The 72,089-nt window shown below is 40.0% G+C and overlaps 1 protein-coding gene across 4 annotated transcripts; it reads left to right on the forward strand.

Moving 5' to 3' along the window:
- Positions 1–1,619: 1,619 nt before the first annotated feature.
- Positions 1,620–55,204, forward strand: Xiap (X-linked inhibitor of apoptosis). 4 transcript variants are annotated; one of them, XM_052170128.1, is made up of 8 exons: positions 1,621–1,920; positions 11,769–11,893; positions 38,179–39,084; positions 40,391–40,490; positions 42,602–42,680; positions 43,909–43,951; positions 46,008–46,208; positions 50,274–55,204. In XM_052170128.1, the coding sequence occupies exons 3-8, from the start codon at positions 38,211–38,213 to the stop codon at positions 50,465–50,467; spliced, it is 1,491 nt and encodes a 496-aa protein (XP_052026088.1). In that variant the 5' UTR covers positions 1,621–1,920; positions 11,769–11,893; positions 38,179–38,210; the 3' UTR covers positions 50,468–55,204. The 4 variants fall into 4 exon arrangements, with proteins under 4 accessions (XP_052026090.1, XP_052026088.1, XP_052026087.1 ...); XM_052170127.1 differs by lacking the exon at positions 1,621–1,920 and adding an exon at positions 11,342–11,460; XM_052170130.1 differs by lacking the exon at positions 11,769–11,893 and having other exon boundaries at positions 1,620–1,920.
- Positions 55,205–72,089: the final 16,885 nt, after the last annotated feature.

Below are 72,089 nucleotides of genomic sequence, written 5' to 3' on the forward strand. Positions count from 1 at the left end.
TGAGACAGGGTTTCTCTGTATAGCCCTGGCTGTCCTGGAACTCACTCTGTCGACCAGGCTAGCTTCCAACTCAGAAAATCCCCCTGCCTCTGCCTCCCAAGTGCTGGGATTAAAGGCATGTGCCAGCACTACCCTGCTGATATTTCTTTTAATGGCTGTCTCTCCTATGCTAAGGACATCAATCTGGTATTATTACGTTCCACTATGACAGCCACACTTTAACTTAGATACATCTTCAAAGGCCCTGTCTCTGAATGTAGTCACATTCTTAAGTACTAGGAGACAGGGATCCAACATATAAATTGGGGTAGATACAACTAAGTGCAACCATACATGACTCTGTAAAGGATTTGAACTTTCCTCTGTACACCAGGTTATTCTGAAGCCTGCTGGTGAATCAGAATCACCGGAAGGTCTTTTGGGAAATGACTATTTCCAGGATATGATTCAGAGTCAGTCATCTGGGCTATGTTCTCTGCCCTTTCCATTTGATTCTGGTGCAGTCAGGTTTTTCTCCGTATCCCCACCCCAAGTACTATGAATTGAGCCGAGGTCCTCGCATGTGTTAGATAAGCACTTATCTTGGAGCTACATCTTCAACCCTTTTTAAAATTCTGAGGACTGAGCCAGGTGGTGGCACATGCCTTTAGTCCCGGCACTCTAGAGGCAGAGGCAAGTGGATCTCTGAGGTCAGCCTGGTCTACTGTGTGAGTTCCAGGACAGCCAGGGTTACACAGAGAAACCCTGTCTCGAAAAACAAACAAACAAACAAACAAACAAACAAACAAAGGAATCTGAGGGCCTGCAAAATGGCCCAGTGCAGTGGCTCAGTGGAGAAAAGCACTTGACTTGCAAGTCTGATGACATGAGTTCGAGTCTTAGGTTCCAAGCTGGTGGAAGGTGAAAACTCAGCTTCTGAAAGTTGTCTTCTGATCTCCAAACCCAGAGCATTGCACACAAACACCCATACTCACATGCCACATGCACACAATCATAATCACAGAAAAAAAAGTGAAAATTTTACAACAGAAAACAAGTAACAGACCAAAAGAACACTTAGACCATGGAGTCAAGTGTTAGCACTTAGCAGACACTAACTCAGCACACGCTAACTGACACTATTTACATTTAAGATATGAATCCATTCAGCTCTTTGACTTCTAGTTCATATTCTATCTAAATACACACCCCATTACGCATATTGACTCCCTACAAGCCAGCTTTCCTCCTGGGTCTTAACTCCTATAGTTTTTGCCTTTCCCAAATCCAGGTTTACAGGGCCAATTTCCTGACGTTGGGTCTGTTTTGATATTGTTGGCTCTTTGAACACTGAAGAGATTGAGTATAGCCATACACACAATCATATAGTCTAGTATATAGAAATCTTGGGTGGACTTTTCCCTTAGTTTGAGATGACTCTAGGAGCTTTTTTTCCCCACCTCTAAACTGTATGACCCCTTCTCTGGAAGATAAAAGCAGGGAAGGAAAGGGAGGGCTAGGGAGAGACAGCAGTTTGTCAGCACAAGATAAGCGCATTTTATGACTGCACAAAGAGAGGAAATTGCAGTTACAAAGAATGTGGGAAAGGTTAACAATGCGGATACCAGAGCAAAAGTCAGGAGAACAACTGGGTGTGATTGGTCCACAGCTATAATCCCAGAAACTGAGGAAACTGAAACAAGCGAAGTCCCAGGAGGAGTTCCAGACCAGTCTGGACTAGAGTAAGAGCTTGTTAAGGAAAAGAGAGAGAACAAGGAAGAGAGGGAGATAGCAAGAAGGCTAGGAAGAAATAAAAAAAAGAGAGAAAGAACCGAAAGGAAAGACAGAAGCCAGAGGTCAGGAAAGTAGATGCCAATTGATCACCATGAATAGTCTCCACAAAGGCGGTCCTCTCACTGATACCAGCGTGATCTTTAGCAGGTATGTATCCCTTCCTGTAAAGGGACACAAGATGACAGTTCTAAGGGCAAAGTCTGGGCTCACTCAATTTACATGGCTTCACTCAAAGCAGTTCTGCTTTCCACTCTATTTGGGCTTTATCATTTAACGTTTTGCAAAAAGATTTCAATGCTAAGCCGTTTTCAGTGTTCTGCTGAGTTTGACATTTTTTTCCCCCGAGTTTTACTTTTGATAAAACTTTGCTGCCACTGAGGTCTGGTGACTACTGCCAGTTCTTCTCTTTCTATCTCCTGCCTTTAGACTCCAAAGATGTGTCCTTTCTCCTATTTACAGCAAATGCTTCTGGTTGCACTTGATGCTATCTTTTATCTTTCCCTCATTTACTATAAGTCCTTATGCCATTCTTTTTTTTTTTTCTACAGTGTGGCAGCATAGTAAATTTCTGTTCAAATCATTTGAGGGCCTGCGGTGGTTTGAATATGCTTGGCTCAGGGAGTGGCACTATTAGAAGGTGTGGCCCTGTTGGAGTAGGTGTGGCCTTGTTGGAGGAAGTGCACCTCTAGGGGCATTGCCTTTAAGACCCTTGTCCTAGATGCCTACAAGCCAGTCTTCTCCTGTTTGTCTTTCTAACAAGATCTAGAACTCTCAGCTCCTCCTGCACCATGCCTGCCTGGGAACTGCCATGCCTTGATGGTAAGCCAGCTCCAATTGAATGTTGTCCTTGAAAGAGTTGCCTTGGTCATGGTGTCTGCTCACAGCAGGAAAACCCTAAGACAGGGCCACTGGCAGGGTTTTCTCTGTTTTTTGTTGTTGTTTTGTTTTGTTTAGTGTTAAGGTCTCATGTATCTCAGACTGGCTTGAAACTTACTATGTAGCCCATGGATGTCTTTGAACTCCTGGTCCTCCTGTCTTCACCCTCTGAATACTAAAATTACAGGTGTATGCCATCCTGCCTAACTTTGGACATTCTCAATTTCATCAGTTGCAGTCTAGTACTTTGTATACTCCAAAACTTTCCTTAACTTAGAAAAATTCCAAGCAAATATCCTTGTACAGGGAAGGGTAAGCTCTTCATAGATTTTTTTTTCTAATTTAACATTTCTATGGGTCTCTGGACACAGAACCTAGACATCATACTTTCATTAGATCATAAACCCCACCGGACAACTCACTAAGTGTGGTGGTTTGAATATGTTTGGCCCAGGGAGTGGCACTATTTGTAGGTGTGGCCTTGTTGGAGTAGGTGTGGCCTTGTTGGAGGAAGTGTGTCACTGTGGGGTTTAAGACCTTCGTGCTAGCTGCCTGGAATCCATTATTCTGCTAGCAGTCTTTAGATCAAGATATAAAACTCTCAGTTCCTCCTATATCTTGCCTGTCTGAATGCTGCTATATTTCTTGCTATGATAATAAGGACTGAACCTCTGAAACTGTAAACCAGCGCCAATTAAATGTTTACCTTTATGAGAGTTGCTGAGGTCATGGTGTCTCTTCACAGCAATGGAAACACTAAGACAATAAGTATTTACCAAGGGTAGGAAATAGTCATGAAATGCTGTTCATTTACTTTATAAATACCTGCTGAACACATACTATGTCAAATGTTGCTGTGAGTACTGTATCTGTGAAAAACAGAAAGATCTCTGCTCTTTGTAATGTTTTTTTTTTCTGTTTTCTTCCTTTCTTGTCTTCTTAATTGTATGTGAACCTGCAAGAGTGCATGTGTACCATTTGATGAAAGTTCAAGCAGAGGGCATCAGATCCCTAACAACTGGAGTTAGAGATGGTTTTGAGTCACTTGGAACTTAATGGAGGCCCCCTGCAAAACCAGAAAGCATTCTTCATCACGGAGCCATCTCTGCAGTCTATGTTTTATCGTTATTTGAGACAAGGTTTTATTACATAGTGGAGCTGTCCTCAAACTCTTGCTCTTTCTGCTGTGCCCTCTTAAATACTGGGGTTATGGAAGTGCAGGACCATGCCTGCTCCTGCTCCCTTTGTTCTTGAAGGTTTTAGTTTAGCATGGATGGAAGGAAGAAATATATAGTAAAGAAAATAGATGAAAGGTGAAGAGATCAGTGCTCAGTGGTTAAGAGCACTGACAGCTCTTCCAAAGGACCTAGATTTGATTCCCAGCAACCACATGGTAGCTTACAACCATCTATAAATCTAGTTCCAGTGGTTCCAATGCCTTCTTCTGGCTCCTGCAGTCCCCAGGAATGCACATGGTGAACAGACATATGGTAGCAAAACATTAACACCCATAAAATAATTTAAAAAAAAAAGAAAAGTGAATACCTGAGAGGACATGGAATGGGGGATGGACATGTTGAAGTTGTCTAAGGTGGGGTAAAGGAGGAGCTAGGAGTTTCATTGGGAAGTGGGAGAGGGGATTTGGGTGCATATAACCAGGATGCATTGTTTATGTGTACAACATTGTCAAAGAATAAATAAAAGACAGTCTAGTAAAATACAAATACAAAAGAAATGGTTGGAGAAATGACTCTGTGGTTGTACTGCTGTTCAAGAGGGCCTCAGTTCAGTTCCCAGCACACACACTAGGAGGCTAACAACTGCCTTATAACTCTAGTTCCAATATATCTGATGCTTTCTTCTGGCTTCTATGGGTACCTATCGTCATTTGCATATACTGCCCCCCCAGATACTTATGGATACACAAAATTAAAAGTAAAAATATTTTAAAAAGAAAATAGTAAGACGACTATAAAGTATATCAGAAAATGCAGGCAATGGATGAAAAATAGCAGAGGACCATGAACAAGGCACATATATTGTAAGCCAGAAAATGCCAGAATAAAACTTATTATTTTGAAAGTTAAATATAAAAACATTAAGAATAAAAAGACCTGAGCATGGTGGCACATGTCTTTAATCACAGAACTTGGGTAGGGGGTTAGAAGCAGAGGGATCTCTGTGAATTTGAGGCCAGCAGGCCAGTCTGAACTATGTAGTGAGGCCCTATCTCAAAAAAAAACAAAAAACAAAAAACAAAAACAAAAACAAAAAACAAAACAAAAAACCTAGAAAGGAAATAAGAAATGCTGTTGAAAACAGAAACTATAGAGTAGGAGAAAAGAGCCTAAGACACTGGAAGGGGAAATTATATTGTTTATTTTCATTCTTGGGGACAGTCCTGGAGTCTGATGGACCACTGCTACATGTCTAACTTCATTAGTTCTAAATACAGTGGTCACTGTGGGCCTTGTGGTGATGGTGACAACCAAGTCAACATGACGAGAGAGGTGAAAGGCCAGGCATGGAAATGCTGGGCATCACCAGAAGTCAGTGTTCCAGGCAGAATGAGCAGCAGGCACTGAGGCATGAAAGTAAAGGAAGAAAAGATGAGGGTGGTGGGAGGCGAGGACATTGAGATGACAGGAGTGAAGTCTGCGTAGGATTTTTTATTAGGTAACTATGGCTATGTAATAGGTGTAATAAATTACTCGAAGACTTAGCTACTGAGGACATTGTCGGGCTGGGAGAGAGGATAACTCAAGAAAAGTGCTCACCTCACTAGCATGAAGACCCAACATCAATACCCAGCACCTATAAAGTGACATGGCATGGTGACATGGGCTTGTAATACAAGCACTGGGGAGGCAGAGACAGGTAGATTCCCTGGAGCTGATTGACATACACAGTGAGCTCCCGGCTAAGTGACTGTCTACCTCCAATACAAGCTAGGCAGCTCCTATATTAGTTTGCTTCTCTATTGATGTTATACAACCATGACCAAAAGCAACTTGGGGACAAAGGGGCTTTTTTCATCTTATACTTTGTAGCTGCTTATGGAAGGCAGTCTTGCCAGGAACACAAGGCATGAACCTGGAGGCAAAAACTGAAGCAGAGACCATAAAGGAATGTTGCTTGCTGGGTTGTTCTCATGGCTTGCTTAATTTGTTTTTTTTTTTTATTATTATTACAACCCAGGCCCTTCTGCCTAGGAGTGGCACCACCCACAGTGGGCTAGAACCTCCCACATCAATCGTTAATTGAGAAACTACCACACAGACTTGCCTACATGCCAATATGATAGAAGCATTTTCTCAGTTGAGGTTATCTTCCCAGGTGATGCTCTAGCTGTGTCAAATCAACAAAAATCTAATTACTCATAGCTCTTGTGAAACCTAGGCTGAAGTTGTCTGGCCCAAATACAAAAGAAAGGAGAAAGAAAAAAGAAAGTACACACAAATTCAGGAGAGAGGTTTATATGGATCATTCTAGCTTTGGTTCTCAAGAGGTTATATGGTTTGGTTTGGGAAGGATAGTTTGTTTTAGTGATTTGTTTTGTTTTGCTCTTGAAACAGGGTTTCTCTGTATAGTCCTGGATGTCCTGGAAGTTGATTTGTAGACCAGGCTGGCCTCAATCTCAGATCTGTCTGTCTCTGTTTCCCAAGTGCTGGGATAAAAAGTATGTGCCACCATGCCTGTATAGATTATTTTTTTTAAAAATCAGTTTATTGATTTTTTTTTAAATCTATTTATTTATTATATGTAAGTACACTGTAGTTGTTTTTCAGACACAGCAGAAAAGGGTAGTTGGTCTCATTACAGATGGTTGTGAGCCACCATGTGGTTGCTGGGATTTGAACTTAGGATCTCCGGAAAAGCATTCAGTGCTCTTAACTGTTGAGCCATCTCTCCAGCTCTCGCTCCAGGTCCCACTTATTGATTTTTTTTAAAGACAGTGTCTACCGCTGTGCAGTGGTACACACCTTTAATTGGGTGTGCAGCCCTTGAGAGGCAGAGGCCGGCAGAGTTTGAGGCCAGCCTGGTCTACAGAATGAGTTCCAGGACAGCCAGGGCCCTGTCTCAAAAAATTCAAAACCAAAACCCAAAACAAACAAACAAACAAACAAACAAACAAAAGGATAGTATCTAATCTGTATCTGTATCTAAAGCTGGCTTTGAATTCACTATGTCATCGAGGATAACCATGAGCCCATACCTCCCAAGTGATGGAGTTACAGGCGTATAGCAGTACACTAGATTTATGTGGTGCTGGAGATCAGACTCAGGGCTTCATGGAGGCTAGGTAAACACATTACCAACTGAACAACATGCCAAATCTCAAGAGATTGTAGTTATCTGACTGAAGTATCCTCTTCAAAGTGTCAAACATGGCCAGAAAGGTGTGGTCGCTAGCTGGTCCAGGGAGAGAAAAGATGAGAAAGGGTTAGGACTTATTTTCTCCTCGTTAGGATTGTTCAGATCTCTCTTGCCCTCCTTCCCTTCCTTTCTCTTTTTCTCTCTTTTGATTGGAGTTTGAGACAGATAGCCCAGGTTGGCTTCTTATGCAGCCAAGGTTGATTTTGAAATCCTGGTCTTTCTGCTTCCACTTCCACCTCCAAGGACTAGACTACAAACATATGCCAAGTGTCTGTCCTGTCTTGTTCTTTCTTTCTTTCTTTCTTTCTTTCTTTCTTTCTTTCTTTCTTTCTTTCTTTCTTTCTTTCTTTCTTTCTTTCTTTCTTTCTCTTCTTTGTCTTAATATGTAGACCAGGATGACTTCTGATTCATAATCTTTGAATAAGTCTTGGCCTCCTGAGTGTTGGGATCACAGTCATGACACACTTGGCTTCAACTTCTGGTTGAGTATTCCAACCCTGCCTGGCTTACTCCCCAGCAACCAGAGAGGAAGGCAGGAACCAGAGGCCTCTTATGACCTCACCTCATATGTCACACGCCACTACTTCCTAGTCTACCAGTCACAAAAGCTCTAATTCTATGCAGAAAAAACACATGCAAGCACAGGAGTACTGGTGACCAGTGAGAGATGAAGATTGTTGGACATCGCTCCAAGATTGTTTGAAGAAACTGTTTTTTTGTTTTTGTTTTTTGTTTTTGAGTGAAGTGGAGAGCCCAAGAAGGCATCTGAGCAGAAAAGATGATCTGGATTGTGGTTTATGTGCATGCATTATTGGCTGCTGTGGGAATGAAGTGGAAAGAGAACTGAAAAGAACTATGAGGAAAGGTTCTGCATGCCAGGAGAGGGGTGGGCTCACTGAAGTGCTGATGAAGTTGATGAGAACTGTGGTGGTATTCCTGACATAGTTTCCTAGTATGCACGAAGCCCTGCGCTTAGTCCCCAGAGCGGCATAAACCGGGTATGGTGATGCATACCTAGAATCCAACAGCAATATGGAGGTGAAGCTTGGCCTTAAAAGATGGCTCAGCAGGTAAAAGCATTGATTTTACAAGCTTGGAAACCCGAGTGTGACCCATGGAACTGAAGGGGGATGTCAAAAACTAACTCCTGCAATAGGGTCATCTAAGCTGCATAACACATGCATGTGTAAGCCTGGACTTACGAATGCCTCTCACATACCCACATTAATAATAAAAAAGAAAGAAAAGTTCCAGCTCTGTCTGGGAGTCCTGAGGCTCTATCTTGGGGGGGCGGAAAGGAGATAGAGAGAGGAAGCAGTGGGTAAAGGGGTCTGCTGACAAGCCTGGTCAGCAGAGTTTGATCCCTAGAACTCAAATGGATAGGGGGCAGGGGGTCAACCCCAGCAAGCTGTTCTCTGACATCCACACACATGACATGGCATGTGCTCCCATTAATCAATTTAAAACTTGTAAAAGTTTTATGAGGTAGACACAGATCTTCCCACAAGTGAGCTTACACCATAAGAGAGAGCAGACATTTATCCAAGTGGCCGTATTGAGTGGCATAGCGCACTGTGCACTGTAACAAAGCACTCACTTTAATGATAGAGTTACATGAAAAACTGCTAGAACTGGACAGTGATGATGGTTACACAATAATGGAACTGTCCTCAATGTCAGTGAACCATGTACTTACATCAGGTCCCAAAGAAACTCGGGACAAGTCTCACTCAGTACCTGTGGCTCCTCCCAGCATTTCCCACTCCACCCCACCCTCAACCTCTCCTGCCCAGAGGCTGGACTTCCCTTCCCTTCCTCCTCTCTTCCCCTTGCTTCTCAGTCCTATATAAACCTGTTATTTTGACCATGCACATTCTTGATCCTCGACTCCTCTCTGGCCCACTGCCCTCTTTTGCTTTTCTCTGTTCTCTTCCTCTTTCCATCTTCCTCTCTCTCCTCTCATGGCCTGGTTCAGTCTGGACTTTTCCAGATGCTTTTGGCTGAGCTCTCCAATAAAATCCTTCTTAACTGTACAGTAATGTAGTCATGTCATCATCTTCACTCATGTACAATGGTTAAAACCAAATGTCTAAAACAGTAAATTTACATATATCTCACAATACAAACAGTGTTAGCTGGTTGGGTGTAGTGGCTTAAGCTTTTCCAGCACTCATGAGGTTAAGGCAGAGGATTTCAATGAATTTGAGCCAAGCTTGGAATATGTAGCCAGACAAGGCTACACAGCAAGGCCTTGTCTCACCAGACATGGTGGAACAATGCCGATTCTCAGGCAAGAAGAACAGGAATTCAAAGTCATCCTTGGCTACATAGCAAGTTTGCAGCCAACCTAGGATACATGAGGCCTTGATTCAAAAAATCCAAGCTGAGCAGCACTAGCTAGGTGACATAGGTGGTGCTTTCAATCAATCCTAGCAGTCAGAGACTTTGACATAACGTTCATTGGTTTCAGGCTGGCCTGGTCTACACAATGACTTCTGAGATAGCCTGGGCTATTTAGTGAGACCCGGTCTCAAAAAAACAAAACAACAAAAAGCCCAAAACAACAATAATAATTAGATTCTATAATGACAGGTTAAATTTAACGACTAAAAGATAACAAATAGAAACTGTAATTTTCAGGTAAGGAAATTAGTTTCAATAAATTACTAGAAGGCAGGCAAACCGGTAAGAGCCAGGGCAGGGTAAATAGTTCTCTTAGAAGACACCATACAGTGTCTTGGAGAGAGTGAACTTAATTAAGGCTAAGAAGATTTACTCTTATCCTGAAGTCAGAATGGAAAGATTTAACTCAGCCGCATGCAAGGTAGACTGGGGGAAGGGGGAGAAAGCCTAAGAATAGAGAGGAAGACCTGGGCTTGAGTCACACTGTTCAGCTCCTACGAGACAGTACAGTTGACTTCAGCCTCTTTCGAATGAGGCGATAGTGGACTCTATCAAGACAAATGAGGGTAGCCTGGGATTTTTTTTTTCTTTTTTGAGACGTGGTCCCTTGCATCTCAGGCTGGCCTCAAACTTCCTACTGAGGATGACCTGGAATTCCTGACCCTTCTGTTGCTAAATTTGAAGGTGGCTTGGTAAGACTCCCATCTAAAGAGAAAAAGTAGGAGCTTTACTGCTTTAAGTATTTAAGAGTGCTCTGAGAGGTGAGATCAGTATTTGCTTGCAGTTGTTTTGTTGGCAGAGGTGGGGTTTGAATTCAACCTTGCTAGTGCTCTACTACTGAGTTACATTCCCAGCCCTTGCTTGGAATTACGTTCATTGTAATAAGTCACATGTAATTCTCAGAGCTGTAAGAGCAAACCCCAGGGCCTGGGACACAGATGGGCCTCTCCACCAAGCCTGAGGATGTTAGTTCTTCCCTAGAACCCACATGCTGGGAGAGAACAGACTCAAGTTGTCCTGTGACCTCACACAGTAAATCAATGTAATAATTTTTAAAAAGATTGCATTAGAAGGACTATTACATTAGCAAAAGTTTAAGAACCAAATATATTTCTTTTTCTTCTTTTCCAAGTTCCTTTTCATAAGGGCAGCATTATTTAACCAAGCAGACAGTATTCATGATCTTCTCCTTTTAGATACACTCAATCCATCTTAGTACACTAGCCATTAAGAGTCGAAATTCCTGAAACCTAACTATAGGTTTATCTGACAACCCTACAAGCATATAGCACGATCACCATTTTGTGTAGTATTCTCGTGTGTCTTTTCCATCTTTGTTCTATTATTTCCCTTTGTTCTTCACAAATTATCTCTCTTTTTGTCTCCCTTTCTTGTCATTCCTTTCATCTTCCTTTATTTGGAAACAACCGATTCTCTAATCTCAGTTTACTATTTTGTCGGGTGGGTGATACCGGGATAATCATTTTTCCCGGGTCTCAGTTTCCCCTGTAGGGTGGAATTTAATAGAGGTGTCCTGCCTTCCAGGGTTTTCAAAATAACATCAAGAAGGCATCTGAGCAGAAAAGATGATCTGGACTGTGGTTTATGTGTTTATTGTTACATACCTAGCAGAGTCCCTGGTATCTGATGAGAACTCAATGTACTGTGACCTTTCCCCCTCGGTTTTTAATCTTCTTACAAGTATTCCCCTACTCCTCACCCTAGAGTCCAGGTAAAAGCTAAGGGGAGGGAGGGGGAGGGGGGAAAAAGTCTTGGATGCTAAAAGAGGAAATGCTTGAGTTGGGGGCGGGGACTGAGAAGTGACCTGTGCGCATGTGCAGCCTCTGGGTCAGGCTCTGGCTTGGAGCTGGGGAGGCGGGGGTGGGGGGGATGGGGGGGGTGGGGGGGGTCGGGCTGCATAATGAGGACTGGGGTTTTTCTCGATGCCCCTTTCCGGCTCCGGGAGGCTGCGGGACCTTGGTGGTCCCCTAAGCGGGCGCGATGTTAATCAAGGGCCGCTCGGCCGGAGAGGTAGGTTCGAAGATGGCGGAGTGGGAAAGAAGGAGGGGCTCTGCCGGGCGGGAGCGGAGCTGGGCGGGGGGGGGGGGGGCGGGGGGGGGGGGGAGGTGGGAAGGACATGGCCTGAGGCCAGTGGCTGGGCGAGTCCGGGAAGCTGGCGGGCTGCACCGGTTGGGTTTTTTTTTTTTTTTTTTAAAGTCCTGACGTGGATGCACTTGGTTCCTGTCTTTGAGTTTTCTCAGTTGGGACTGTCCTGCCTGGGAAGGCCGAGGGAGGGAAGGAGGGAGGGAGACATAGTGACTTCCGTTTCCTTCTCCTAGGCCGGGGCCCGCCGCCCAGCAGAGTTGTGTTTTCCTGATCCGGGCACGGGCCGCCCCTTCTCCGGGACCCTCCCCTCGGGAACCGTCGCCCGCGGCGGTTAGTTAGGACTGGATTGCTTGGCGCGGTGGGTACAGCTCTTGTGGGTTTCCCGCCCTCCCCTCATCTCCTTCTGCTCCCCTCCCCTCCCCTCTCTACCCCTCCCCTCTCTTCCCTCTCCTCTCCTCTGCTCTTCCCTCCCTCGCCCTCCACCCCCTCCCGCGTCCTCCCCCGTTCCCCCTCCTTCCTTCTCCCCCTTCTTCTCCCTCCCTCCTTTTCCTTCCCTCCTTTTCTTCCCCCTCCCTTCCGCCTGGGCTAGCTCTGCCTAGTTGGGCGGGAAAGCCGCGCCCGCCCGCTCGCCCGCCCGCCCGCCCGCGGGGAATGCTGGACTGGGCTCCTTGTCCAGGTTCCTGGGATTGCCCCTGGAAGCCATGGGTAGGGTGGCTGGCTTCAAGCCTTCGGGTCAGCCTCCTTAAACTTCGTGACACCTAAGGTAAATCTAGTTAAATAATTAAAAAAAAAATACGATCAACCTCCCTGTTGCCCAAATCTGATGCCTTGTATGGGGCAGGGCGGTATGTTTCTGGCAAGGGCTTGTGAACCCGAAAGAATGAGGGCCAAAGAGCTTCCAGAGGAGGAAGTAACTGGTCATTTTTGCCTCTCTTTGTCACCTTGGTCACTTCCCCAGCATATTTCTGAAAGAAAAAAAATGTCACTTTTGACTTTCAGTTCCATTACTGAAACTCCACAGTTTACTTGAATTGTGGGGTTTTTTTTTTTCTTTTAAGCGAGGGGAGTGGTGATTGCTGAAACTGAGCAGAGGCTTGCTTCGTCTCCAAAAAGGAAAACATACGCCTTGGGGGGAACAAATCCATCAGATTTTAATAATCTACAACTTTGCCTTCAAGTACAATTATGGCACTACTTCTGACATCCCATCTATACCTTGATAGTGAATGAATCATAGAAATGTACTCCTTTTTTAGACTGGAAAGTGCCATAGTGTTTCCTCATTCTTCTCATGTTTTTCCTTCATAGGATTTTTTTTTTTTTTTTTTTTAGCCAGTTCAAGAGAACACTGTTAAGAGCCGGCCATCTTAGAATTAATACCATTTTTGAGCTGGGAAGATCTCAGCTCAACTTTTTCATTTTACGAAGCAGAAACTAAGGCTTAGGGTTTCATGACTCGTGTCAGGTCACCATGCTAGTTAGATTCAAACTCAGCTTTTCGGCCACCCCACCCGTGCTGCTTTATATAATCTCTAAGCAAATCTCTAAGTATATTCTAGTTAACATTTCTCTATAGCATAAAATTACTTTGTCTCAGTGTCTGCACAATTTTCAGTGTTCTCAATGTGAATGTAAAGATTGTGCCTGGGATTGTTTTCCCCCATTACTTAAGAAAGGAAAACATTTTAGGCCAGACAGATTTCTACCTGCAGACCCAGAAGCATAAGCTTCTATCTGTTTCCATTGGGTCACTGGATCCTGGGAAGAGATACAGGGGGAAAAAAAAAAAAACGGTAACCCTGGTTACCTCTGAGGAAGAGGGATGGGAAGCTTTGCTTTTCTCCTGGGCCTTATAAATAGGTTTGATTTTTATTCCAAAGAATTTTAAAGCTGACATAGCTGTATATCAACATAAGTATTTGCAATCGGTAGTTATGAACATCCATTTATCAGTAATTTTTATTGTAAAATGCAGAGTGGACTATGTTGTCCTCACTGAACAGGCTTGGTTACGTGTATTTACATTTCTCTTTTGGCTTTTACCTATTGTTCTGTATTCATGTGATATGGTAAGAAGGTTGGGCTTTATTTTTAAAGAATATGGTAAGCTTCCTGATTACCAAATAGTATAGCAAACTATGAAATGCAGATATCAAATGTGACATATAGATAAATCTGACTCACAGAATCTTTTTGGATTAAAATTATTTTTAAAAAGGTTATGCATGTAAATATTGTATAGGTATATGTGGTACAGTAAATACTTGCTTACTGTGTATATATAGGGCTCTGGGTTTGATTTTCTTGAGCATATCAAAGAAAATGTTAAAATGTAATCAAAATACATTATGTAATTTGTGAAACTAACATACGCCACTATTTTGTAAAATGAATAAATATATAGTAATAGAAAAAAGGAAGGGGAAGAAAGCTAGATGTGGTGGCTTTTCCCTGTAATCCCAGCAATGTGGAGTCAGTGCAGGAGAATTGCAAATTCAAGTTAGCCCGGGCTATGTAGGGAGACCCTGCCTCAAAAACAAAGTTGAGTTGGACAGATGACTCTTTAAATGGCCTGGCTGCTCTTTCAGAGGACCCGGGGTTCTATGCCCACATGGTATCACAGCCATCTGTAACTCCAGAGGATTCAGTGCTGCTTTTAGCTTCCATGAGCACTGCATGCATGTGATACACATGTGTGCATGCAGGCAAGATACCTATACACACAAAATAAGAAAACAGAGTCAGGGCTCACACTTGTAACCTGTGTGTTTCGTAGGAAGAGGATCAAGAGTTAAAAGCCGGCTTGGCCTACATCATATCCAGTACAAGCAGAATCAGAATCAATAAAACTTTTATATTACATGGCATTGTTTGGTACTTGAGTGTTTGCTTTTTGTGCTCTTGTTATCACTCCTCATACGTGTTAAAACAGTTTTAAAAATGGCATTTGTGTTTGGTTGGAGGTAAAAGCCTCAAAAGGTTTGGGGGTGTACATCAGTCCAGCATAATATACACTAGGCTTGAAGTCAGTATCTAGAACTGAAGGGGAAAAAAGTAAGACTGGATACATCCCCACTGTTGAGTTCTAGTCTCTTTTTTACTGATATGTGCAGTTAATTGTATTGCTTCCTAGTGCATTCATTGAGACCAAGTAAGGTAACAAAGGGATGCTGGCTAAAAGTTAGACCCATTTAATGGGGCAAGCATTCTACTTAATGTGCCAGTTAATTCAGTATAGCACTTAGAATTTTGCCATAAATGTCCCCCTTAACTTTCATTTTGTACATTAATTGATTTAGCATATTCTCTATGTAATGATTGGAGACTCTAAATGTAGGATGATGACAATTCGCTGTTTTTGCTTGATCTAATAGTTAAGTCTAGTAGTAAGCTGTGACAGGGGTCTAAAGATGCTACATATGGTAATACACGTTTGGAATTTTTGTGCTTGGCAAATTGAAGCAGGAAGGTAATGTTTTCCAGGACAGCCTGGGCTGCCTATTGAGAGCTTCCATCTCTTAGAAAAGTACTAAAAGATGAGTGTGATAAAGTGCCCTTGTTATTTTGAGGTAGGAAGATTATGATAAGCTGTCAATTCTTAAAGTTTAGCTCTGGAGTAATCTGTTAATGGTGTTATATAACCCATTAGCATTGTTTAAGGTCATTGTGCATGTCCATTTGAGAAGACCAACAGAATTAGAAAATGAGAGATTAGTATAGAACTTAATAAACAGTCATATACAGTGGAAAATACCCTGAATTGAGTGCCATGGGATTTTTCTTTTTTGGTCTTGGTTTTATTTTCACTCAGACTCAGCATCTTCATGTTTGTTTTATTTTTTACAAGATAGGTTTATTCTATTTAATTCAGAACATGAAAGGGGTGTTTTGGATATTTTAAATTAAAAAGGCGTGTTCTAGAAAATGAAGTTTGAGGTGGGTTAGAAATCTAGGTCCCTGTTAGTCAGTACTTTTTTCTCATTCAGTATTGTGTTGTGAACAATTCCTGGGTCAAAAAAGCCTTACTCTGTACCTATTTGTCTGTGTAGATTTGAACTCCTTGATTCCAAAGATTCCAAATTAATTAAAATTTTAATTATTTTATTTATTTTCTTGAGACAGGGTTTCTCTGCATAGCCCTGCTTGTCCTGAAACTTCCTCTGTAGATCAGGCTGGCCTCGAACTCACAGATCTGTCTGTCTGTGCCTCCTGCACGCTGGAGTTAAAGTCATGCACCACCACAGCCCCACTCCTATGTTTTATTTTGCTTTTTGTGGCAAGGTCTTACTGTGTAACTTAGGCTGGCATGTGCATGTAGAATAGCTATTCTGGATGCTTAGGCAGAAGAATCTAGGTTTGTTTTGTTTTGTATTGTTTTATTGTTTTTTTGCAGAAGGATCTCTTGAGTCTGGGATTTTAAGAACAGCTAGGCAACAGTGAGACCATGGCATTTTTAACAAAGCCTTATGTCAGTTCTATTTTAAAGAGCCAAAATATATGAACAAGGAAGAAATAGAAACCTTTGTAACTTATGGTTCATCCTTTATTTTTTGAGCTAGATGGGGCCCTGACTTATATCTTCAGGGCGACCTTCAGCCCCTCCCCGCTGGCCTTCCTCAGGCTTCAGTTTCCTGAATGCTAGGATTACAAGCAGGTGCTACCACACCCAGCTTTCATTCATTTAATTGTATTTAATAATGTTGTTATTGTTGTTGTTATTATTATTATTATTATTATTGGCATTTTGAGGCTCAGAGTCTCCTGTGTAGTCCTGGCTGTCTTGGTGTTCACTATGTAGATGAAGCTGTCTGTAGACTCACAGACACCCTCCTGGCATTTAATTTTAATTTAGTCTCAATGGCAGTTGCTGGCTGTTCTGTTTTGTGTTGTGGGTGCAGAATAAGATTCAAAAGAGGAAGAAGAAAGCTCAGGGGGTTGAGATTAAGAGAATATTGGGAGCTCAGAAACTGTGGGCAAATGTTTGTAGAGGTAGTGCCAAATATCAAAGCATAGGAAGATAGCAACACATTGATATTGAGCTGACTTTCATATACCCCCATATGGTGACACATGTCTTCAATCCCAAGCACTTGGGAAGCAGAGGCAGCTGGATCTCTTGAGTTTGAGGTTAGCCTGGTTTACAGAGTGAGCTTTGGACCAACCAGAGCTATCTAACATAACACCTTTTCTCAAAAAGACATTGACTGTCATACTATATGTAGTTCTTGCCAGTAAGACTAATTATTAACCCAGGATTCATCAGTTAAGAGCCCTTGATGCACTGTACAGGAGGAGTTGGGTTCCCAGCACCACATCATGTGTCTCACACCTACATGTAACTCCACTCCAGGGAATATAACACCTTTGTTTAACTCCTATGGGACAGCTTCCTACTCATGGCATAGACACACACACACACACACACACACACACACACACACATTTAAAACCTATTAACTGAATGGTTCTGGTTGTACAAAGACATTTCTTGGATTAAAAGGAAAGTTAAAACTTCCAAGGTGTTCAGAGTAATCCAAAAAAAGAGTGTTTTCTAAATTATGATGAAGTAGGTGCTGATTATTATACTAGGCACAGAAGTTTAAACCCAGGTGTGAGTTGCAGGTTTCATCTGTTTTGTTGCAAAACCAGATCTGTATGCATTTTACTGTATTTTAGCATGGGTTTTTGGTATCTTTGGTTATGGTAGAATGTTAGTCATGTTATTTTGATTTAATTGTGATTTCATATGCTTTCTTGTTAAGAATGTATTCAATTTGCCTTATTTTTAGGCTTAATTTTCCTGTGTGTGTATGTGTCTGTGTGTGTGTATGACATGTACATCTGGTCAGATCCCATGGTATATATGTAAAATTAGTGCCTTTCATCCACCTTTATGGTGATTGAATTCAAGGAATCAGGCTTTTAAGGCAAGCAGTTTTACTCGGTGAACCATCTTTCAAGGCCTGTTTGTTTGTGTTTGAGAGTATTTTTGCCTGCCTGGCTTTCACTATATACCTCAGGGAGGCTTTGAATTGGGGATCCTCCTCCCTCAGCCTCATGTGGGGTTGGGATTATAGCTGTGATGCACTCTGCCTACTCTACTTGCTTCATGATCTGGTTGCACAGTTATGTTCAAGAAGATGATAGATGGTGAAAAACAATTACTGATTATACGGTGCAGTGGAAAGAAATAACTCCGATCCCAATGGTTGGACTGAGTGAGTTCAGACTTTATAGTTTTGAGGTATGACAGTCTGCTATGTAGCCAGGAGGGACTTTTGTGAGATAGAATCTCTCTGTGTAACAACCTTGTCTGTCCTAGAACTAAAAGAAATCTACCTGCCTCTGCCTTCTCAGTGCTGGGATTTTAATCTTAATCACCATAGATGGAGAAAATAAGATACTTCACAACAAAACCAAACGTGCATTACACCACTGCTAGGATTTGAATTCATTGTAGCTTCCTGGTCTCTCTCTCTCTCTTTTTTAATGTTCATTTTTTTTAAAGAGTTATTTATTTAATGTATATGAGTACACTGTAGCTGTCTTCAGACACTCTAGAAGAGGGCATCTGATCTCATTATAGATGGCTGTGAGCCATCATGTGGTTGCTGGGAATTGAACTCACGACCTCTGGGAGAGCAATTAGTGCCCTTTAACTGCTGAGCCATATCTCTAACCCTTCTGGTCTCTTGAGTGCTGGGATTATAGGCCTGGTATAGCCATGCCAGATTAAGGCAGACTTTTTGTTAGGGATGGTTTCACTGTGTAGCTGTGGCTGTACTCATTAGTTAGTTTTGCATTTATGGTCCATCTTCCCATTCCTGATTTCTGAGTACTGGTATTATATGCCACCATGCCTGACTAAGACTGATGGTTTTTTAAAGACTATTTGGTTAAATGGAGAAAAGGTCTACTTCACATCTATACTTATATATGTAATTTGCATTTTTATATTTCTATAATCATTTTATTGACTTGGAGCCTGTCTAGGACAGGACACTACTGTAATTCCATTATTCATTATGAGCAGAGACAGGAAGACCTTGGACTCAGACAGCCTTAGCTTCATAATAAACTATGTCTCAAAGTGAACAGGCTAGGCCTCTCACCTTGGATTCATTCCTATGTCATCTGGCTTTCATGCTATAGAACATTCCCAAGCACAGAAAGGTTAGGAAGTCTCCCATTCTTAGAATACTTCAGTAGAGTCTGTCAAGAGTATTTATAGGAATTTCTTTATAATTCTCTTAGCCGCAAGACCTGGGTTTGAATCTTTTTTCCTTTTTGACTTTCATTTACAACATTCTAACTGATGAGTAACCACCAGTCAGAACCATAGTTTGCCTATTTTATACATGAAAGTTATGAGTGTTTTCTATCAATCAAATCAGATATCACCTATCAAAACATTCTAAATTTTAAAAGTACACTGACAAATTTTAGTTATTAATCAAAGGAAACATGGTAGAAGAAAAGAGGACAGGATATAGAAAATAAGCCATGTTTAAATTAAGGCGATTTCTCATTTTATTTCATCACAGATTTTGGATTAGAACAAATATTTACCTACCCCTAAGCATTTCGCTATGTGATTGTATCAAGCAAAATAAAAATGTCAAGATAGTATTTGGTACTCAGTGACATTAAATACGTACTTTTTTTTTTTTTTTTTGAGACATGGTTTCTCTGTGTAGCCCTGGCTGTCCTGGAACTCACTCTGTAGACCAGGCTGGCCTCGAACTCAGAAATCCGCCTGCCTCTGCCTCCCAGAGTGCTGGGATCAAAGGTGTGCGCCACCACCGCCTGGCCTTAAATATGTACTTTTAAGTCTAGGTTATCTTTACTGAGGTAGATTACTTTGTCTGTTTATAAGTTAAAACGCGGGCAGAGCTAGGCTTGATGGTGCATGCTTATAAGACAAGCACTTGGTAGGTGAGGGCAGGAGGATCAGGAGTTCTAGGCCATCCTGGGAGACATAGTAAGCTTTAAGTCAGACTTTCATGACAGCCTACCTTTAGAAAAAAGGAAAATAAATTAAATGAAAATAAAACCTAGACAGGATAAACCTACCAAATGTTTTACTATAGACAACAAAGTTGCTTATACATAGAGCAGAATGTTTTTATAGTGGGAAAAAGAAAAAAAAAAGACTCCCATCAGGAATTTGTTTCAAAGACCTGGCATGGTGGTACCCACTTGTTATCACAGCTTAGGAGACTAAAAGAGGAGGATCACAACTTTTGAGGCCAGTCTGCACTACATACATAGTGTGGCACTATTTCTAAGAAAGGGACGGGGGAGGGGCTCTATGAGAGGGACCGGGAGAAGGGCAGCTATTGGGATGTAAAAATAAGTAAATAGCCAGGCATAGTAGCACAAATCTGCACATTTCTAATCCTAACACTTGGGAGAAAGAGGCAGGTGGATCAAGAGTGCTAATCAAGATGAATGCTGGTGAGATGAATCAGTGTAAAAAGTGACTTGCCACCAAGCCTGACACCTGAGTTAATCTTGAATCCACATGGTGAAATGAAAGTTGTCCTGACTTTTACAGTGCCTCCACCAATAAACAAAATGTAAGTGGGATTTGATTTGTTTTAAGTGTATGACCTCCATCCCTCCTACTATAAAACAAGTATATGGCTAGCCTGAGCTATGTGAAGCCCTGTCTCAAAAGTAAGCAAAATAATTTCTTTCAGCACTTGCTTGAAAGTGATTCCTAGTATGAACATAAAATAAAAATACTATATTCCAGTATAGCCATGGTAGAATGTTTTCCTCATGTGCATGGGCCTTGGCTTCTATCACAAGGTTTGAATAATAATAATAATAATAATAATAATTTATTCTGAGAAATTTCTAGGGTGGGTAATCTTTACCAAATCATTCACTAAATGAACACCCAACATGGCATTATGGGATCACCTGATTGTTAGTATTGTACCCTGGTCACTGTCAGAATAAGTTATCTAATTGAGTACAGAAAATCAGGATAACTTGTAATTCTCTCTATGGCCTTGGTCAATTTTTCATTTCCATATGCTTTAGTATCTTAATCTGTAAATGGAGTGACTTCTGCTATCCTGTTCAGCACATAGTTCATCTTATGAATTGTTTTTTAATATTTTGAGACCATCTCATTTTTTACCTCTGACAGGCCTGGAACCCACAGATGTCTGCTGTCTCAAGGCATGTCCCAGCTCATTGTGTGCAATTTAATTTGTGAATGTCTACAAACATACAATACTTTTAATTTTCAGTATAATTATATCTCAACTGCTGCCTCTTTATAAAATGTATATGGGGAGCTGAGCGGTGGTGGTGCACGCCTGTAATCCCAGCACTCTGGGAGGCAGAGGAAGGTGGATTTCTGAGTTTAAGGCCAGCCTGGTCTACAGAGTGAGTTCCAGGACAGCCAGGGCTATACAGAGAAACCATGTCTCAAAAAAACCAAATCAAAAAAAAAAGTATATGGGGAATAAAACGAAGAGTAAACAAAGTTGATAAAGTTATCTGAGGTTCATTTTTGGCTTGAAGAGGCAAGTCCATTGTGTGTATTAAGCCTCTAAAATCATGTGTCCTTTTTTTCTTTTGTTCCTTTCCTTTCCCTTCCTTTCTCTTTTTGGAGACAGAGTTTCTTTGTGTATTCCTGGGGTAGTGCCCTAGAACTCATTATGTAGACCAGGCTGCCCTCAAGTTCACAGATCTGCTTGCCACTATTTCTCTAGTGCTAAGATTAAAGTTGTGCATCACCAGGTCCTCCTAATTATTTACAAGCCAATAAATGAATGGTTAGAAATCAGTTAAAAATACTTTTCAACTTGAAAACTAATGAGCTAGATACAAATATGACTTAGACCTTTAATGCCAGCATCTTGTAAGCTAAAGCAGGGAACATTGAAGGCCAGCCTGAGCTACCTAGTGAGTTCTATGCAAACCTGTTCTACAGAGTAAGATCCTATCTATATCAAAAATAGACAGATTTCCATCCCCTCCAATAAAGTAGCAATCAGAAAATAACTGGTCTTTTAACCTGTTTTGTGGCTGTGTTCTTTCCATCTAACCAGTGGGTCAAAAGGCATTTGAAATATGACCTGTCCTTCACTGGGACTTTATCTTTTCTGTCGCTGGTCTAACCTGATGATCAACAACAGTATTGACATCAATTTACAATTATTCCTCTTGTATGTTTTCCTCCTAGACAGTAGCAAACTGGCAACAAATTTCAGGTAGCAAAGTAAAGAACCTATCTTTTTGTCTTCCCATAATTTATGAAGATTGTCTTCAATAAAAAGTCAAAGCCTGGCAGTACAAGGTCTCAATACTCAGTTAATTTGGGTAATGTATTCACAGATGAAGTATTTTGACATGGATAGTAGCCAGATGGTACTCTGTCTGGTGGGCAGGATTGTACAATGGCCCCCTGACAAATTAAAAGTCTACCTGCTTAGTTGTTTGATTATAAATCAGAATGCTTGCTGGGTAAAATTTAAATGGCAAAAGAAATAAACAAAGGAGAAAATAAGTCAGCAATAGCTTTACTCAGAGATACCTTTTTGAGGGTAGAAGAGAAAGAAAGTTTATTGCTTTACAGGTTGCAGTCCATCATTAAGGGAAGTCAGGCAGGAACCTGGAGCTCAGCCTGCTTTCTGTTTTATTAATTTAGTCACTTGAGATCCAATCACATTCCCCCCACCCCACCCCCAATGGCTCAGCTATTAAAGACTATGCTCACAACCAAAAATAAAAGAGATAAGATTTTAATGATAGGGTCTCACATTGTGGCCCAAGCTGGCTTGAAAATCACTGTGTATCCCAGGCTCACTTCAAACATTGAGTAGTTTTCCTACTTCAACCTTTTCAATGTGGAAATATACTTGTGAGTCACCATGCCTTGCAACAATAGAATTTCAGTGTCTAACATTGCCACTTTATGCTTTTAATATTGGGTTATATAGTTTATCTCATCATCATCATCATACTAGGGCTCCCAGGACCTCATGCATGCTAAGTAGGCATTTTACCAATTAGTTATATCAAAGATTTATACCCACTTTTTCACTTAATAGAGTATTGTGACAATATATCTATTATAATTTAGTATTCATCTAAAACTTGAGCTTTTGGGGTTTTTGGTTGTTCTTTGCTATGTTTCTGGGGATAGAATGCCCATGCATGTTGGGCAAATGTTCTACCACTGACTACAGTATAGTAGTCCTACAGTCTAGGATTTGAGTTCTTTAAATGTGTATATGTTTTATAGTGTTCTGCAGGGGAGGGGTAGGTGGATTGGGAGACAATGTCCATGTGGAAGAGGGATACTTTGTGGAATCAGTTCCCTTCCTCCCTTCTCTCTCTCTCCCTCTCCCTCTCCTCCTACTCCCACTCCCACTCCCACCTAGAAATTGTAGATTAAATTCAGATTGCCAGGCCTTTACCTGATGAGCCATCTCAGCTGTCCACCCTAAGTTTATAGTGGTTGTATATGGTTCCATATTACCTTAGTACTGTCTTCTGTTTAATATTGTGGCTTTGGGTTGTTTGGGAGGGTGCTTTTGTTGTTGTTGTTTTCGAGACTGTGTTTCTTGGTGTAGCCCTGTATGTCCTAAAACTAGTTCTATATATCAGGCTGGCCTTGAACTCACAGAGACCTGCCTGACTCCCGCCTCCTGAGTTCTAAGATCAAAGTCATGTGCCAACCACTGCCCAGTGAATATTGTGTTTTTTGTATGTTTAGCAGGACTTAGCTAACTTAGCTACTATGGTAGTTTGAATGAAAATGGCTTCCATAGACTCACAGGGAGCCTTGTTGAAATAGGTGTGGCCTTGTTAGAGAAAGTGTGTCACTGTGGGTATGGGATTTGACACTGTGGTATGGACCCAAGCCAGGCCCAGTGTCACTCTCTCTTCCTGCTGCCTGCTGATCCAGATATAGAACTCTCAGGCTCCTTTTCCAGCACAGTGTCTGCCTGGATCCTGCCATGGTTTCCGCCGTGATGACAATGGACTAAATCTCTGAACTGTAAGCCAGCCCCAATGAAATGCTTTTCCTTATTAGAGTTGCCTTGCTCATGGTGTCTCTTCACAGCAATAGAACACTGACTAATACAGCCATGATCTGGTTTTATTTCCCTGAGAGTAACGTATCAGTGTCAGTTTTTGTCTGTTGTCCTATACCTTTACATGTTTGTGGGTTACATTGATTGGGATACTGATTATTGCCTAATAAGGTAAGAATAGCATCATGTCACAACAAAACCCATCACATTGTATAGGAATTTAAAAATTGTTTTGATTACAAATGAGATTTAACAGTTTTGTGTACATTTGAGAATTTTTATAGTACCTATTTGCAAATATTCTGATTTTTCTGCTGCCATGTTCATCTCTTTCTTGGTAGAATTATAAGTGAATTCATATCTTTCCTTAAAGCCACTGTTGGTTTAAAAACAAAAACCAGGATGAATTAAAAGGAGGTACGACTAAGACACGATCCATTTCCACTTGAGAGCATTTAATATTGGTGTGAAAAACAAATAAGATAGAAACAGATTTAGACAGGGTCCTCCCATTAAAATTGCATTTATTTAGAGAGTGAGTTTGTGCATATACACCGGCATGGCATGGCATTAATTTTGGAGATGAGAGAGCAACCTTTGGGAGTTGGTTCTCTCTTACCATGCTGGTCCCAGGGATCAAACTCACACCACTAGGCTTGATGGAAATTGCCTCTACCCACTGACCCATTTTGCCAGCACAGTGCATTCTATTTTTATTAATTTTTAAATGCTTATACAATGTGATGGTTTCGTTGTGACATTGTCATACACATGTATGTCATTTTACTTTGTTTCTATTCGTCCTTGTCTCCTACTGCCCCCTCCCCACTCCCGGTTTCCCAATTACTTTCTTTTTTTCAGGGGAGTCTTACTATGTAGCATTGGTTGGCCCTGAATTCACAGAGGTCCACCAGCCTCTGCCTCATGAATACTAGGATTAAAGGTGTGCGCCATCATAGCCAGCTAACATTCACTCTTGATATTGTTGATAGTAGTTAGAAATTGTGAACTTTATGTCCAGCAATAAAAGTGGGTGTACTGACTCACACTTGTAATTCCAGCATTCAAGAGGCTGAGACTAAAAGATAGCTTTGAGTTTGAAACCAATGCATGCTAAATAGTGAGTGAGTACTATACCCGGCAGAATTAGACACTAAGTCTTTTCCCAACCTCAGAGTTCAGCAGTGAAGTGCATAGCTATAGAGTAGAGAGCTATGCAGTCCAATCAGGAATTGGGCTAATGAAATCAATACATGGTTCTCAAAAGATGAAATATAAATATCCAATAAACTTAAAAGTGTCCACTATCTTCAGCTATCAGGAACATAGAAATAAAACAGCATTGAGATCCTATTTTACATCAGTCAAAAATGACCATTTTTATTTTTTTTTATATAGTCCAGGTTGGCTTCGAACAGGGCTTATGTTATTTATTTATTTATTTATTTATTTATTTATTTATTTATTTATTTATTTAATATATGTGAGTACACTATAGCTGTCTTCAGACACACCAGAAGAGGACATCAGATTCCATTACAGATGGTTGTGAGCCACCATGTGGTTGCTGGGAATTGAACTCAACCTCTGAAGAGCAAGCCAGTGCTTGTAACCACTGAGCTATCTCTATAGTCCCCGATATAGATTATTTTTAATATTTCCTCTAGATAAACTCATAGACAACATTTCTAAGATGACAGTATTCATGTTCAACATTTTTTTTACATTTACTGTCAGGATACTTTCCAGAACACTGGGCCAATTTTATTCTTTCTGTGGTAACTATTTGATACAATGTTTTTATTAATTTGAGAATATCATATAATGTGTTTTGACAGTATTCACCCCTACTACTCCTTTTACAGAATGGCTGTTAGTAAAACAAAAAAAAATAGCAAATGTTGAAAATTGGAGTATGAAGAGAAGGGAACTTGCTGGGGGTGGGAATGCAAATTAGTCTAGCCACTATAGAAACCTGGAGGTTTCTCAGAAAAGTAAAACTAAAATCTTTTTTTTTTCTTTTCTTTCACATAGGGTCTCTTCTGGCCAGAGATGTTCTTGAATTCCTTATCCTCCTGCCTCCACCTCCCATGTGCATATGCCACCACACCTCACTTTATTTGGTTATTTGCTTGTAAGTTTATTGAAGCAGGTTTTTATTCTGTAGCTCAGGCTGGTCTGGTACTCTGTGTAATCCTGCTGGCTGTGAGGTTGTGACTATTCTCTTGCCTCTGCCTCCTAAATGGAGTTAAAGATGTGTTGAAGTCTGGATGTCTAGACGTAAATGCCTATACATGCTTCTGTATTCCTAGACCATTTCTGGAAGAATACCTAAGAGACTAGTGAGAATCCTTGCTCCTGGGAAGGGCCCTAGTTTAAGGTACAGGAGCGGATAGATAGAACTTGAATTGTTTAGGTGGTTTATGTCCACTTAATAGCTGTTTTTAAAGTCCAAGTCACACTGTAAAACAATTAATTGTTCTTAACCTTACTTGAAAATAGGGTTTACATAGAATAATTATTTTATGTATATGAGAGTGTTTTGTTTGCATGTATGTGTGTATCACATATGTACCTGGTGTCCCCAGAGGCTAGACAGGCATTGGATCCCCTAGAACTAGAGTTACAAACAGTTGTGGGCTGCCATGCTGGTGCTAGGAGCTGAGCCTAGGTCCCCTGAAAGAGCAGCCGGTGCTCTTAATTGCTAAGTCATCTCTCATGCCTCCTTTTTTATTTTAAGCTAAGATAGTGTTTGTAGTATAATCCGACTAAAAATCCATCCAGTCAGGCTAAGAATATAGCTCCAGGACAGAGCACTGGCCCCCAATATGATCCACAGTAGAACATACACGAAAAAAAGAAGAGAATACAAAGTCTTTGTGTAAAAACATATACCAGGTTTTTGTTTGTGTAAAATGTTTGTTGTTGTTGTTGGTGGTGGTGGTGGTAGATTTTGTATCTAAAACATTATGGTACGGGAACTCATTAAACGAATATAAATGTGTCAGGCATAGTTGTCTGCAATCCCAGTTTATGAAAGACTGAGGCAGGAGGATGGTGAGTTTATTGCTAGCTCTAGACAAACTTGGGATGTATAAAAAAAAAAAAAAAAACTTGTTTCAACTCTCTCCTTGCCCCCATATAATAAATGCACACCAGAAGCTTGAAATGGCCTGTAATCCTAGCACTTAGAGAGCAAAAGAGGAGAATTACCAAGTTCAGTAGCTTGCCTGGACTACAAAGCAGGGTCAAGGTGAGTCTGCTAACTGAGTAATAGCTACCCAGTCACAGAATTCCGAATGGACTCGTGAGATGCCTCAGCAGGTAAAGCATTGCTGTGCTAACCTGCTGAACTCATGTTCAGTCCCCAAAACTCATGTAAAGGTGAGAGGAAGAACTGACTCCACAAAGCTCCTCTCGGGTCTCTACTCATGCTGCAGATTGCGCATGCCTCTCCCCCAAGCATACACACAAAGTTAAGCTTTGAAGGTAAGTAAAAATGTTAAAAACCTAAACTAGGTGAGGATATAATCCAGCCTTAGATCACTTGCCTAGATGTGTAAGGTTCCATCCCCAGAACCACAGATCAACAAAAAGCGTACTAATATACAAATAAGCATGCAGGAATTCCAATAAGACTGAAAAATAAGGCTATATTATTTAAGGACTCTCATTAGCAGAGGCAGTGACATATACCTTTTAAAATTTTTACAATTGCCAGGAAGTAGTGGCGCATATATTTAATCCCAGCACTCGGAGGCAGGGGCAGTTGGATCCCTTGATTTTGAGGCCATTCTGTTCCAGGACAGCCAAGACTACACATAGAAACCCAGTCTAAAAATAAAACAAAAAAGAAATAAAAATGCAACTAGACATAGTAGTGCACATCTTTAGTCTCAGCACTCAGGAGGCAGAGGCAGGTGGATCTCTGTGTCCAAGACCAGTGAGAGCTACAGAGTGAGACCTTGTCTCAAAATCAAATAAAAGACACAATGGGGGCCAAGAAGATGGCTCAGCAGCGAAATGTACTTTGCTGCCAAGTCTTATTTATGAGTGGAGTTCAATCCCTTGGGCACACATGATGAAAGAAGGGAACTGATCCCAGCAAGTTGGTCTCTGATTTCTACATGCATGTTGTGGTACAAGCTCCCTCACCTAAAAAATAAATGAATAGAACTTTTAAATACGTAGGAGCCCATTCTCTGTTTCCCTCAAAAATAGAATAATAATAGTAGTACTGCTACATATTTCTGAGTTCGAGGCCAGCCTGGTCTACAGAGTGAGTTGCAGGACAGCCACGGCTACACAGAGAAACCCAGTGTCGGGGTTCGGGGGGAAGGTTCTGGAAAAATGAGTTAAATATGCAAGCACTTAAAACAGAAATGTCATAGTCCTTTCACTGTCATTCTGAAAACACTGTGCCGCACAGTATCCATACCGAAAGCAGCAATTGCTGTACATTTTTATATTTTAAAAGCTTTATTAAATTATAAGTCAACTGCTATAAAATTAAAGTACACGTTTATGGAGCTAGGGGTGTAGCTCAGTGGTAGAACATTTGCTTAGCAGGCATGAGACCATGAGTTTCATCTCTAATACCATGAACATAATTAAAGCACGAAGTGTATGTGCTGTTTCCTGGTTTTTGTGTGCTCACAGAGTTGGGGAGCTATGAGTGTGATGTAAGATTTAGTCCTGCTGCTGCCAACACCCAATACTCCCCAGTTAGAGCCTTCAGTCCTAAACAGTGGCCAATACAGCACTTGTGCTTGTGCTAGTTTCCCATACCTATTCTAGGCAACTGGTATCCAAGTTCAACTCTAGCTTAGTTTTATTTCCCTTCCTCCTTTTTGGGACGTCCTGGACATTGAGTGTAGGGCTTCCCATCACACATTGCACACAAGTGCTCTCCAGCTAAGCTCCAGCCACTTCTGTGTTATTTGAGACAAGTTTGCTATCTACCTTTGGCTGCCTTAGAACTTAGTATGGATCTCGGGACTGGCATCACAATACTGTCCTGCTTCAGCCTCTTGCATGGTGGGATTACAAGTGTAACATACCATGCCCACTCTAAAGGTCAGAAAAGATCATTTTACAAGTTCTGTGGTATCCTCACTTAGAAGACAACAATGGTTTCATAATATAATTGTTTTAGCTTAGGAGTTTTTATTGGGAGCGTGTGTTTGCAAAACTCAATGTGAGGCGGGAGAAGCATTCTTCCAGTCTTAAAACAGAAATATTTCTTCTGTTAAGGTTTCTTTAGGCTTTCAGGTGTAGGAACACCTTTAGCCAGTAGCACACTGCTATTTTCTACGAAAATATGATTTTCCATTCTGGTTGACATAGGGTTTTATATAGTTCAGGCTACCCTCAAACTCATGTAGTGGAGGCTGACTTTAAAATTGGTATGTAACCCAGGCATACCTTAAACCTGCGGGCTTACTGCCTCAGTCTCCCAAGTAGTTGGGCTTATATGCATGAAGTATCATGCTTAACATGTACTATTAGCTTCTAAAGCATAAACAACTAACATTATTCTGTGTAAGCCAGACCTCTTGAAACAAACTGGGATATAAGGATCCCTGGGTCTTTTTCCTAAGCTATGTGTTATATTCCCTTAAAATGAAACCATGGCAGATAATATTTAGCACCGTGATTGTAAGTGGGAGGTCTATAGTAAGTTTATGGGAGAGCATCCACATCTATGATAGAAAACAGAAGTCTAAAGACTTAGAGCGTACCACTGACTAGATATTGACTATTTGTTGCAAATAGAACAAAATGAATCAATTAAAATATGCTCTCTCCCACACCGTGTGTGTGTGTGTGTGTGTGTGTGTGTGTGTGTGTGTGTGTGTGTGTGTGTGTCAGAAGGCAACCGTGGTCCTCTGCTTTCACCTTGTTCAAAACAGGGCTCCTTTGTTGTTTTTCCACTCTGTGCCAGGTTAGCTGGTCCTTGAACTTCCAGAGATTCTATTGTTTCTTCCTTCCATCTCACAATAGGACCGCTGGGATTACAGATGCTTTCCACATCTGTCCCAATTTTATGTGGATTCTAGAGTTTCAAATTCATGACATCACATTGGATGGCAAGTGATTTTTATCCACTGAGCCATCTCCCCAGTCAAGTTAAAACATCTTTTTTTTTAAATCTAAATAACATAATTGTATCAAAGTCACTGTTTACTGCCTCTCTATTCCTCTGTATAAAAATCCCGAACAGTAGGTTGTAAGTAGCTTTAAGATAGATAGCTTTAAGTAGGTGAAATAGTAGCTTTAAGATAGTTATCATTGTTGGGCAGTGGTGGCACACACCGTTAATCCCAGTACTTGGGAGGCAGAGGCAGACGGATTTCTGAGTTCGAGGCCAGCCTGGTCTACAGAGTGAGTTCCAGGACAGCCAGGGCTACACAAAGAAACCCTGTCTCCAAAAAACAACCCCCTCCCAAAAAAAAAAGAAAAAGAAAAAAGATAACCTTATTAACTATCATTACTAATGATTATTATCATTATTAAGTAAGTCTTCCTGGATGTCTGCATGATCTACTAAAATGTTAACAGATCTCTACATTTTACAGTAGTCAAGCTGCTTAGAATTTCCAGGTTTTTCCTTTCTTGTTTAAGTGAAGTTTGGTGCTGACCTTGTTCTTGACTTCCATATCCACAGTTCCTGCTGAGCACTCCCTTAGGAGTGACAGGCAGGCTTCTAAGCACCTGTAATGTATGCGCCTGCAGATGCAGCTGCCTCTCACTTTGGCTTGCTCTCTTCTTCTTTTTTTATTAATCATTCTATTCATTTACATCTCAAATGATATCTCCCTTCTTGGTTACCCCTCCACAATCCCCCATCCCATCTGTCCTCTCTGCCCCCCCCCTTTGCCTCTATGAGGGTGCTCCTCCACCCACCCACTGCCACCCAACTTCCACTCTTCTACTAGCAGTTTCCTTCCCTTCTTTCCATCCATCCATCATTACTTCCTTCCTTTGTTTGTTTGGTTTGAGGTAAGGTCTCACTGTATATTCCAGGTTGGCCTGGAGCTTACTCTATATAGATAGCCCTGGTTGGTCTTGACCTCCCAGCAGTCCTCCTGCATAAACTCCCTGCCTGCTTTTTAAAGAGATTTTGAGATAAAGATCATGTGTAATATTGTAAGCTTTATAATACTCTCTCTCTCTCTCTCTGTCTCTCTCTCTCTCTCTCTCACACACACACACACACACACACACAGAAGGGGGGCAGGGTCTTATAATATAGGTCTGCCTGTTCTGAAACCACTATGTAGACCAGGCTGGGCTCATACTCACAGATACCCCTGTCCTGCTTCTGTCTTCCCTCACAAGTACTAGGATTAAATACATGTGCCACTACTCCTAACACTTTTTTTCCTACTGTCTATAATCATGTCCCAGTAAAATTCATCATCTTCAATACTGTTACTGTGATACTGTTGTTGCACAAACTAACATTTTTCATTTCATTGAATATTATATACTGGGTCTTGGTCATTATTATGCTTTAATGTAGAAGCAATCTTTCTTATATCCTTTCCAACATTCAAATAACCTTTATTCTACATCTTATAATAAAAATCTAAAAGAAAAAAACCATTTGTTATTCGCAGTTAGTAAATCAGCAGTGGTTTTGTTTCTGTATGTCTCCTCATTTTCTCTCTAGGTGAGCAATCAACCCTCTGCTCTTAGTTAGCACTTACCCATAGTTTTCTTCACACAGCTGACTAGGGTGCGCGTGCGTGTGTGTGTGTGTGTGTGTGTGTGTGTGTGTGGTGTGTGTGTGTGTATTTTACTTTTTGTGAGGGAGACAGGATCTTGTGTAATCAAATTGATCTTGAATTCACTAGTAACAGAGGCTGCCCTTGGACTCCTGACTCCACCTCCCATGTGCAATTAATTCCAGCATTCATGTCTGTTTTAAACATATCGCTATCATAAAGTCTTCCAAATCTGTCATAAAAGCATGTACCATTGCTTGCTGTTCCATTATGTTACATTGTTGACTTCCGTAGTACTGTTTTCCCCAATCATTTCCCTCAGGATTTTTGCCTGTCTTCTCTCTTATGGCAAAGCTTTCTTTGCCGCTTTTCTCCATTTCTGCTTAGTACAAAGCCTGAATATACTGCTACAGAGAAGCCTTAAATTATCTCAGCATACTCTATTACATGTCAAATCTTTTTCTCTTGTTAGGTTTCTCCAATAGGCCTAGACCCTGTTTTTTCTATATTCACAATTCTGTGCTTTTTGTAGAATTATACTTTTCTCCCAACCCCAGGTTTCCTCTCCCTTTCTCTCTCTCTCTCTCTCTCTCTCTCTCTCTCTCTCTCTCTCTCTCTCTGTGTGTGTATGTGTGAGTTTTATTGCATGCACATATATGAGAGAGGCACACACAGGCAAAGTGCATGATTCAAGGTCAAGTAACAACTTGGTGCAATTCTTTTCTGATCTTTACTGTTAAATTAATTGTCAGGATTTAACTCAAGGCACAGACTTTGTGGGTAAGTGCCATACTACCAAGCTCTCTCTCTGCCCCCAGTTTCTCTTGGTTGTCTTTCCCTTTTAACACATCTGGTAACTCACTCTTGGCACTCTTCTGCATCCTACAGTGTACATGCAGTATTTGTTCAAATACTGCTTTCTAAACCTATGTAACCTAAACCAATAGCGTGGGATTAATCCCTGAGAAAATGGTCTCTTTTCATTTTATTTTTTTGAAGCAAGGGTCTTAAACTGACCAAGAAGTCACCACCTTCTTGCCCCAGACTCCTGATTGCTAGGATTCCAGGAGTGTGGTTTTAGATCCACTCGATGTCTCCTCTTGGAAGCTTCCCAGAGAGATGCTCCTAGGGAATGACAAAGTTTCCCATATCTAGAATGGGATGAATAATTGAACTCACAAATGTCTGCCATTGTAAAATAAGAGTGGACCTTTAATTTTATGTTTCGATTGTATCAAGAAGTAAAACATTACCTCAAGGAAGGTAACTTTCATCATTTGGTTTATGCTGGCCATTCTTCAGGAATATTATAGACTTGAAATGCTTAGTCTTCTAGGCTATATTGAAGTCTCACTTTTTTTTTGTCTTATTTTATTTTATTATTTGATGTTTCAGATAGGACTTCTCTGTATCAACCCCTACTGTCCTGGAACTTGCTCTGTATTCCAGGCTTGTCTTGAACTCATGGAGAACTGCCTGCCTCTGCCTCCAGAGTGTTGGGATTAAAGGTGTGTACACTACTACTGCCCAAGTCTCTCACTGATGGGAAGGATTCATATTCTCAAAGGCGACCCATTTGTTTTGTACTGCACTTGACCTCTTGACTTTTTTTTTTTCTCTCTTCTTCTTGTTCTGGCCCTACTCTCTCAGGCCCAAAGATTTATTTATTTATTATGTGTAAATACACTGCAGCTGTATTCAGCCACACCAGAAGATCCCATTACAGATGGTTGTGAGCCACCATGTGGGTGCTAGGATTTGAACTCAGGACCTCCAGAAGAGTAGTCAGTGCTCTTAACCACTGAGCTGTCTCTCCAGCCCTGCACTTGACTTTTTTCTTCCCCCCCCCCCCACATTTGGTTTAATAATTATGTGTGATACTAGAGAGGAGTTTTCACATAGAAAAATGAGTTTCACATAGTATGTTCAAATAATATATATACACATATATATACACATATACACATATATATATACACATATATATACACATATATATATACACATATATATGTATACATATATATATATAATTAGATATTTGCTTTATTTACATTTCAAATGGTATCCCCTTTCCTCGTTATCCTTCCGACAACCCCCTGTCCCACCCCCCATCCCCCCAGTTTTCTGACTTGCATGTGGTGCTAAAATGTTTTAGTTATAAGGCAGCCAGAGAGCTCATCAGGTAAGACCACTTGCTGCCAAACCTAATGACCTGGCTTTTCTTTCATCAGTCTGCGTGGTAAAAGGAGAAAACTGGCTCCTGAGAGTTGTCCTCTGACCTCTACACATGTGCTGTGGTACATACCCTGCCCTGTGCACACGTGCACAAACACACATACACAAATTTTAAAATGCAAAAAAATAAGTAAAATGTATTAAATATATACATTGGCCTTAATTCCACTGTAAAGGTACATTGAATTTGGATTCCTTTCCCTCATGTTAGCCTTCCTTTCTTTTGGGATAAATAGTCTTGTTTCTTCCAACTATTCCTCATATTCTATTATCTTGAATGCTCTTCTAATGACATGAAAATTTGTCAGTGTCTCTCCTAAAGTGTGTTTGGAGCTGGAACTAATATTCATAATGTATCTGAATTGGACATGAGTGTTCCACATCTGGACACTAATGCACTCTGAAGGCTGTGGGGGTTTTTTCTGCAGCCACGTAATGTTGGCTTGTAATGAATTTGCAATTAACTAACATCCCAAGATTTTAAACTGGAAGATTGCCTTTATGTGACTTCATTCTAAATCATTTGTTCATTTCCTTAGATATTTAATACTTTTTTAAAAAACGATGCAAAATGTTGCATATTTCTGTACTAGGTTTCATCTCCCTAGTTTATCAACTAGCCTTTTGCTTCTTTGAATCGTTTATGTCATTTTCCAGCTTATGCTGATTCAATAAAGAACTTTAAACATTATTGTCAGAATGTTTTCAAACATCTGGAAAATGATACTTAAAAGTATTTAAAACTGTTTTCTAAAAAATTTCTCAGAGATAGATAAAAGTCAGGGATATGTGAATACCAGTGAAAATTGGCAAAGCCACACAATCCTGAAGGTTATTGTCATTTTTCAAGAGAGGCATTTGTAAACATTACTCAAAGGGAATTGATGTTCTAAGACATACTGTGCTTAGATAATGCCCAAAGTTCTGTATAAATCTTCCTAAGATCTCAAAAACAAGACATCGTGACCATTCTGGTCTTTCTTTGTTTTTCTCAGAGAGGGTCTCATGTGGCCCAGGCTGCTTTCTAATCCAATGTCCCATGTTTCAGCGCCCTAAGTCCCTAAATGTATGTGTGTGTGTGTGTGTGTGTGTGTGTGTGTGTGTGTGTGTGTGTGTTATTGAGAATCCAACATCCTGATGTCATTTTGTTTTTATTTCACGTGCATTAGTATTTTGTATGCATGTCTGTCCGTATGAGGATATTGAATACCCTGGAACTGGAGTTACTAACAACTGTGAACTGTGATGTGAAATTGAATGAACCCAGCTCAGCTCCTCTGGAAGAGCAGCCAATACTCTTTAACTGCTGAGCCATCTCTCGAGCCCTTAAAAATATTTTTAATTGACATCAGTAATTATATACGTATATGGGATAACTCTTTTAAAGTAGTCAATTATTGTCAATCATAGTTTTCCTAGTTTATTATAGAACATTTTATAATCAGGGCTAGGTCAGTGACTTAATGGCTAAAGTCTATGCCATGCAGGCACGAGGACCTGGGAGTTGATTTTTAGGACCCAAATAAATGTTGGGTGGGCATGGTAGTGTACCCCTAAATCCAGGAGGAGACAGGATCTCCAGAGCAAGCTGGCTAGCTGACTAGACATGTCAGTGAGGTCTAGATTTTATTTAGAGATCTTGTCTCAACCAATAAGATGGACTGAAAATTTGGGGTGATTCCCAACATCAACTTTGGGCTTCCACATGCACAGGCCTGCACCTCTAACGTATTTACCCACACACATAAAATCATGGAAAAAAGAAAAGTTGTTTATCCTGCAGGGCTTAGTCATCCATGCCTGTGATCCTGGGACTGTGCAGGCTTAAGCAGTACCTATGAGGCCAGCCTGGGTCACACAGTGAACTGTGTCTCCAAACAAAAAGGGAAACATGGCATTACTTCTGGTCAGCTACAGCACCCTGATGCCCATTGACCGTCCTGTTTCCATTCAGTGTCGCTTCATCCAGGTTCCCTAAACTACTGTTCTGGGGGGTTAACCTTTTAGCTTCCACATAAGTACCTAACATGTTTCCTTTCACATAATGTCATTCATTTCTATTCATGTTGCTGCAAGTGGCAGAATTATAATCTTTCTAAGGCTAAATATTATATAAATATACTACATTTTTTTGTCCATTCAGCAATGGTCACCTAAACCTGATTTTACATACACACAGTGCTATAATAAATGTGCACACGCATGTGTCTCTTGAATCTACTGATTTCATTAGCCTGGATGTTTGCCCAGTGATGAGACTGCTGGATCCTGTTTTAGAGCTGTCTCTGCTTTGTTTGTTTTTGAGATTGTGTATCACGGGCTGGCCTAAAATCTTGTTAGGTAGCTGAGAATGAGCTTGAAATTCTGATCCTCTCATTCTACCTCATGAGTTCTGAGATCATAGTTGTACCACCACACCCAGTTTTTGTAGTGCTGCAGATTAAACCCCAGGGCCTTGAGCATCTTTATAAGTACTCTACTACTTGGGCAACATCTCCATCACTGTCTACTTGGTTTGGAAATGTTTTACTTTTAAACATGTGTATTTGTATGTTTGTGGACAAGTGGGTGTGTGCATGTGAGTGCAGGTGCCAAGCTAGAGGGATTAGATCCCTGAAGCTGAAGGTCCAGGTAATTGTGAGCAGCTGGATATGGCTGTGGGTGCTGGGAGTTGAACTCAGCTCCTCTAAGCTGCTGAGCCCTCTCTCTCCAACCCCGAACTCTGTCTGATCTTTTAGGCCTGGAGAGATGACTCAGTGCATATAGAGGTAGAAAAGAAATCCCTTGGAGCAAGCGGGTCAGTGAGCTCTGAGTTCATCTGAGAGATCCTGCCTCACAAAATGGAGAGTACTAGATGATGATTCCCACTCGAATGAATGCATATCAGGCACACGTCTACAGGAAACCAGAAAGCCTCCATTTTGTCTTCCACAATGGCTGTTTGCATTCCTGTTTGCAGATCCCTGTTGTTCACATCCTCAGCAGCATTTGATGGTTTTTGTCTATCAAATAATAGCTGTCCTAATAGTGCGGGGTGATTCCGCACTGTGGCTTTAATTTTTATTCCCCTGGTGTTTGGTGTGATGTTGATATGTTTTCACGTGTTATTTGACTGTTTGTATGACTTCCTTTGAGACTGTACCCAGTGCACTCATTTTTACATCAGAATCTTTTATTTTTACTGTGAAATTATTTGAGTTTTAACCATTTGTTTATTTTTGCACTCAGCAAGTATACTGAGGACATTATGGCAATGTGGAAGATTCTGGAGAAGCAGTTTTTTCTGTAGCTAGGGTGACCACATGCTCTTCTCCTTTGCCTAAAGCGACCATGATTGATGCTGTTGTCCTTGTATAATTATTAGCAGCAGTATTTTCCACTTTCAGACCTGTTGGAGGACAAACTATCTTGCCACTCTTGGACTCCTTTTTGGGATGTTATTTGGGTTAAACATTACACAATTATCATTTGGGCAGCTCTAATGAGGCTGCTAAATTCTCTTTCATTCAAACAGATTGTTCCGTGACCAACAGAAGTTGATAGCAAAAGTAATTTCAGTTAATATCTGTAAATATTTAGAATGTTTCTTAAGGCCTTCTCTGCTTGGCTATTTTGGATGTGTAAAGTGTGTTCGTGTCTATTTTTCTCACCTCTGTGTTGTATGTATTGTGTACACACATAAAATAAGGAATGGTCCACTTACAGCAAAAGTGGACTCTACCCATGAAAATGAGAAGCATATATTGTGAATACTTACTTTTTTGTTTAATATTTTTTAGTCCTTTGAGAATGTTATACATTGCATTTCATCATAGTGCCTACCTTCCCAGCTTCTCCCAGATCCACCCACCTAACTGTGTATGTTCTTTTTCTAACCCATCATTTCAGTTATGCTTCCTATATACTCTTGAGCATGGCATCCGCCAGAGCACCTTTGTTTTGCTAAACAAGAAAGTAAAAATATATTTTAAATTGATGCATTAACATTCTAAACATTCATCTGTTTTTAAATAGTAAAAAATTGAACCTTGATGCCTTGAATATGTAATGATTCATTATAACAATTATGCATAGTCTTTAACAATCTGCATATTTTATGCTGCTTTCATGTTTTTCCTAATTAATGACTTTACGTGTTTAATATTTATAATTTTCCTGTGTCATAGTTTCCATATTTATATAAAATGAATACTTAAGATCAATAATTCTGCTCTGTTTGTTTATATACTATTTTCCACCAAAAGATAAAATGGGATTGAGGTTGAGGCACGTTGCTAGAGCACTTGCCTAAATTGCAAAAGGCCCTTTGATAGATCCCCAGGACTCTAATAAATGAGTGAGAGAGAAAGAGGCTGGGGTGTAGTTCTGTGTTTGAGCATGTGTTTGGCATTATGTGAAGCCCAAACAGTGAAAACAAGAACAAACAAAAGCACAGACTTTAAAACTCAAGTGCTTTGGTAATGTGCGACTCTAGTGTTTAGAATTAAAATGTGTCTTAGTGATTGTGCCATTATTTTTATGTCATCCCTGGATAATTTATTAGTACTTAGTATCAGAAGTATAGTCCTTATGTTTTGTGTTTTGAAGTTCCTAATGCAATGTTCTCTTTTTAGAAAAGGTGGACAAGTCCTATTTTCCAGAGAAGATGACTTTTAACAGTTTTGAAGGATCTAGAACTTTTGTGCCTGCAGACACCAATAAGGATGAAGAATTTGTAGAAGAGTTTAATAGATTAAAAACATTTGCTAACTTCCCAAGTAGCAGTCCTGTTTCAGCATCAACACTGGCACGAGCCGGCTTTCTTTACACTGGCGAAGGAGACACAGTGCAGTGTTTCAGTTGTCACGCCGCAGTAGATAGATGGCAGTATGGAGACTCAGCTGTTGGAAGACACAGGAGAATATCCCCAAATTGCAGATTTATCAATGGTTTTTATTTTGAAAATGGTGCCTCGCAGTCTACAAATCCTGGTATCCAAAATGGCCAGTGCAAGTCTGAAAACTGTGTGGGAAACAGAAATCGTTTTGCTCTTGACAGGCCATCTGAGACTCATGCAGATTATCTCTTGAGAACTGGACAGGTTGTAGATATTTCAGACACCATATACCCGAGGAACCCTGCCATGTGTAGTGAAGAAGCCAGATTGAAGTCATTTCAGAACTGGCCAGACTATGCCCATTTAACCCCCAGAGAGTTGGCTAGTGCTGGCCTCTACTACACAGGCATTGATGATCAGGTGCAATGCTTTTGTTGTGGTGGAAAACTGAAAAATTGGGAACCCTGTGATCGTGCCTGGTCAGAACACAGGAGACACTTTCCCAATTGTTTCTTTGTTTTGGGCCGGAATGTTAATGTCCGAAGTGAATCTGGTGTGAGTTCCGATAGGAATTTCCCAAATTCAATAAATTCTCCAAGAAATCCAGCCATGGCAGAATACGAAGCACGGATCGTTACTTTTGGAACATGGATATACTCAGTTAACAAGGAGCAGCTTGCAAGAGCTGGATTTTATGCTTTAGGTAAACTTCACCAGAAAATTACTTTCCAAATGTCACAGGGCTCCTAAAAGGAAAATCATTGTTTTTAGTTTGCTTGTTATTGGTATCATTTGCTGAACTCATATTACATCTTTAACTACTGAATTTGTTAAAATACTATTATGAGTCAGATCTGTGTTCAAGTAATTCTTGGTTGGGGAATTTAGAGTTGAAGGAGAAAAGATAGTATCAATTTCTGATAGATGGTGGATTTATTAGTAATACCAGTTGCCATTTATTTAACATCTATTCTGTATGCTCAAAATACTCGCTACATGGATTTTCTCTAAGCTTCACCACAATGCCATAAAATAGTTAACATTAGAGAATTTGGTTTAATTCATGGTAAAACTTAGCATGACATCAAACTTAGCATGGTACCACATGGTACTTCCAGCAATCAATCAGCCAAGATAGAAAGGTCAGCATGAGTTTGAGGGCAGTTTGGACAGTTTGGATCATGATACCATCTCTCAAAAAGCCAACCAAACAAACATTAACGTCCATCTTTAAAGCATACACCACATATTTGGAAGCTGCCTGTACTGCTTCAGGGGACTTTTCAAACAATGCGTATGCATGTCTCAAGGAAAGCAGGCAGTGTGATGGCTTCTAGGACTATTTTAATTTGCATGCCTGACTCATTTATTTTAGGGAAATAATGCCAAATTCAAAATAAAAATTATTTCAGTTATATAACAGTGATCTTTTTATTAGAATTATTTATTTTATGTATGTGATTTCACTGTCACTGTCTTCAGACACACCAGAAGAGGGCATTGGATCCCATGACAGATGGTTATGAGCCACCATGTGGTTGCTGGGAATTGAACTGAGGACTACTAAGCCATCTCTCCAGCCCATAACATAGTAATCTTAAAAGATCTGTTTCATATCAGAGAGCTCTGTCCTTAAAGATAGTTACCTTGTAATTTGTGCTGAATTTTATTGTTAACATTTGGAATATAACTTACAGATTTCAGTTTGATGAAGTAAGTTTAATAGTGATGGTCCAAATGACATATACTAGAAAGAATGTAACAATTATAGTTTCTAACATAAATACTATGATTTTCCTTTCATTGTAGTCTACTAACCCCATTATATTGAGATGATGAATTTAGTATGTGTTTTCCTTCAAGTAACAAAGATCATATCTAGATGGAATGTGAATGTTGTCTTTTAAGCCATGAGGTAACTTAGACACCCCTTAAATGTTAGAATGGGCATTTTTCTGAAAACTTAGACTTGTACAGAAACGCCTAGTTTTACTTGCATGTTTTGTTAGGTGAAGGCGATAAAGTGAAGTGCTTTCACTGTGGAGGAGGGCTCACGGATTGGAAGCCAAGCGAAGACCCTTGGGAACAGCATGCTAAGTGGTATCCAGGGTAAGATACTTAATTGTTCATTCAGTAAAGGCAAATTGGACATAGTGCAGTGGAAATATTTGAATTACTTTTCACCTCAACTATTTTTGCCTTCACTATGGCTTGAAATTCACACCAAGTTTACAGAAACGGGGTCACCTACTTTGTAGGCAAAAAAAAAAAAAAAAAAAAAAACCCACCCAAGACTTCTGGTAACCAAAACATTCACTGCTTATATGTCGTGTGATACTTAGATGATTCCATTTCTAAAAAACAAATTATTAAAATGTATACTGTTTTATTTAGCATAGTATACAAAAATATATACTTTTTATTTAGACGTAGGCTCTTTGGAGATTGCCATGAGAAGTCCTGAAGAATGATCATAATTGTATATGTTTGTTTGTTTGTTTGTTTTTTAATTCGAGACAAGGTCTCACAGTAGCTCAGGTTGACCTAAAATTGCCTACATCTTCCAGGCTGGCCTCCATCTTGAAACTCTTTTATCTCATCTCTCAGAAGGCAGAGGCAGGTGGATCTCTTGAGTTTGCAGTCAGTCTGGTCTGTGGAGTTCCAGGACAGCCCAGGCTATACAGAGACACCCTATATCAAAAAAAACCCTGAAAAACCATGATAGATAGATAGATAGATAGATAGATAGATAGATAGATAGATAGATAGAAAGATAGATAGATAGATAGATAGATAGATAGATAGATAGATAGATAGATAGATAGATAGAAAGATAGATAGATAGAAAGAAAGAAAGATAGATAGATAGATAGATAGATAGATAGATAGATAGATAGATAGATAGATAGATGTAATAATTCAGTGTTAGGGTACTAACTTGATAGCTTCTTTTGCCTGTTTTTAGTTTTAGTTTTGTTTATTTGTTTGAGATATGGTTTTGTTATGTAGCCATAACTAGCCTACAAATTCCTGTGTAGATGAGACTGGCCTTAAAACTCATGGCAATCCCCCAGCTTCTGCCTCTTGAGAATTATCGAGGTATCTTATTTTTTGTTTGTTTGTTTCTTTTTTGGGATAATATGTCTTGTACCAAAAGAATTGACAAGAATTCACTGTGTAGCCAAAGAAGGCACTAAACTGCCAGGCAGTGGTGGCGCACGCCTGTAATCCCAGCACTCTGGGAAGTAGGGGCAGGCAGATTTCTGAGTTCGAGGCCAGCCTGGTCTACAGAGTGAGTTCCAGGACAGCCAGGGCTATACAGAGAGACCCTATCTCGGGGAAAAAAAACAAAACCACAGACACACACACACAAAAGATGGCACTAAACTTCTGTTCTTGGTTAATCATCTAAGTGTATATAATTCAAGTGTTGGCCACCATGCCTGGCTAATAACTTTTTTGACCGTTTTTTTTTTTCCATTTTCTTTTTTGGCACAGGCTATATATATAGCCCAGAGTCACCAGGTTTTCATCTCAGTCTTCCTAATAGTAACTCTTACTTGAAAATTGAAAGTTCTCAACTGATATTGTTAGCATTAGTAATAGCATTATTTTAGCCTTGAAATTATAGCTGGGTAAGAAATTGTATATCAGTGCTTTGTGTCTAAGCTACAAAGCATACTCAAGGCCAGCCTGGACTTCTTAGAAAGACCCTATCTCAAATAAAAGCCTGTTTTTAAAAGACTCGGGTGATTTATGGTTATTTCTGCTTATAATCCTAGCTTTTGAGATATGTAGACAGGAGGTTTAGTTTAGAAGTCCAAGGTCATGTTTGGCCAAGTAGCAAATTTGAAGCCAGCTTCAGAATGGCCTTTGATGGGAACTGATGTTACAGTTCAGGGATGGAGTGTCTGCTTAGCGTGCTCATGGCTCTTAGTTTAATCTCCAATAACACATACAAAAAAGACAACAACAATGAAAAGATTGGTTTTATTGATTTGTTTGTTTGTTTGTTGCATGGGTGGGGCATGCACATTGCATAATGCACAATTGGAGGTTAGAGTACAGCCTGGAGGAGTTGTTGGTTCTCTCCTGTGAGCTCTTTAGATTGAACTCAGGCCCCCAAAGATAGTTAATGGGATTTATATGGTAGAGACTGCCTTTACTAATACTAAACTAATTTATCAGCTAGTAGAGTTTAATTTTCTTTAATCTTTTAGGTGTAAATTTCTATTGGATGAGAAGGGGCAAGAATATATAAATAATATTCATTTAACCCAGTCACTTGGAGAATCTTTGGTAAGTTGCTTATCGTGCAGTATGTTTTCAAATTCTATATTATTTGGGGTTTTTTTGTTTTGTTTTCATTAATTTTCTTATTTACTTTATATCCCAATATCCACTCTCCATTTCCCAGTTTCTCCCTCACACAACTTCTTCCCTCGTTCTCCCCCCTTAAAAGGGAGAAGCCCTCCCTGGGTATCCCCCTACCCTGGCACATCAAGTAACTACAGGGCTAGGCGCATCCTCTCCTGCTGAGGCCAGTCAAGGAGGCTCAGTTAGGAGAGCAGGATCCACAGGCAGGCAATAGATTGAGGAACAGCCCCCACTCCAGTTGCTGGGGGACCCACATGAAGACCAAACTGCCCATCTGCTACATATGTGCAGGGAGGTGGGTAGGTCTAGCCTGTGCTTGCTCTTTGGTTAGTGATTCAGTTTCTGGGAGCCCAGGTTAATTGACTCTGTTGATCTTCCTGTAGTGAGTGAGTGAGTGAGTGAGTGAGAGAGAGAGAGGGAGAGAGAGAGAGAGAGAGAGACAGAGACAGAGAGACAGAGAGAGAGAGACAGAGAGAGAGACAGAGAGAGAGACAGAGAGAGAGAGACAGAGAGAGAGAGACAGAAAGAGTGAGTAAGAGTGAGTGTGTGTGTGTGTGTTAGTTTGTGTGTTAGTTTGTGTGTACATACCTCTGAGGAAACCATAAAAGGGCATCAGATCAGATCCCTGGAGCTGGTATTACAATTACAGGCAGTTATATGCCTCCCAATATGAATTCTGGGAACTGTACTCAGGTTTTCTGGAAGTGCATCGAATGTTCTCAATTGCTGAGCCATCTCTTTAGTAACCTTTTAGCAGAGAATACTTAAGATTGCAAAAATAAGGGCCGGGAAATACATGGGTTTTACCTTTTCTAGCTAGTATAAACAAGCACCTGCATTCAATCTCTAGGAGGACAAAAGATGTAATAATGTGTCAAGATTGGCACATAGGACAGTGGCAGTCAGAGCATTAGTAAACTGAGAAGATCCAGGGGGTCATTTGATCTCATCGGCCCTCAGCTTCTTGTCTGTAAAGGGGTGATGATTAGATAGTCTTACCTTCCTTCCATTCTGTTTGGCTATGCTCTTATGAATAGTCAGGTTTTTTTAATTAGAATGAAGCCAATTTGTTTTAAGTTTATTAACTTTTCAAATAGAAATAATTGCTTTCTGCTAAAATGAATTCTTACCATTTATATTTCTATTTTAGGTAAGAACTGCTGAAAAAACACCATCACTAACTAAAAAAATTGGTAAATATGCCTATTAAAAATAAATCTGTTTAGTTTTGTGGCCAATTTATTTTAGTATGTTTAATGACGCTTCTATACATTTAAGAATTTAATGAAGTTCTTATAATTTTGTCCCAGATAGTTTGTAGTGAGAACAGTAATAGAAAGCTGGGTGCTCTGGTGGACATCTATCATCCTAGCACTCAATGTTAAAGCAGGACAGTCAGAGACTTGTGGTCAGTCTGGATTGCATGGCGTGGTTTTAAGAAAGTAAGGGAGGGAGGAAAATGGATTAAAGCAACAGAGATATTAGAAGTTTAGATATTTACATTTTCATTCATTTATTTATTTACTATGTATGGGTGTCAGCCTTCATATATGTGTGCCATATGCATGCCTGGTTGCCCCAGAAGCCAGGAGAGGGTGTTGGATCCCCTGGAGCTGAAGTTAAAGGTGGTTGTGAGCCACCATGTGAGTGCCAGGAATTGAACTCAGGCCCTCTGGAAGAGCCAATATTCTTAGCCTCTGGGCCATCTCAGTAGTGTATCTACTGTGTAGGCCAGACTGGCCTGGATCCCTCTCTTTCTACCTCAGTCTTTAAGTGTTGGGATTGTGGGTGTGTACCCCCACATGCAGCTAAAGCTGATACTGTGATGGTGTTTGCCATTGCTTGGTGCTGGTGACTGAGCCGTGAACAGTAAGTATTCTGAGCAGCACCCTCAGCAGTTATTCCTACATTCTCCTCAAGAAATAGAGGTGATGTCATCTACCCATGGCCACGTTATGATTTTGTTTTTAGAGACAGGGTTCCCCATGTACCCCTTTCTGTCATAGAACTTGCTTTGTACACCAGGGTAGCCTCAAACTCGTAGAGATATGCCTGCCTCTGCCTCCCAATTAAAGGCATGGACTATTATAAATTGCTAATAGAACTAGCACAATAAACAAAGTCTTCTAAATTCCACAGCATATTGTAGATGTAATTTTTAGTGGGGTTATGTATAGGGGTTTGGTGGTGGTGGTGTGGAACAGAGTCTGTATCTCAGCACTCCTGGAACTCACTTCGAAGATCAGGCTACCCTCAAACCCTCATATACCTTCCTGCCTCTGCCTACAGAGTGCTAAAATTAAATGTGTACACCACAGTGCTGACGCTGTTGTTCTTTTGAAGCTTCGATTTGTTTGTCTTTTGTAGGTTTTTTGATTTTGATATTTATTTATTTATTTATTTATTTATTTTGATTTTTCAAGACAGGGTTTCTCTGTATAGCCCTGGCTGTCCTGGAACTCGCTGTAGATCATCAGGCTGGCTTTGAACTCAGAAATCCACCTGCCTCTGCCTCCCAGAGTGCTGGGATTACAGGCGTGCGCCACCACTGCTGCCTGACCTTGTTCTGTTTTAAGATCTCCTTTTTCGGGAGGCAGAGGCAGGTGGATTTCTGAGTTCGAGGCCAGCCTGGTCTACAGAGTGAGTTACAGGACAGCCAGGGCTATACAGAAAAACCCTGTCTCGGAAAACCAAAAAAAGAAAAAAAAAGAAAGATCTCCTTTTTCAATCGAAGCAGTATGTTTTAATTTAGAGTATCTGGTGAGTCCCTATTTCCTAACGTTGCAACATCATCTGTTTTGTGTATAAAGGATTACAAGGCAGGAGAATACTACAAATATTTGTAAATATGCTTGAAATGCAGGGCTATGTTACATTATTTGGATGGATTTGGTAACAAGCATAAATTACAAAGTTAAAGAAATCATTTTTCTCTAGCATACTTCTTTTTGTGGTTTCTCGGGATAGGGTTTCCTAGATGTCTTGGAACTTTCTCTGTAGACCAGGCTAGCCTAGAACTCAAAGGTCTGTTTGTCCCTATGTCCTGAGTGCTAGGATGAAAGGCGTGCGCTAGCATTGTTTTTCTTTTCATCTTTGGGAATCAAAGCCACAGCAACACACAGTAGGCAAACACTCTACTGGTGGATGTTTCAGCCATATTGTAGTCTCAAATCCCTAAACTGTTGACAGTTCAGTTATGTTAATGAAAATACTTCTACTGTGTTCTTTCTCCACCCAATTTGATTTCAGATGATACCATCTTCGACAGTCCTATGGTGCAAGAAGCTATAAGAATGGGATTTAGCTTCAAAGACATTAAGAAAACAATGGAAGAAAAAATCCAAACATCTGGGAGCAGCTATCTATCACTTGAGGTTCTGGTTGCAGATCTTGTGAGTGCTCAGAAAGATAATACACAGGATGAGTCAAGTCAAACTTCATTGCAGAAAGGTATTCACTGTTGGGATTTATAAGAAAACTCCCCTTGCAGCCCATTCTTTTCCTTTCTGATGCCCCCATAGAATAAACGTTTTTACTCTTTTATTATGGTAAACTTGAAACAGAAACAGAAGTGGAAAAAGAAAGGGGCTTAAATAATAAGCAACTCATTTAAGTGTGCCCTTACTGCTGCTGTGTTTCTCGGGCTACTATAATAAAATTCCACAGAATAGGTAGTTTAAACAAAATACATTTGTTTCTCATAGACTGGGAAGTCCAAATGTAGAACCCCCTGCAGATAGTTGACTTCCCCCAAATAGTGTGTATTTCATGCTAATAATTCCCCCAAGAGTTCTCATGCTTATGACTTCATTAACTCTAATTGTATTAATGTATTGCTTAATATATATTTTGAGAAATGTGTTGTAACATAATGTCATCATTGAATGAGCATCATCACATGTACTTACACTAACATAAATGGCACATGTCCCAACTTCTTGTTGTGACCTCTTTATGCAATCCAGGTACTTTATAAACATGAGATATGTGCCATGAAGCTGCTGTTGACATGATATGGCATATTTCATGGTAGTTGATTTATAAAGTATGCAAGGTAATATGCAAACCAGTAGCATAGTAGTTGGGTTTCTTTTTGGTTTTTTGGTTTTTTTGGATTTGATTTTTTTCGAGACAGGGTTTTTCTGTGTAGCCCTGGCTGTCCTGGAACTCACTCTGTAGACCAGGCTGGCCTCAAACTCAGAAATCCGCCTGCTCTGCCTCCCAGAGTGCTGGGATTACAGGCGTAAGCCACCACCGCCCGGCATTATCAAGTCTTATTAACTATATGTTATGCTTTCATATTACTAGCAGCTTAGGAGGCTGGTTGGCACAAGCATCATCACAAGCACATGATGTGTATATAACATTGGAAGCAATATGTGTTCTCTGGTTACCAAAGCATTGTTCAGTAGTACATCACTATATTTCCCGAAGCCTTTCCTCTGAGCATCACTGCGCATAGTATTCCCAGCATGTGCATATTCTCAGCTGCTTTGGAGGCTGAGGTGGTAGGATTACTTGAGCCTAGGAGTTTAAGGCCAGTCTGAGCAATGTATTAGATCCTATCTCAAAGTTTTAACTAATACACTAAAAATATTAGGAAGTAACATCAAATGTTATCTAGATACCAAGCTTTATTGCTATATACCTGGAACATCTTTATCTCAAAGTAGGCCTTGTGGGAAAACATGAGAAGAAAGAGCTCTGAGTATGGTGACACAGGCTTTTTATCCTAACAGTCCAAAGGCAGGTGGGTCTGTGAGAGTTGAAGGCCAGCCTAGTGTATATAGCAAGTTCCAGAATAGACAGCTACATAGAGAGACACTGATTCAACAACAAAAAGGTGCCATAGACAAGGATGTAGAGTACAATAGTCACCTTTGCAGTATAAAGGAATTACCAGGGGTAAATCACTAGTCAGTATGTGGCTGACTAGAAAAAGTAGAGCTGATGATATCAGCGATTGACATTCCTGTGGGTCTGTAAAATGGAATCAAAATCAAATCCATGAGGGATATTAATTCTTGGGCATGATAATCCACACTTAGAATCCCAGCACTGTAGAGATTAAAGCAGAAGAAGCTAGTAGTACTCATGACCATTTTAGGCTATATAGCAAGACTCTGTCTCAAAAGGAGAGGGATATTGTATTCACAGCGATAGCCAGTGGATAGCTTACATAGCATGTAAATAACCTAAGATTTCACCTCTAGCACAACAAAAATTGGATGCAGTAATAAAGGTGTTTAATCCAAGAATTTGGGAAGTACAAAAAGACCAAACAGACAAAAAATAACAGAAAAACAACCTAGACTGCATTAGTATTATGCTTCTATTATTTCAACGAGCAACCAAAAATACATCAGATAAGCTGCTTCCAGAAAGTCTTTCTTTTTTCCTTTTTCTGCAGGGAGGGGGGTGGGAGTTGGAGACAGCTCTGTGTAGCCCTAGCTGTCCTGGAACTTGCTGTGTAGACCAGGCTGGATCTCAAACTCAAGCAATCTACTTGCCTCTACCCCACAAATGCTGGGATTAAAGGCATGAGCTCCCATGCCCAGCCTGAAGGCTGTTTCTTAAGAAGAGACTAGAACAATCCTTTTGTCCCCTTCTTACCCAGAGAGCTCAAATATGGCAATACCTCTCTCCATTCAAAAGTCCCCAGCAGCTTGCAGAGCCCTCAGAATCAGGTCTCAATTCTGCCATGCTTTGTCACATCTTTAAGGGTCAATTCCTACTGACCTTACCTGGTCTGTTTTCTTTCATCCTCAATTTCCAGTTTTTACTTCTGCTCTTACAAGCTATGTTCAGTCTCTTGCAGCATGCTGTCATTTCTTTCACCTTCATTTAATATGATTGTCACTGTAGCATATCCTAATTTCCTGTTTACTTGTGTTCCTGACTTGTCCATGAATATTGGGTGCCTAAAGTGTGTGTATGTATGTATTATTTATTGCCCAAATGCCCAAGTAAGTATCCAATAAGTGCTTATACTTGAATAAACTTAAACTATTGCTTTCCAAATATGTTTTGGAACTAATGTTCCCTCTAGGACATAAATGCCATAAAAAGGAGTAATGGCAGCCATGGTGGCACACACCTTCAGTCCCCAGTTTCAGGAGGCAGAGACAGGCGGATCTCAGTTCCAGGCTAGCCACACTACATAGTGAGACCCCAAATTTGTTTTGTTTTGTTTTTAAAGGAGATCCACTGTTCAGTAGGGAAATGCATCATTTTTCTGTTACATACAATAAAGTAGTTCCCATGTGACTAGCCCTAGAAGTTAGTAAAAGAACGGAGCAGGGCTAGTTCAGTTGCTCAGTGGGCAAAGGTGCCTGCTTCCAAGTCTGAAGACCTAACTTGAGATCTATAGATCTGGGAACTGTGTGGTGGAAAAAGAGAACCAACTCCTGAAAGTTGACCTCTTCACTTTGACATGTGTGCCACAATGTATGTACTTACACAAATAAATAAATGTAATAAATTATTTTTTAGAAAGAAAACATGTTTTTGAAAAATGCCACAAGAGGTAGGTGCGTGGCACAATGAATGGTATGCAGTATCCTGAACTTCCAGGATTGCTGACCCCTACACACACACACACACACACACACACACACACACACACACAAACACCCCAAAGGGGGAAAAACCTTCAAGTAATTCTCATTTGAGTCCAGATTTACAAACCATTAGTATACAGTGATTACAAATATAATTAAAATATGTAATTTATTTGGAGTGATGCCTAGCATATAATATTTATGCTCTATTACTGTTGATTGTTGTTGCTGTTATCATATAGGACTGCAAATCATAGTTTTGTGGCATATTTGTTAGCATTTCACAAAATCTGTTTTGGCAAAGGTTCAACTATGCAGCTACTTCAGTATCCTCTAATTACACCCAAATGTTTTTGTTTGGATACCCTGCCAACATCTTAAATATCCTTGAAATTCTAAAGCCTTTGCCTCCTTTTCTATTTCCAATAGTTCTCACCGCCTCCTTGACACATTAACAAACCCAACTTTAGTTCCTTTCTCTCTTTAGCTTCACATCTAAGCACTAAATCCTACCTGTCCCACTGTAGAAGTGTCCTTCAAACGGACCCCTTCCTGGAATTACCCATGCCTTTCAAAATGTTTGTACATTTTGTTTCATCCTTGCTTTTGCTGCCTGGTAATTTGTTGCCTGTACTTAAATGTCACTACACCACCACAGTCCTCCTTGTCACTATGCCTTCCCCAGCCACCCAGACAGAAGAACTTGTTCATCTTGCCCCAGAGGACTTTGTATGTAGCTTGATTATAGCATGTTTCACTTTGTACTCACCCTCTCTAGCTGCAGCTCGCAGCCTCTCCCACTAGCATATAAGCTGCTTAAGAATTTGTGCTATGTCTGAGTCATGTTCATGTCTCCCAGGACTTGAGTGTCTGGCACACAGGAGGGGTTCAGTGTTTCAACGAGTTTAAACAACATAACCAAAAATTAGTATATGTTGTTTTTCTCTTTATACAGACATTAGTACTGAAGAACAGCTAAGGCGTCTACAAGAGGAGAAGCTTTGCAAAATCTGTATGGATAGAAATATTGCTGTAGTTTTTGTTCCTTGTGGACATCTGGTCACTTGTAAACAGTGTGCTGAAGCAGTTGACAAATGTCCCATGTGCTACACAGTCATTACGTTCAAGCAAAAAATTTTTATGTCTTAATCCGACACCACAGTAGGCATGTTATGTTCTTCTTACTCTAATTGAATGTGTGATGTGAGCGAACTTTAAGTAATCAGCATTGCATTCCATTAGCATCTGCTCCCAGATGGAAACAAATGTTAACAGCACTGTTGCGGTCGAGACAATTCCTGCATCGTCCAGGTGATCAGCTGTATCATTTATCCAGTGTTTTACTCAATTGAAACCTTAGACAAAGAAGCATTTTATAACTTTTCATATGTATATTGGTAGTACACTGACTTGATTTCTATGTGTAAGTGAATTCCTCACCTGCATTTTTCATTCCTTTTGCATTAGCTTAACAAATGGTGTGTTCTGTATAAACACAGAGATTTGATTTGATCTGCCCGATCACTTTAATTTGCTTATTGTAAACAGAACTGTTCCGCACTGCTGGGAGGATAAACTTTTGTTTTACATGTTTGTTTCTGTGTTTTAGAATTCTGCCCATTTACTTGGAATTTATTGGAATTATAAATGTACTTATATGAATATTTTTAAGTGATTTTGCCATCTCTTAAAAGATATTTAATAGTAGATTACCATCCGACTAGCATGCACTGACACAGAAAGGCAACACAGATAGAGTAAGTGTAAAATACAAATGGCAGAACACTGTATCTAGTTGGAGCCAAATCAATGTATGTGTATTTTGTATCTGTACAGGATAAATGATTTGGAAAGATAAGTATCACACTCTTAAATGTATTTTTTTCTTCAGGGGGTGGGGGATGGGTCTTAGAGGGGCTTATAGAGCCCTTCACTTTTTTTCATTTTTTTTCTGTTTGAAGGTTTTATAAGTATGTATTACTTTTATAATCAGAGTTCTTAGTAACTATTTTGCTGATTTAAAGGCTTAGGCATGTTCAAACGTCTGCAAAACTACTTATCGCTCAGTTTTAGTTTTTCTAATCCAAGAAGGCAGGCCAGTTAACTGTTCTGGTGCCAATGTGAAATTTAAATGTTTTTGTTTTACCTGCTTTGTGGATGAAAAATATTTCTGAGTGGTAGTTTTCTGACAGGTAGATCATGTCTTCTTATCTTGTTTCAAAATAAATATTTCTGATTTTGTAAAATGAAATATAAAATATGTCTCAGATCTTCCAATTAATTAGTAAGGATTCATCCTTAATCCTTGCTAGTTTAAGCCTGCCTAAGTCACTTTACTAAAAGATCTTTGTTAACCCAGTATTTTAACCATCTGTCTGCTTACGTAGGTAAATGTAGAAGCGTGTTGTATACAGCTTGTAGTTGTAGTGTTGGCTCTTCGTGTTGAGATTCTCAATGTCATTTTGTGTCCTAAAAGTTTCATGTAGTTTTTGATGTTAAGATGATTAAGATGTATATAGTACAAAATATTCAGTCTTTGATTGTTTTATGTTTGTTTGTTTATTGACTAGTAATGGTAGTGGATACTTTAAAAATATTTTCTCAAGATCCTTAAAACCTTGGAAATTATAACATACTGACAAGAATAGTTGTTTGAATATTTTTAACAACTTGTATAAGTCAATATGAACAATTGAACACGGAATTTACCTTAAGTAATTATCATGATAGACCTCTTGTAAAGACTGGTCTATTTTACTACAGAGAACAGTTTGGGAGTGAAACTGTTACAATTTAGACTTTTTGTTGTATTTTCTAAGAGAAAGAGTATTGTTAGGTTCTCCTAACCTCTGTTGACTACTATGGTAAGTGATGTTATTTTAATTGCAAATTTAAATAGAAACCAACAGAATTAAGTAACTGACTACCCTTCTCTCTCTCTCTCTCTCTCTCTCTCTCTCTCTCTCTCTCTCTCTCTCTCTCTCTCTCTCTTCCCCCCCCCCCTCCATGAAAATCCTTAGTTCTCTATAGAGTCTTCTGCTTAGGTTCAGTTATATAATCGATAGGTTACATTTTATCTAAGTTGACTAAGATTTCAATTTATATTTCAAGCATTCTACCAGGGAATAAAAGTATTAGTTTTAAAAATCATTTCCAAAGCACTTCGGGTACAAGTCATATAGGTAGTTTGTTTAATCTAGCTGTTAGCCTAGGACTTAAGGACTGAATGTTTTCAAATAAGGCTTTTCTTGTTCTCAGAGCCTCAGTTCATTAAAACTCTTTAAAAATCTGTGTGATGAGAGTTTAGTAAGACCTCTTTTCTTGTCTTCATGAGTTGTGAAATTGAATTCATGGAGCTGATGTGGCTAACAAGTTTATTTTAGGAATTGTTTAGAAAATGCTGTTGCTTCGGGTTCTTAAAATCACAGCACTCCAACTCTAATCAAATTATTGGAGACTTAGCAAAGTTGGTCTGAAATCACAATAAAAAAAAAAAGCACTGGATCCTTTCCAATATGGTTGTGTAAAAATGGTCACTTGGAAGGTCACAGTATAACCAGAAATGAATCACTACCCCTGAGAGAGTTCTCAGTATCTGTGTGTTAATGTTCTTTTTCTGTATAAAGTTCACTCTAGAATTTTGAAGTAACCACCCATTTTACTACATATTAGTCATGTGACATTTGAAATTATTTTGTAATAGTTACTTTTATTTGTTATTTACTGTGTTGATCAAAAATTTGTGAGTGTTTAGCATTTAGTAAAGTATTCTCTTTCCTCCTAGACTTTCGCCTCTTCCTGTAGTTAGGGGTAGAGGTGAGGTGAGTGTAGTAAGTGAATACAATGTGATTTCACTGTAGTAGGATAGTTTGTTGTCTTGTTATTTACAGTGTGTTTTTATTTTAGTAAGTAAGATTTATATTTTGAGCTCTCTGAATAGAAACTGCCACTCCAACATTAGCTGCATGCATTGTTCCCATTAGACCTAAATATTACTGTACTTCCGAGTACCTAGAAACTGAATAAAGGAAAAGGAGAAATGAAGTAGACTGTCTGTCACTGCTATTAGAGAAACATGAAAATGGATGGAGAAATATTTGACATTTTAGTCAAATCTTCTTTTTTTTTTACAAGGGTGGCCATCAGTGAAGAAAACTAGGCAAGTAGGCTTTACAACCTGAATTCAGATCCCCAGAATCCACGTCAAAGAGGAGCGCAGCTAGGTTATGGTAGCACCCTCCTTTAATCCCAGCATTTGTGAGGCAAAGGGAGACAGACCTCTGTGTATTTGAAGCTAGCCTGATCTACAGCGCAAATTCTAGGGCAGGGAACCCTATTTCACAAGACAAAACAAACAAACAGAAAGCTTGAGTGCACTAGCTCAAGTACCTGTAATCTCTGAATGCCTCCATGAACAAGAAGTAGATAGGAGAATTTCCAGAGGCTCATGCTCGACTAGTGGTTTATATATTAATGAAGAGGCACCATGGTAAACAAGGTGGGAAGGTGAGGGCTCACCAGCCTCCAAAGGTAATCCACTGCCCCCACACATGTGCCATGGCAGGCGTCACTTACACCCAGACACATACACCAAAGAGAGAAAAACAAGAGTATCAAAACATTTTCCAAGATGATGGAACACAACTCAACAACATCTTATATACGCTTAAGTTTTAACTCTCATCCTAAAACATGTAGAATCCTGTTGAGAGTACTTGCTGCTTTTTCAGAGGACTTAGGCTCAGTTCCCAGCACCCACATGATGGCTAACAAGGACATATAACTCCAGCTCTGGTGCCCTCTTCTGGCCTCCAGGGGTGCATGCATGCATGTACACATACACACATACACAGTCATACACACCTACACATAAAATAAAAATAATCTTCAAAGCTTAAATGAAACTCTTATGTTAACTTTTACTCACTATTATTTGTTTCTCTGGATGCTTCTTGTAACAAAGCTATAAATTGTAATAAATAGTTCGATCCTTTAAAAATATTTAAATTACTTTTTCAAAAACTAGAAAAAGTATTCTTACTAAATTCAGTTGAGTGTTCCTAATAGAAACAGTCAACTTATTCCCATCTTAATATTTTAGTTTGGCTCTGAAACATTTAGTGCAATGTAGATTTCTTCCTTACATAATAAAATCACAGACTATCATAGTTAGAAATGACCTTAGAAAGTCACTTATTCACACCACCATTTTATTGTTGAGGCAAGTAGTCAAAGAAGAGGTAACTGGCTTGAAGTTATATAGCTAATTAGTGATAGATTCCTTACTGGGACATAGTTTGAGGTTGAAAAACCTCACCATACCAGCTTCTCGTCCTGGAAGTCTCAGGTGTTTTCAACTAGTCATTCAATTAAACTCTTTCACTGCACAGTAAGTGGTGCTTTATAATTTCTACAGTAGGGCAGTTGCTCATACTTTCAAATTAAACAATATGACAGTAATGCTTGAGTGGTTAAGTTCTCTTTTGGAGGCTGAAGTTTGCAGATGTGAGTACAGCTGTTTGGCATTTACTATGTGCTTATGTATTATTAATGAGCGTTTAAGATTACTATGTAAGCGTATTTTATCACTGTCTATACTTACCCACAAACTTGCATTTTTAATTTGATGTAATGGCTTTAATGTAATTTCTGGCCTTGCATTTTGTTATACTTTACCTGAAAGAATGGCCAGTTCTTTTCTCATATTGTTGTACTATATTTGTGAATATAATTTTATGACTCCTTTTTGTTTAATGGATACCTTTCTTTCATTATGGAAACTATGTGAATTGCTTTCTGCTCTATAATCTGTCATTTGTTGTAGATTAAAGCTTATTTTTCTGTGAATAAGACTTATTCAATAAAGCACTATTCTTTAAAATGTTATCTTCTTTGTGTTTGATTTTATTTGTTTTGTTGAAACAGGATCTCATGTATCAACCCAGGCTACTGGCCTTAAACTCAGTATGGATGAGGGTGGCCTTGAAACTCTCCTGATCCTCTTTCCTCTACCTCCTTAGTGCTGGAATTACCTGGTATATGAAGCATTGAGAATCAAACCCAAGACTTCATACATGCTAGGTTCTACCAAGATAGATTGAACTCAGGTCAGCAGGTACCCTTACCCACTGAACCACACACAGGCACATACCCCATTCTGTGATACACTGTACACATAAAAGTCATCAGCCAGGTGGTAGAGGTCCATGACCTTAATCCCGGTACTTGGGAGGCAGAGGCAGGCAGATCTCTGAATTTCAGGACAGCCAGGGTTACATAGAGAAACCTGCTGCCACCCTGTTCCAAAATAAAAAGTTATGAGTCTTTTAAAAAATACATTAAAGTCTGGCTAAAAATGTGGTTCAGTGGCAGAGTACCTGCTACTGGTAACAGTGGCATGCATGAGAACCTAGATTTAATCCCCAACACCAGGGGGATAAATGAATAGTTGACACCACTCTCCTCGAAGAGTAGCCCGTTGTGTTCAAAGATCAAACAGCCACTCTAAAAACAAAGTGCCAGCAATCGGGGAATAATGAGTCTATGAAGCGCCACAACGAGGCAGGCAGCAAAGGGATTTTTGTAAGTTAGGGTACATACTGGCCAGAGTTTCAAAATGAGAAAGCAATCTGGTATGATACAGGCTCCCCTGGACAAATTTAAAAGGAGCAGTTTAAAATGACTATTGCTCTATCCCTTCTAATAATCCTCAATACAGGTTCTTAAATGAATTATATTCCAGCCAGGGATGATGGCACATGTCTATAAATCCAGCATGTGGAAGGGAAAGACAAGAGTTCAAAGGCCAACTGAGGAGACCCTGTTTTCAGAAAGAAAAACTGATTTCAGGCTATCTGTGTCAGGACTGGTTATTCTTTGACAGTATAATCACTGTCAAAATTATTGTCATTATCAAAAAACAAGACTTTTGACAACACATCCACACTATCTTTGAAGTAAGGTCTTAATCTCTAGTTCAGCTGGATTTAAACTTGGTGATCCTCTTCCCTCAGCCACTAATCCCAGCTCTCTTTCAGAAAATGCTTTCCTCCTTGTAGTATACATTTGAGCTTTTTAATGATACCTTACAGTATCATCAAATGGATACCTTACAGTATACATTTGAGCCTTTTAATGATAACCAGAATGATCCCCAATTGCTCACTGACCTTAAACTACTCTGATCAAAGGCTGGCATGGTGGTTCAGCAGGTAAAAGGTACCGACAAGCCTAAAGACGAGTTTGAATCTCAGAACCCACAAGGCAGAAGAGAAATGATTCCTGCCTATTTTCGTCTGACTTCCACATGCACACTAGCGCACGTATGTGTGTCTGTACAAGAGTACTGCACATCCAAATAAATAGGATTTTTAAAAACTACCCTTTGATCAAGCAATGAAGGTTAAAGATTTGAAAGCTGAGCTGTAAGTGCTGCTAGATGACTGCAAACGGTTCTGCACTCCTACAGAGCCAACATGACAGTGAAATGTGAGCTGTTCATTTGGAAGGAAAGAATTTCAGAGTTGGAAGGAGTTGGCCTTTCTAATTCATAATTAACAGTTACGATTCTTTTTCAGTTCTGAAATTTTTAAAGTGTGACACAAAAGAAAATAGAGGACTCAGTCTTTAGATGATGAGACTCTGTGTCATTTGGATTGAGACATGTCCATCTATATTGTAACCAAAATAACAGTCTCAATAGGTATAGGGCTAGGAGACAGTTTATTTAGTATTTTCCATCTTAGTTTGTATGAGATTCCCAAAATAATATAATAGATCATAATTAATGAGAATAGTGAAGAAAATCTTTTGCATGGGCCTATACTTGTTAACTTTAATCTGTTTAATATTGAAGGATACTGGTTTCAAATAAATAAAGAATAAGAACCCAGGAGAATCAGATTTTCATCATTGTTTTTCCCCAGAAGAATTTAAATTGATGAGAATCTAGGTTATAATTAAATGTGTATTGAAACAGGCCTCTTTCAAAATCTAATTTCCAATGTAGCTCAAGTTGGCCTGTTTGTATTGCAGGTACACACACATTCACCATAATGTCTAGCTTTCAAAATCTTAATTATTTCAATAGCATTTATTTTACTGTCAACATGTATGCATATATTTAAATATATATCTTAGCGGTTTCCCAGGATGAAACCTAGAGTCACTTATACTAGGGAAGTGCTCTATCACTGAGCTTTATTCCTTACCCAACAAATATGTGTTTTACATGGAAAATTACCCATGTACATTTTAAAATAAACTTTCATTGTATATTCATTTCTGTGTGCACACGAGCACCTGCTGTTTGTTTAGCTTTATTCCATTACAAGGTACTAGGGATTTCTTTTTAATTCCCCTAGCTTATTATATAAGGAGCTTTGCATTCTTGACCAAGGCATCAAAAATGTATTTTCTCATTAAATGTCGGAATTTATTTTGCCAGAAATTAGGCTTTGCTTCTGGCAAATCAGTAACAATTGTCCTGAGGCAAGAGAGAGAGAAAGAGAAGACATAGAAGTGTTTTTTGTGAACACCAACTGATGTTCAGAAGAACTGCTATTAATGAAACAACAGATTCCGCACCAACCACAAAGTTAACCTTTTTCAAAAGTTAATCTTCTGAAGTAGGAAAATAATTTCTAAAATTAGTTTTCATTGAATATTCAAGCATGGATCATGGCTCTTTCTCTGTAAAAAATTAACAAATGTGTACGTTAATTATTAAGAGAATGTCCCAACAGACCTGGAAAAACCTGTTTTTTTTTTCTTTTCAACATTTTGATTGTTAAGATAAATATATTCTACTGTACTTCTTATCCTTCTGTTATAAACTTTTCAGATGTTACATTTTATGTGAGCTGTAAGAAGGGAAAAAGCAAGTGCTAACAATAGTTATACACCAATACTTTTAACTAAATGAAATGAACATAACAAAAGACAATTTATGAGGGTAGCCATTCCTGTTTCTCCTCCCCTGTGGGATTATGAAGACCATGTGAGAAAATGTACATGAGAGATATTTAAAAGGACTAAACCCTCAGTGAGCCTGAAGAATCATTCATCTAATTAGAGTGTGTGAACTAATTACAGGTTAGTTTCACACAAAATGAAACAGTTGAGGACCAGTGTCTGATTAATCAGGGTTGTAGGATGATGAGATGCATTTATGGCCATTTTCATAGCTCTCAAAATGCTTTCCATCTATTTTATTCATTCCCTTCCACTCTACATCATCAAGTGTTGTGTTTAAATGAGAAGAATATGTGTAATAGCTTAGGGGGAATTGGAGAAATTGTTGCTATGTAAAATCAGGAAAATTATGTTCCTAAACCATGCCATTCGGTTGACCTTCAAATAGGGAGGTGGGGATGTAGTTCAGTGGTAGACCACTAGCCTAGTCCTGGGTTCAGTCCCCAACATTACAAGCACAACAAACCAGTAGTGACCCTCACATAAAAATTTGGGGACAGTCAGATCAGTTTTCTAACATGAGACCATAAAAGCATGTAAAACATATTTAGGCATAGTAATTTAGGTTCTCAAAGGGTTTCTTGGTACATCAGTAAATGAATTTTCAAAGCACCCACTTCATGTTTAACCTCCCTTTCAAAGGAACTGGTCCTTGTAATTCTGAAAATAGTGAAAAAGCCACAGTGAAGTTAGGTGACTTACCTAAACTCTTGCAAGGAAGTAGAGCCAAGTCACAAGGGCCTTTGCTTCTATTACAGTTATTTCTTTCATGTATGTATGTGTATGCTTCCTTGTGCTACTTGTGACTTCTTTCTTCCACCCTGCCAATCCCCTAACACTAGGTAGGAGAGGAAAGATAGAGGGGGAAAGATAGATGGGGGAAGAGGGCATCGTTATCCATAGACTCCTTCCTGCTGATTAGGGAGTTCCTTGGGGCATGTTTGATCTTCACTATCAGGATACCAGATTTCTTCTTGTTTCTTCTTTGCATGTGGCCACTTAACAAAACGAGACCAATAACAACCAACCCCATCTCTCAGGACCTTAGCATTTATATACTCTCTGAAAAGTCCCCAGAATTGCAAAAGTCACACACAGAAACTACCTGCAGCTGGCAAAATCACACTCCTGCTAGAGCACAGGGTAAATCATAGTCAGCTGCTGTGGACAATCTAAAGCAGCCCCATATCCCACACCTGGAATTAAAATGAAAACACATTACCAGAATTTTCCTGTGTATTTTCAAAGAAACCAAAATTCTCACTACATGTATGGGTGTGGGCATGCATGCCGCAGAATATATACAGAGGTAAGAGAACATCATGTAGGAGTCGGTTTTCTACTTCTGCCCAGTGGGATCCAGGGATTGTTCTCAGGTGGTCAAACTTGGCTGCAAGTGCCTTTACCCACTGAGCCATCTTGGCCACCCAAGAACCCTTACTTCTACTCTCTAACACCATGTCATTGTGTCTCTCATTCATTATATCTGTGCCATGTATATAATTTTCATCTGAGGAGCCCTAGACATAGAGGTTATATGACTCACCAAAATCATATGGTGAATCACTAGTCAAGCTGTTCTTATAGGCAGTAAAGCTGTTTCTAGCTAACTTTAGGCATTAGCTACATTGGCTGCCTTGCTGTCTGACATGCATGCTTCCAAATCCAGGCTCATGAATTGTTTTGTTGGTGTTGTTTTGTTTGTTTTAGTTTTGGGTTTTTTTTTTTAAGGGTTTTTTGTTTCTGTTGTTGTTTGTGTTTTGGCATGACAAGACTTAGCTGGCCATATGACACCATGACACAAAAACAAATTATAGGTGATAACTGGGTGTGCGGAGTCCTTAATCTGCCAGGTTTAATTTGAATGGTGCCTGTCTAGGTGATTAAACTTGAATTGATAAAATGACTGAAAATTCAAAAGATGTAAGTGCATTTTAAATTTTGGTTTTGGGAGGAATGTCATGGTAGGTATCAGTTGAACACTCAGTGCAGGAGGATCAGGAATTTGAGGCCATACTGGGTGACATGCTGAGCCTGTGCCTCCAAATAAACAAAAAGGGAGTTTGGAAATGGGTCCTGAGGGTAAGTAGGTCAGTAACAAAGGGCTTACCTAATGTGTTTGAAGCACTAAGTTCTATCTCTAAACTATTTTATTACATTGACAAGGCAAACATTGGATGTCAGGATGTCACCACATGTTTCCTTATAGTCAGTGTGTTCCCAGTGGTAAGGACACTACCTAGTCCATTAGAAGATCATTACTGGACACTAGGTACTTTTTAGCTCAGCACATAGATAATGAGTTGAAGGAACATCATGTGAAAGAATGAATGAACACATGAATGAACAAATGGGATGGGGAAACTAAAAGCTGAGCATGAAAAAAACACATTCGAATATAAAATCAATACTGACTTTTCTAAAAAATATATTTTCTTTGGGGAAGCTGTATTAGTGACATTTTCTTTTGTTGGATCACTGAAGGTATCCATTGTCCATCATGGTAGAGAAGGGTGCTGGTAAGAGTGGTTGGAGCTGTGATCTCAGGAGCAGATGCCTGGCTACACTGCCTTCACCATCAGGACATAAGGAGGGTGTGATGGTTTGTATATGCTTGGCCCGAGGAGTGGCACTATTAAGAGGTGTGACCTTGTTGGAGTCGGTGTGTCATTGTGTGGGTATGGGCTTTAAGACCCTCATCCTAGGGCTGGTGAGATGGCTCAGCGGTTAAGAACACTGACTGCTCTCCCGAAGGTCCTGAGTTCAAACCCCAGCAACCACATGGTGGCTCACAACCATCTGTAATGAGATCTGACCCCTCTTCTGGTGTGTCTGAAGACAGCTATGGCGTACTTACATATAATAAATAAATAAATAAATAAATAAATAAATAAATAAATCTTAAAAAAAAAAAAAAGACCCTCATCCTAGCTGCCTAGAAGCCAGTATTCTGCTGGCAGCCTTCAGATGGAGATGCAGAACCCTTAGTTCCTCCTGTACCATGCCTGCCTGGAAGCTGCCATGATCCTGCATTGATGATAATGGACTGGACCGAACCTCTGAACCTGTAAGCCAGCACCAATTAAATGTTGCCCTTAGAAGAGTTGTCTTTGTCATGGTGTTTGTTCATAGTAAAAAATCCTAATTAAGACAGAGGGGAATGTTGGCGCTCAACTTAGCACTGTCTACTTTCTGATTTTATTCAGCCCCAGACCCCAGTCTGTGGGATGATGCCACTCACACTCAGGCTAAGTCTTCCCTCCTTCATTAAGGCCTTTGGAAATTCTCCCAGACACTCAAACATCTGTCTCCTAGGGTAGACAGTGCTGGACTGGGCATCTCAATCTTATTGCATTTGCCTCCAAACGTTAGGGATTGGAGGCACCCTGCCACATTCTTTGTAACGCAAACATAAAACATCTACTGTGTGCCCACAGGCTGTGTTCTAGACTTCCCGTCATAGAGCGTTGAAGGGCAAAAGGAAGTTTGTCTACTTCAAATGGTGTGGGGGAAGGTATGATGAAAGTGTTCAGAGAAGGGGGCCTGAAGTGCCGGAGAACAAGAGTTCTGGCTGCAGAGAAACACTGCAGAGTTCAGAATCGCAAAGCTGGTCTGTCGGGAGAACTGGAAAGTGGGAAGATTTGTTTTCAGACAACATCTCACTGTGTTGCCTATGTAGTCAGGCTGATTCTTGTCCCTCAGGCTTCCAGGTAGCTGGCATTACAAGTGCACCCTCCTAAGCCCAGTCTTAAAAATGGAAGTTTGAAGAGGTCTGAAGGCATTTATTGAGAATCTTCCAGGCTACTTTTAGTTTTCTTTTTGATAGTGCTGGGACTGGAAATCGGTGCTCTTGTGTGTGGGGTGCACAGTATCCCCCTTAGCTGCATCAGCAACGCTAAGGTTCATTATATGCACTCCATCTTTTGGGATATCTGTTTAAGATAAATTTGCTCTGCTTCCCTCTTCCCCCTGCTGCCACATTCAAGTAATGAAGATTAAAGGAGGTACACTGAAGTTCCAAGAAAGAAATTAGTTGTTTCCACAAGCTGGTTTTGTGGTGTACATCGAAGCATAAGGAGAACACTACCCTTCCACTTGGCAGAGGTCATCTAGTCTCAATCTTTTCTGGGGTGGATGAACTATATAGGCCTCCTTCTTATTGAAATCTGTCTTCAAATCCAACTGCTCTGGGGCCAGAGAGATGGTTAAGCGCTCTTCCTGCTTCTCTAGAGGACTCAAGTTTGGTTTCTAGCATCAACCCAAGGTAGCTCACAACCACTTGCAACTCCAGCTCCAGGAAACGGTGCCCTTTTCTGATTCCATTGGCCACCTGTGCACACACAAACAGACTCACCAACACATATACACATTAAAAAAAAACTCTTTAAAAAAAAAAAAAAACTTGGGCTGGAGAGATGGCTCAGCGGTTAAGAGCACTGAGGTCCTGAGTTCAAATCCCAGCAACCACATAGGAGTTCGCAACCATCTGTAATGGGATCTGATGCCCTCTTCTGGTGTGTCTGAAGACAGCAATAGTGGTGTTCTCATATGTATAAAATAAATAAATATATCTTTAAAAAATAGAAAGATAAAAAGACAAGGTCTTTCTTTTTTGAAAAAAAAAGAACCCTCTTTTTTAAACAAGGTTTTGTTATTTAATCCTTGCGGGCCTGAAACCCAGCACATAAAGCAAGCAGGCTTCTACCTCACGGAGATTCACTTATCTCTGCCTTCTAAATGCTGCTATTAGGCAGCACAGTGGTGGCGCACGCCTTTAATCCCAGCACTTGGGAGGCAGAGGCAGGTGGATTTCTGAGTTCAAGGCCATCATGGTCTACAGAGTTCAAGACCATCATGGTCTACAGAGTGAGTTCCGGGACAGCCTGGGATACACAGAGAAACTGTCTCAGAAAAAAAAAAACACAACAACAACAACAAATGCTGGGGTTAAAGACATTAGCCACCAGCTGGGTAGTGGTGGTGCATGGCTTTAATCCAGCCCTCAGGAGGCAGAGGCAAGTGGATTTCTGTGACTTCAAAGACAGCCTGGTCTACAGTGCTAGTTCTAGGTCAGCCAAGGCTATACAAAGAAACTCTCTGTCTTGAAAAAAGCAAAACCAAACAATTTTCTTTTTAGTTAAGGTACTTTGTCTACTGATCTTAATGAAACTATTGTTAGCCTTTTAATTTTATTAAACCAGATTACATTATGTGCTTGCTGGAAATTCTGGAAAGTAGGATAGAGAAAAAAAAGACTTAGAGGGTTGGGTTATGGCACATGCTTAGAATACATAAGATCCTTGGCTCCTTTCTCAGTGCTAGGCAAAAATAAAAAAATAAAGAAAGAAGATAGAGCAAATGTCCTGTGGTATGATGCTAGAGTAGGTGGTATAGACCTTAGCTGCTTCTACTACCCCCCCCAACCCCCGACAGGGTTTCTATGTATAGCCCTGGCTGTCCTGGAACTCACTCTGTAGACCAGGCTGGCCTCGAACTCAGAAATCCACCTGCCTCTGCCTCCAGAGTGCTAGGATTACAGGCGTGTGCCACCACCACCCGGCAGACCTTAGCTTCTTAAACTGTGTGTAACCATCCCATATGGGATCATATAGACAGATGTGGGAGTTATGAAAAATTTAGCAAGAGTGGAGGGTTTCTAAATGTGTGACAACAAAAATTAATTCGAAATGGGAGGTGCACTCCTGTATCACTTCACCCAAGTCCACTAACATTTGCTTCAGAACATAGCACATGAAGGCTTTGCACTGTACAGGCCAATAAAGACTACATGAAGCACCTTATTGTCTTATTGAATCTGTGTTTCTATGATACATAGAAAGTTTTCTGCTCTAAACAAAAGCTAATATTTTCCTACCATGGGTCCTTCATGTAAGTATCCAGTCAGTCGATCTTCTATTGTGGTTGCATTAGAATCTTTAACTTGGTAGGCTGAGGAGATGACTCAGCGGCTCGCACTTCCAGAGGGTGTGGGTCTGATTCCCAGCACCCAGATGGTGTCTCTAACCCTTGCAATTCAAACTTCAGCAGATCCAAGGCCCTCTTTTTGTTTCCTTTGGCCTCCAGCACGCATGGGGTGCACAAAGACACACGCAGGCAAAACACTCACTCAAATAAAATAAAGACTATTCTTTAAAGTAAAAACTGTTACTTTAAAATTTGGAGTTAGAGTTGCTGACTTGATATTCATAACAAATTGTTCAGGTGCCTGGAGAACTGGATCTGTGGTTATGACTGCCTACTACTGCTCTTGCAGAACCTGAGTTCAATTTCTAGTAGTCACATTGGGTATCTGATAGTTGCCTCTGCTGACAGCTCTGTGGGATCCAATGCCTCTGGCTTTCAAGGACAATTGAATTACCCCCCCCCACACACATACACTTCCACACCCACACACACACATACACACACACACACATACACACCCACCCACACACACACACACACACACACACACACATCCACACACACACACATCCACACACACACACACACATCCACACACACACACACATCCACACACACACACATCCACACACACACACACACACACACACACACACATCCACACACACCCACACACATACACACACACACATACACACACATACACACACCCCCACACACATACACACACACACACACACACACACATACACACATCCACACCTACCCACAAACATCCACACCCACCCACACACACATCCACACCCACCCACATACATCCACATAATTTTAAAAATAAAAACATATCTTTTTTAAAACTCATTCAATGCATGAGGGCGTGACATTAAGAAAACATTTCTAACAATTTTCAGAATATGACACTAAACATATTTCTGCCACTTTATTCTCTCTCTCTCCTCTTTCCCTTTCCATATATATATGAATTGGCATTCTCACAATGACAATTATAAAATCAAAACACTAATCAACTCTGAAAAATATGGACATTTACTTTACATCCTGCAGTATCAAGTTGTCCCTTTTTTGTGTAAAAAGAAATACAAACTAATAAACACAACTTCCTTGGTATGCAATTTTAATAAGTAATAAGGTTCTCTATATACAAAAGAATTGTTTTTAAATAAAATTTTGATTTATTATTGGCAAAAGTTTGATCTGTAAACCTCTTTCATAGTCTTGTATTTCAAGGTTATGTAAAAATTTCTCATATAAAAAGAAAATTTTCATGGGTTATGAGAAGCCGTGCTGTAGCCTGTCACTACAATAGAAACATAGAACACAAATACTCTGTGGACCAACAAATGCAGAAATTTGATGAAAATAAAGCCATTGGGGCTAGACAGATGGGTCAACAGTTAAGGGCACTGGTTGCTTTTCCAGAGGATTTGAGTTCAATTCCAATGCACATGAAATAAAAAGAAATTAATAATGCCATCAAACCTAAGGGATCTGAGAGCATTCTAAACCTCACAGCATTACAATTGTGGAGTGAGTGTATTTTTGTGTGTGTGTGTGTGTGTGTGTGTGTGTGGTGTGTGTGTTTGCTCTCTATTATTCTATTTAAGCTTAATGGTAGAAAACTACAAAAACCAGGATATTGCAGGAGAGACTGATGTGTGTGTGTTGGCATGCATCTTCAATATTTAAAACACATTTCCATATGCATCCTATATAATTGAGTAATAAGTATTCAAACAGCATCTCATCTCGGGAAGAATTAAGCCTCTCTTGCTTCCAACCACGACCAACAAACAAACAAGGAAAGGAAGCCAGAATTCATTTAAAGCACAATTCAAAACACCCCTTCATTTGGAAATGGTTCATTAATTCAGATGACAAATTGGGAATAGTAGCAACTGAGCGAGTGATTCATGATGATTGAAGGTGCCTCGTAACCTTTCTGTCTCCATTTCTTCATTGGTCTGTAGGGAATAATGGTTTCATGGAAGTGTTATGAAAAATAATTAAGATTGGTAATGCACTTTGAGATCCACGGATGAATCGTGCTTTCAAAGGGCATAATTACACACAGCAGTGAGTCTCTCAGACATGCCTCCCCTTTAATAGCTATTCAAAATAACAGTGCTCAGGTAGGTTTTCCTGTTCTCAAGTGACTACTACATTATTTAGCCACTGATACCAGCCACCTTTAAAATAATATGTCGCAGTTTATGGTGTCACACACTTGCAGTTCCAGCACTCAGGAGACTGAGAGAAGACAATCACTGCAAAGTCGAGGCCAGCCTAGACTACGTAGGTAACTCTAAGTCAGCTAAGGCTCTGTAGTGAGATTCTCTCTCTCTCTCTCTCTCCTCTCTCTCCTCTCTCTCTCTCTCTCTCTCTCTCTCTCTCTCTCTCTCTCCCTCCTTCCCTCCCTCCCTCTCTCTCCCTCCTTCCCTCCCTCCCTCTCTCTCTCTCCCTCCTTCCCCCCCTCACACACACACACACACACACACACACACTCACTCACACACACACTAAGGACCACTAATTCTTTGGATTTTCCTTTCTCTCATTTCTGTTTTCCCAGTGAACTTGAATCATCCATCTGCTCTGTGAGAACAGGCATCAAAGAACGTAAAAGATCAGCTTAATCGCATCACTGACTCCAAGGGAGATCTTCATCTTTTAAAATATTAATTACATAATTTTAGGGATGAAACTCAGGACCTCATGCGTGCAAAAGAAGGTCCTCTGCCAGTGAGTGGGCAGGGAAAGGTATTTGTGACCAAGCCTGTGGACAGGAGTTTGAGCCTACTGATCAACACAGTGGAAAGACAAAACTAATTTCCACAAGCTGTCCTCTGATCTCAATGTACACCCAAATAAATACATACAATTTTAAAATAATTAAGGAGTCAGGCATGCTGGATCCCGACTTTCATATTAGCATTTAAGAGGCAGAGATAGGCAGATATCAATGATTTCCAGGCTAGCCAGGGCTTCATATTGAAACCCCTTGTCTTAGTTACTTTTCTACTGCTGTGATAAAACACCATGACCAAGGCAACTTGTCAAATGTTTGATTGGGCCTAGAGTTCCAGAGAGTCCATGATGTTAGAGCAACGGTGGCATACCGTCAGGAAGAGCTGAGAGCTCACATAGCAAACCTAGAGCACGAGGCACAGGGTGCACTGGAAATGGTTTTGAAAACTCAAAGTCTACATACACAGTGGCATACTTCCTCCAGCAAGGCCATTTCTCCTAATCCTCCCCCAAAAGTTGCCTACTCAGTATCAGGTACTCAAATGTCTGAGACTTTAGGGGACAACTCTTGAAGACCACCATACCCTGTCTTTTTAAAAACATCAATTTGAAATGTTTATTTCCTTCCTCCAAGCCCTTCCATATACCCCTGCTGGCACTCTTTCAAATTCATGGATACTTTCCTCATTAATTGTTGTTATATAATATGTGTGTGTATGAATGCATGTATGTATATTATGTATATATTCTTAAATACACAAATACAACCTGCTTAGTCCGTATGTTATTATGATTTCAGGACTGACCATTAGTTATTAGATAACTAGTTTCCCACTCTCAGCATTTCTTAGTTGACCATAATTCTTCATGAAGGGTTGAGGCCTCCTGGACTTTTGCCTGTCCATGTTAGCATATCTATTACTGTTTTCATAGTCCAGCTCATGCTTAGACAGTTTTTATGGATGTAGCTTCTGACATTACTAGGCAAAACGATCTCCCAGCAAACTCCTTGATCCCGTGGCTCTGATACTTTCAGACCCCTCTTCCGCAATGTTTCCTCAGCCTTAGGTGTGGGAGTTTTTTTGTAAGTGCATCAGGAGGGATCATGTTCCACAGCCCTCTGTTTTGATTGGTTGTGATTTGCTGTACTGTTCTTCATCTGTTGTAAAGAGAAGTTTCTTTGATGACAGAAATACTTCATTAAGCTGTGGGTATAAAGATAAATACTTAGAATGTAGTTAGGGATTATACTGGCTCAGTAAAGTAGTGGTTGTAGGTTTTCCAGTGTGGTGGCTTGAATAAAATGGCCCACATAGGCCCATGCAAAGTAGCACTATCAGGTGTGGCCTTGTTAGTATAGGTGTGGCCTTGCAGCCTTGTTAGAGTAGGTGTGGCCATGCTAGAGGAAGTGTGTCACTGTGGGGTAGGCTTTGAGGTCTCATATTTTCTTTTTTTTTTAAATATTTTTATTTTCTATATTCTTTGTTTACATTCCAAATGATTTCCCCTTTCCCAGATCCCCCCTCCCCATGTGGCCCATAAACCTTCTTCTCTCCACCCATTCTGCAATCACCTCCCTCCTTTTTCTCTGTCCTTATATTATCCTCCCATGCTAGATCAATCCTTTCCAGGATCAGGACCCTCTCCATACTTCTTCATGGGAGTCATTTGTTATGTGATTTGTGCCTTGGGTATTTAGGGCTTCTGGGCTAATTAATATCCACTTATCAGAGATTGCATTTCATGTGTATTCTTTTGTGATTGGGTTACCTCACTTAGGATGATATTTTCCAGATCAAACCATTTGTCTAAAAATTTCATGAATTCATTGTTTTTAATGGCTGAGTAGTATTCCATAGGCCTAGTGTGGTAGTTTCCTTCTGCTGCTTGTGGGTCCAGATGTACAACTCTCAGCTCCTCTTCCTCCAGCATCATGTCTGCCTGGATGCTGACATGCATCTCAGCATGATGACAATGGACTCAACCTCTCAACTGTAAGCCAGATTTAATGAAATATTTTCCTTTATAGTAGTTGTCATGGTCATTGTGTCTCTTCACAGCATTATAGAAACATCCAGTAACCATGACTTCACTAGCACTGAGTAGTTACTAAGTTTCCAGTATAAGCAATGAAGGGCCTTTGTTTGAGTGTATCCTATGACCAATTAGAGAACTGCTGTTTATCACAAAGGGATGTTTGCAACTATTGCAGCCTCACAGTTTTCCTGCTATGCTATATTTATTCTCTGTAATTTTTAGTGATCCAAAGGAAATATTGGGTGGAAGGAACTGTGGAAATGTTAACATTTCTAAAGTGGGGGAAAAGTTTAGGTTTGGTGGTGCACACTTACAATCCCAGCACCTGGGAGTTGGGTGCAGAAAGATAGGAGTTCAAGGTTAGCATCAACTCCATAGGTACTTGGGGCTACATAAGACGCCAACTCAAATCAAAACACCAAACGAGGTGGAAAGAAGTAATGGCCTTCAAGAGTCTGAAACGGCCAACTTTTAACATGGAATGACATGACTGAGAAATTAAAAATAAAGCAAAAAAAAAAAGGCTCTCTAAAACATAAAACTGGTGCTAAGCTATAAGGAGAAAACAAAAGAGCTCTTCAGAAAGGCATCCTATAGGAAATGAAAAGGAAATCTAACCATGTGTAATTTGGCAAGTTTTATGCTGATATTCAAGTACTCCAGGTGATGTCCAATTAAAGCTGTGAATAAATAGCAAACTAACCAGTTCAATTAGGAATTCAGAGTTTATTATTGTAGAAACTGTCCTTATTCTCCTATTTCCTCCTCCTCCTCCTCCTCTTCCTTCTCTTCCTCATCCTCCTCTTGAGACAGTCTCAAAATTATATCTTAGGCTTGCTTGTTATTTTGTATATTTTTACCTCAGGTTACAAAGTGTTGGGATTACACACATTGAAGATGACATCTGGCTTGAAAGAGGAATCTTGGTGAAAATTTTCTCAAGAAAGTCATATTGCTTTATACAATAAGATTTTCTTTCTGAGCATAGTGGAACACAGCTTTAGTCCAAGTACTGAAGAGACAGTGGCCAGAGGATCTCTGTGAGTTCAAGACCAGCCTGGTCTACAAAGCCAGTTACAGGACAGCCATGGCTACACAGAGAAACCCTGTCTCAAAACAAACAAACAAACAAACACACACACACACACACACACACACACACACACAATTTTCTTTTCTCCTGAAAAATATCTTTTCTGGGCTGTGAGGAAAGCTCAGTTGGTAAAGAGCTTGCTTTGCAATCATGAAGACCTGAGTTTGATTCCCAGAATCAGTTTTTTCTTTTCTTTTTTCTTTTTCCTTTTCTTTTTCTCTTCTTTCTTTCTTTCTTTCTTTCTTTCTTTCTTTCTTTCTTTCTTTCTTTCTTTCTTTCTCTCTCTCTCTCTCTCTCTCTCTCTCTCTCTCTCTCTCTCTCTCTCTTTCTTTCTTTCTTTCTTTTTGGTAATTACAGTACTTGGGAGGTGGAGACAGGTGGATCCTTGGGCTTGCTAGCTTACTTTGTGAGCACCAGGTACAAAAGAGAGACCTGGTCTCAAAAAACCATGTAGCTGGCTCTTGAGAAATGATGCCCGAGGCTATTCTCTGGCCTTCATACACATTTGTGACCAACCTCTACACATGAACAAGCAAGCACACGCAGACACAGCAGGGTGGAAGGCAAGGCAAGGTGAGAGGTGAGGCGATGGATCTTTCTAGGACTTTGTGGCCACAGCCTGCTACTGCTGGGTCGCCGTGGGCTGGGGCTCAGCTGTGGCTGTCAGAGGTAGGCCACGATCTTCACATGGCCTCTGTTCTGAAAGGTATCTTGGACTTCTTTATATGACAATTTTATACCAAAGTCAAACACAGAACCAACAACTTTTCATAAAGCCTTCCTGCTCTCATAAATGCCAAGATGATGTCACATCATGTTTTATTTGTCCTAGCAAGTGTAATGTTCAGCCAAGTTTTACCAGGATGAGGAATCAACTAAGCCTCTTAAAATGAGGAACAGCAGAGTCAATTTTCAAAGGGGTTAGCCATCTAGAGAAAATACTTTACTTCAAGCTGATTTTTGAGATAGTGTCTTGATGTATTCCAGGCTGACTTTGACTTGATGTGTAGCCTAGGATGTCACCACACCTGGGTTATGGGACTCATAAACTCATATAACTCATATTATAGCTGATTATTGCCTCTTTAGTCATAATTCATGATATGCACAGTTATATGTGTACATATACATAGTCATTAAACTTTTGATTATTTCTCTCTATTGTCTCTTTCCCCTGCTATAGTCTGGCATGCTCATGACATTCTCATGCCCAAAGGAAGTAGAAGTCTAGAAAAAAGGCTCTGAAAAGGGTACATTTTTCTAGAGAGAGAGAGAGAGAGAGAGAGAGAGAGAGAGAGAGAGAGAGAGAGAGCACTAGCTGTCACTGGGAATGGTGTGGCCTTTTGAAACCTGTAGCCCATCCTTAGTAACATACTTCCTCCAATAAGTCTGCACCTCTTAATGCTTCCCAAACAGTTCCATCAACTGTGGACCAAGCATTCCAATGCATGAGCCTATGAGGGACATTCTCATTCAATCCACCTTGAACTATTTTTGTAGTATATTTGATCGCAGCAGTGAGAAAAGTAACCAGTAGCCCAGATTATGAAGGATCTTGAAAACTATGCCAAGAAACTGTAATGCACAGTCAATAAGTAAGTGAAAGAGGGGCTGGGATATAGTTCAGGTCTTGGAGTAATTGCTTAATGTACTCTAGGACCTGCATTTCTTTCTCAGAACCATATGAGCTGTGTATGATAACTAGCCTCTAATCTAGGCACTTGGAAGTTTGGTGCAGGATATCAGAAGGATTGGAAGTTCAAAGTCATTGTCAACTGCAGAGTGAGTGCAAGGCCATATTGGGCCTTGTGAGACCCTGTCAGAATAAAATGCAAAACAAAACAAGAATAAGACAATGGACCAGGTAGAGTGCTGCACATCTGTAATCCCAACACCCAGGAGTTACAAAGATTGCTACAAGTTTGAGGCTGGGCTGAGCTATTTTGTGAGATCCCATCTCAAAACAAATAACACACA

The sequence above is a fragment of the Apodemus sylvaticus genome, chromosome X, assembly GCF_947179515.1.
Source record: "Apodemus sylvaticus chromosome X, mApoSyl1.1, whole genome shotgun sequence".
NCBI classification, from domain to species: domain Eukaryota; kingdom Metazoa; phylum Chordata; class Mammalia; order Rodentia; family Muridae; genus Apodemus; species Apodemus sylvaticus.

Coding starts and splice junctions, on each gene's coding strand:
- Xiap (XM_052170130.1), top strand. CDS start 38,211: ATGACTTTTAACAGTTTTGAAGGATCTAGAACTTTTGTGCCTGCAGAC. Junction 39,085..40,390: donor AGCTGGATTTTATGCTTTAG/GTAAACTTCACC, acceptor ATGTTTTGTTAG/GTGAAGGCGATAAAGTGAAG. Junction 43,952..46,007: donor ATCACTAACTAAAAAAATTG/GTAAATATGCCT, acceptor ATTTGATTTCAG/ATGATACCATCTTCGACAGT.